Source organism: Mustela erminea, chromosome 10 (assembly GCF_009829155.1).
Source record: "Mustela erminea isolate mMusErm1 chromosome 10, mMusErm1.Pri, whole genome shotgun sequence".
In the NCBI taxonomy this organism is placed as follows: domain Eukaryota; kingdom Metazoa; phylum Chordata; class Mammalia; order Carnivora; family Mustelidae; genus Mustela; species Mustela erminea.
Window position 1 is genome coordinate 40487190 of NC_045623.1, and position 72089 is coordinate 40559278.

At 37.7% G+C, this 72089-nt stretch overlaps 1 long non-coding RNA gene across 1 annotated transcript; it reads left to right on the forward strand.

The window, feature by feature from the left end:
• The first annotated feature begins 17433 nt into the window (after nucleotides 1-17433).
• Nucleotides 17434-56563, forward strand: LOC116567786. Its single transcript, XR_004276330.1, has 3 exons — nucleotides 17434-17501; nucleotides 45630-45707; nucleotides 55972-56563. It is a non-coding gene; the product is annotated as an uncharacterized LOC116567786 (long non-coding RNA).
• The last annotated feature ends 15526 nt before the right edge of the window (nucleotides 56564-72089 follow it).

Genomic DNA, 72089 nt, shown 5'->3' on the forward strand with positions numbered 1-72089 from the left:
TTTTTTACATTGAGTACCTCAAGGAACATGATGACCCCCTTTATAGTTGGGTGCCACTGCCTTAATTCCTGCTAGGGTGCCATTAGTTTTATCCACCATTGTTTTTATATCAGCCAAAAGTTATTTCAGTGGACATGACAAATAATATCTTACTATTTATATAAAAATAGTTTTGATCTTGCAGACTTCTGAAAATATTTCACTATACCCAGGGGTTCTAGGGGTCACATTTTGAGAGCCCTTACTCTAGACTGGGGTTAGCCAAAGGGCAAAAACCAAGATTTTGGGTAACATTTGGTGCTCCCCATGGCAGATGGGCGAGTACAGATTCAAATCCCTATTATCCTTCTCTGTTACTGTTTCCGACCAAATCATAAATGCAAAACTGGGGTTGAAAGTGGACATGAGATTAATGGATAGAAACATTTTTCCCTCTGGGGCAGCAGTGTTTTAAAATACACCCAGTGAGCCTTTTCTATTTATCCTTCCTGAACGTAAATGTGACCATTCCGGGGGGGCGGGGGTGTGCGGCTGGCTCAGTCTCATCAGCCTGACACCAGGTAAATGCCAGTCGCACTGCAGTCTTAGATACTCGGAAGAAAAACTATTGAACCAAATCCCTTCATAGAGTGTTTCTGTATAGAACAACTTTTTTTTCCTTCCCCCTAAAATGTTTCTTTTCTCTCTTTTTTTTTTAAAGATTTTGTTTATTTATTTGACAGAGATCACAAGTAGGCAGAGAGGCAGGCAGAGAGAGAGGGTGGGAAGCAGGCTGCAAGTTCCCCATTGAGCAAAGAGCCGGGTGCGGGGCTCTATCCCAGGACCCTGGGATCATGACCTGAGCCGAAGGCAGAGGCTTTAACCCACTGAGCTACCCAGGCGACCCCCCCAAAATGTCTCTTTGTATCCAATACAAATGTACAGCTGCAGTGTAAATGCCCCCTGCCCCCTTCCTATCTCATTAGTTCCCGGTGGAAGAGTTGGTCAGCGTGCTCATTATAATAGCCGGGCATCTATTTAAACCGATATTAAGTCCCTCTTTAGCCTCCTTCTTTCCTCAGCCTAAACAATCCTAGCTATTAACCTTTCCTCTCAGGTTCTATTTTCCCACCCTTTTATCATTTTTGTTACTTTTTGCTGGATTCTCTCCAGTTCTGCTACATTCCTCAAATTGAGAACAAAACTAGACACCATCCTTTATTAAGGTCTTTGCTAATGCCAATGCGGAGGAAATATTACTTCCTGGAGCTGGCATGTCATACTCTTGTTAATATATTACCATCGCAGCCTTTTAAATAACAGCCCTGTTTTGCTGACTGCCCTTCACTCCTAGGAGGGCAGTCGCTCCAGACTCTCTGTTGTAGTCATGCGTCTGCAGACAGACCCTATCTTTAATCTCTGCATTTTGTTTCTGCCTTCTGATTGTCACATCTTGCCCTTGCCCTATTTTACTTTCTCTTAGTTTTTCCTGCCAATTTCCCTAATTTATCAAGCTCACACTGAACTATTCCCGGAGTCTAAGATGTAAGCAATACCAACCACTTAATGTCATCCACACATGATCTCGATTCCATCATTCTCCACATTCATTTAAAAAATACCACTTGATTTGGGGCACATTATTATCTGGTTATAGATAAGAGAAGTGCCATAGCTAAAATAGGCTTCTCAAGGTCACCTCCTTCCTACTTTTGCACAACTCAGAAAGTACAGAGCTGCCCATATGCCAGCAAAGATAGAAATAAGGCAAATCCTAGTTGTGCTAACTTTTAGAAATCCTACCACTGAAAGGAATATGAAGATGAGGTGGGTTGCTGCAAAAAGAGACCAAAAAATACAGTTGCTTATAGAAATAGAAATTAGTTCTCTTTCATAATAGACCTCAGGTAAGCAGATAGGTCAGAGGTGAGGACCACACGTTCATTCAGAGATGCAGATTTCTTCCATGCCATTGCTCTGTCACCCCCTAGAATATTGTCAACTGCATGATCCAAGTTGACTCTCGCTCAGCTCTTCAGAAGAGGAAATAAACACGAAGTCGCGCAGACCAGGGTCCTAAGGGCCAGAACTAGAAATGGTACATACCCTTTCCACTCAAGTTCCATCTCCAGGAACAGAAGAGGGTGGAAAGTGCGTGGATTTCATTAGAAGCTGAAAGGATGGATTTTGGTGGACAACTGCAGCCTTTGCCACCAAAAGGCTACATTAACTTAAATGGTATGGTCTATCATGCCCGGCATGGACCCCACGGGCGGCCATGAAAAATAACCCTTCTCTGTGTAACAATTTATGAACTCTGCTCACGGGGCTTATTGTAAGCCTCTTTTAAAACCACTGTCCTGTAGAGGACAGATCTCTATCTACACATGCTGTTAGCCCATGGTTTCTCATATGACTTCCATAAGATGCTAAGTAGAACCGCCCTTCACTCTTTCCTCAAGTTGCATGACTTGAGTTTGCTTGAAAGTCCTGCAAAATGGGTTGGAGCTCAGAATTAGACTCGGTGCAGTGTATCAGCCATGAAAGACAGAGCCTCAAGAATTTGGACTGTGTTTTAGGCTCCTTGTTCTGGACCTTAGGGGAGCCATTTGATTTTGCTATTTCAGTTTCATCATCTATAAAATAAGAACCACACCACTCTCTGATGCCTTCTGAGACCACTAAATAGAGAGAAAGGACTAATATTCCATGACAACGTATTGGTGTTACTCTAAGATGACCGATTTCAATCAGGTAAAAATAAAAACACTTTAGATCAGTAATTCCACCCCCATTCTGTTTGCAAAGCCCAGCGTCTCTCTTTTGGATTAACAAGAGGGATGATGAGGGTTTGGATGGGATGCCGATAAAGTGATAAACCTCAATTCCACAAGGGACTGGGCTGCTGATCACCTGGAGGGGCATTGTGGACCACACTCTGTGAGCCACAGCTCTAGGAATACTAAAAATGGATTTTCAAAAATCCTTTAGAAATGTGCCTGGCCTATTCTTTGAGCCGTTTCCAAAAACAATGACTGTACATGATTACTTTTTGCATGCTAATTCAGCTGTTTTATTTTTTCCCTCTGCCTTGGTCTTGCTTCTTAAAGTGTTCCTCAGAATGACCTGGGTTAGTGCAACCCAGTTCCACTGGAAAAGGGCAGTGTGGGCACACTCTAGTTCTTTCGCTTTCAATCTTCTTCTTCCCGTCTGACTAGCTCACCTAATTACACAGTAAGTCACCAATTCTATGACACAGGGAGGAAAGTCTTCCTGAGCTAGTCAATTGATGCTTTTATTTCACTCAGGGAAAACTTATCAAAGGAGACAAGGAGCCCTAAATGCAGCAGATATTTGATGCTAGTGGTAAGCTTATATTGTTGCCATAGCAACCTTGTCATTAAGGATGTTTCAGCATTTCCTATTAACCTCTATTTTCAGAGGTTTATAACTTCTTGGTAAAAATTCCCTCCAGGCTAAAATTTGGTATACATGATCTCAGACGTGCCAGGTGTCAGTGAATATATACATATATAGTATCCATTTTCTCAAAGAAAGCCTGGTGCATTTCCAAATGAATTATCTCATTTTTCATACGGTACAAATTCATTCAATTTAGTGTTAACTTGATTATTTTTAAAAGATTCTTATGACAACATGACTAAGCACCTGTACGATTCCGTGCCCGCGGTTGCTTTCTTTCCCTCCACCTTGCTAGTTAGCATGGTCACCATGCTTTATCTCAAATATCACTAAGGGAGACTTGACTGGCTCAAGATCAGTTTCAGATTCACCTAAACAGAGGCCGTTACAAGTGGACACTATGTGAAGCTGGAGTTTATATTTTACATTTATCAGAGTACAGGGAATAATAAAAGCAATCTCACTGGTTGTGCAGTGCAAGAGTCAGGAGGGATGAAAAGGCAGGGCTGAGGTCTGAACCCATTGTCCCCTTTTCTTTCCCTCTCATGCACAAAGCAACTACATTTCTCGTGGTCACAAGGAAGAAGCCTGCAGTTTCCCAGGGATTAGAACCTTCCCACTGCAGACTTTCGGAGTCAGGTAACACAGTAGTCGAGGTTTGGTTTGGTTTTCTTCAAGAGAGTTTGTTTTGTTTTGTTTAGGTAATTTCTTCACCCATTCTGCAACTTTTTTGCGCTTTTATAACTTTTTATTCTGAAGCATTTTAAGCCAGGAGAGAAGTTATAGGAATAGCAGAGCGAGCGTTCATCTACCTCCTACATTAACCAATTGTTAACATTTAACTAAACCACTTGAGAGTTGTTAACATTATTATACTTCAGTATAGTATAATATATTTCAGCCTGTATCTCCTAAGAATAAGCATAGCCTCCTATGGAACCACAAGACAATGATCACACCCAGGATATTTCCCATTAATGCAATTATCTAAAGTAATTCTTAGGCAGTGTGCTCCGCTGTCTCACATATTCTTTGTTGCTTTGTTTTCCATCCAGGATCCAAGCAGAGATCATACATCACATTTAGCCGTCACATCTCTATATTCTCCCTGAATATTAAATATTTTTCTAATCAATTTTAACTTTCATGGCATTGACTTTTTTGAGGAGTTCAGGTCTGTGGTGGTGGAATGCAGAACATTGCATTGTCATTTCCTCACGATCAGATTTGGGCTATGCACTTTTGAAGATTTTATGCATTTTTTTTCTTAAGATTTTATTTATTTATTTGACAGAGAGATCACAAGTAGGCAGAGAGACAGGCAGAGAGAGAGAGAGGGAAGCAGGCTCCCTGCTGAGCAGAGAGCCTGATGTGGGGCTCAATCCCAGGACCCTGAGATCATGACCTGAGCTGAAGGCAGAGGCTTAATCCACTGAGCCACCCAGGCGCCCCGATTTTATGCATTTTTGAGAGAGAGAGAGAGAGAGAGAGAATGAACTATGGGGAGGAGGAGAGGGAGAAAAAGAGAGAGAGAGAGAAACAGATTCCCCACTGAACGGGAAGCCCAAAGCGGGGCTGGATCCTGGGATCCAGAGTCCATGACCTGAGCCCAAGGCAGCAGATTAACTGACTGAGCCATCCAGACACCGTGGGCTAAGCATTTTTGGCAGGGACGCCAATCTGGTGATACCAACAGGAACATAATGCCATTTTGTCATTTTGTCCCATTATTGATGACTACTTTATTTCTTGGGTTAAGTTTCATAATTCCTTTTTAGCCCATTTTGTGTTTTTAATATATTAAAACCATCCCCTTAACGATCATTTATTCACTGCATTAGAGTTGTATTTGTGTATTTTCCTTCATGCCATACGTGTGTACATTTAGGTGTATAAATCCTTACGTGATTTTTTAAAAACTTCTTTCAATGGGACAGATTCCCGGAAGTGAGATTACTGTACAAAGAGTATCAAAGATACTGTATCAAAATATGTGCCCTTTAATTTTAATAGTTTGTTTGCTTGTTTTAAAGGCTGTGTGTCTGCACACTCACTGCCAGTGTGTGAGAGAGACGTTATTCACTTGTCCACCAGTAACAGTATTCTCAGTTGCTGCAGTGCTCTCCTGTGTAATAGGTGTAAAGTGAGGATATGCCATTAACACTTACTGCTTTTTTAGATTGACATGTTTGGGCAGCTTTGTATGTTTATCGGCCATTTTGGTTTACTTATCTATGAATTGCTTCTTCACATCATGGGCTTATTTTTCTAAAAGAGTGTTTTTGCTATCTGGTGAATTGGTAAGGAGTTCTCTATATATTACAGGATTAAACCTCTGCCTTTCTCTGTATTATATATATGTATTTATTTATGTTTTGGCTTATTGGTTTTATTTATGATATGACTTGCCATTCAAATATCTTTAGAATTTTTATGTAGTCAAGTATGACTTTTGTTTTACAGCTTCTGCATTTCCAGGGTTAGAAAGCAGACCAATCCTACCCCTGGTTTTTATATGTAATCTATACAGATGATTTTGCAGAATACTTATCTAATATTTTTAAGACTTCAGCATAAGTATAACTAAACTTTATGGGGAAAACATTGTGTTTAATATTATGATCTTCCAGATGACTGGTCATGTAACTTTTTTTTTAATTGCACAATTTGTTAAATAATCTTATATTTTTCTACTGAATAGAAATGCCCTGTTGATCATATCAAATTTCCATATGTGCTGGAATCTATTTCTTCATTTTCTTTTCCTACCCACTGACTTGTCTCTTTCTATGCTTATAGCATGTTTATATGAACAAATCTTTTCCCATTTTAAGATATCTATTCTGGTTTATTGTTTATTTAATTCACACCTGTCTCAGTTATTTCCTTAGATTGAGATTCTTAATTGTTTTAAAAAGCATTTCATATGCACAAAAATATTTTTTACCAAAATAAGTGAATAATAATTTGTCTGTTTATAGAGCTACTGGTTTGGATTTCTGCTCCTTGGAAATCTGTAAGATACCTGTAGATAGTTTTCTTTGTTATAACTTGAAATGTTGCAGATGAGAAGACTGATTCCAGACTGATTCTTTGCCTCTGTTAGAAACTTGTCCTTTCTCTCAAGAACTATATAACGTGTTCTCATTATTTTTAGAATGCAAAAAAATATTACCTGTATATATTTTTATGTGTGTCTTTTCTAATCACTCCTTCTTGGAACACAGTGAACCCTTTCAATTTATAAGTTCAGTTCTCTTTTCATCTTGGAGAATTTCCTTATTGATTTGTTTAATTATTGCCCATCATCCATCTGTTCCTTTTTAATTTACAGTTTGGGAATTTTGATTAATCTCATGCTAAGTTTCCTGGATCTATCTTGTTAGTCTCACATTTTGCCATTTCACCCCATCTCCCTTCCTTTATTTCTCTTTTTGGAAAAAAAAAAAAAAATATATATATATATATATATATATATTTTACTGTTTCAAGTGCCCAAGTCACATTTCAACCACACCCATACACTTCTTGCATAAATTATTCACATTGGAAGTCATGATTTCATGTCCAACAATTCCATGTATGTGCATGTAGGCATGTGTTTCTGTTCATGAATACACCTGCATGATACATTTGTATCTTCTAAAGGTGCAGTAATCTCACTTGATAAATCTCACTTTGATACAGTAATCTCACTTCCAGGGATCTGTCCCACTGAAAGAAAATTTAAGAAAATTTTTGTTGCTTTTCTTTGCCAGTTCATGCCTGTCTCTTTTCAACAGTTCTGAATCAATGGGAATACGGCCAAATGAATTTTTTAAAGATTTATTTATTTGAGAGAGAGAGAGAGAGAGCACACAGGTGGGGGTGGGGTATAGAGAGAGATGGAGAAACTTAAGCAGACTCACTGCTGAGCTCAGTGCCTGAGATGGGTGGGGCCCAATCCCACCCCCCTGAGAGCATGACCTGAACTGACACCAACTGTTGGAAGCTTGCCAACTCTCTCAATGATGCCTCCCAAAGCACCCCATGGCTTACGGATATTATCTCCAATGTCTGAGCAACTAAAGTTGTAAGATTATTTTTCCTCTGGACTGATTGCTATTTGGTCTGGTTCTTGCAAGGTCATAACTGGTGGCCTTCTCAAAAGTAAGAAGAAGAAATGATCTTTATGTGGCCAGCTATGTAGCATCAGACAGGCCTCAGGTGCAGGGAGATGCAGTACCTCCATGCAGCTGGTTCTTGGCCACTGGAGCAGGTACCACATACATGGAAGTGAGATGAATTTTGAAGTTATCGTGAGAGAACTACACTCTTCTCTAGGCCATTATTCTAAATATGCAGTGCTTTATAACTTTTTTTGTGGAGCTCTCTGATTTGGGTTTCCAGGTTCTTAACAACCCAAAAAGAATAAAGCCTATATGGATCCCTTCTACTGGAATTACAGTGGATTCCAAGAAAAGTAGATTACTTAGAATCAACAAAGAGGGTAAAGCAAGGCAGTGATATGCAGGTCCGAAACTGCTGAGTGAATCCTTTCTGCTTTTTTCTACCACAATTTTTGTTTTTAACTCTACTAATGTTTACCTTATAATTTTAAAAGTACATACTTAAAATTATATTAATTTTTTAAAAGATTTTATTTATTTATTTAACAGACAGAGATCACAAGTAGGCAGAGAAGTAGGTGGTGGGGGTGTGGGGAAGCAGGCTCCCCGCTGAGCAGAAAGCTGGAGGGGCAGGGCTAGATCCCAGGACCCTGAGATCATGACCTGAGCTGAAGGCAGAGGCTTAACCCACTGAGCCACCCAGGTGCCCCAAATTTATATTAAATTTATCATTAGAGTCAGTTTGAAAATTTTCCATTTATTTATGTAAATGTGAGGTTTTAAAGATGTTCCCAACGCCCCCCACCACACACACTTTACCAGTACTGTTTTTCTCATTTGAAATGAGAAAGTCCATGACTTTTATTTTTTTCAAATTTCAAAGACAATCTCTTACTAAATTTTAACCATATTCAAGATAATATTAAAATTTATTCCAATACAGTTAACACATTTAATGGCTCAAACTGTCAGTTATTTTCAACCATGACATTTCTCATTATAATTTGCTTTGTGTTTCATCATTTAGGGATAGATCTTCTGGCAGTTTAGTAGTTTACCCTGGAAAGCATACAGATTGGGTGGCAGAGGATTAGGCCCCTGCACATCAAAGAGTTGCTTTCTCTTGTCTTCATAAATGAATGACAAACTGGCTGGAAATAGAATTCTTGAGTCAAAACATTTCCCTTCAGAATGCTAGAGTTGTTCCATTTTCTATCCTTTAAGGTTGCAGAAATGTGGAGTCATGCTTTGTGTTTCTTTTCTTATACAGACTGTGCTTTTTGTCCCCTTGATGTTTGCAGAATTCTTCTTTATCTTTGAAGTTTCCAATTTCACTAAGCCATTTTAAGTATGATATTATTTTTAAGTTTGGCGGGAGCATGCTATGTACTCTTGGTTTTTAAAATAAACAATCCCTTTAGAGTTGAAAATAATTTATTCCATTTTTTTCTTATATGCGTTCTGTTTCTTCTTTCTAAAGTGTTTTGCTACTTACAGTTTGGACTTCCTGAGTCTGACCTTTATACGCTTCCATCGTTTCTTCCATGTTATCCTTCTCTGATCATTTCTGTCAGGTCCTGTACATTTTTCCTAAATTCTATTCATAACTTTGATTCTCTAGCATGTACGACCTGCCAGAAAACAGTCTTGTTTCTCATCACAATATCGTCCTTTCTGATGGTTTTTTTCATCTGCTGGTTTGGGACTTCTTTGTTGTAAAAGTTCCAGATTAATTAAAAAAAAATTGACATTTAGACATGTCAAGGAGTATAGGTTGAAGCATTGAAGTCTGAGGCCTGAAAACTTCTACCTTTCCATCTGCTGCTTGAAGCATTGATCATCTCATGGATGAAGTTCCATGCTGCTCCACGAAGTGATTAATGTTGGGTTTGGTGTTTCGGCAAGGTGGGATGATGAGATCTGAGGTTGGTAGAAAGACGTCACCCTGCTGTGGACTGCTTATTCTGAATTTAATGTAAGTTAAACACTTTCTTCATTTTTCTTTTTGCTTAAGCCACTCTTCTTTTTCACACTTTTTAGATCCCTTTCTAGGGATTATAGAGCCAGGCTGCTCAAGTTTAAATGACAGCACTGCTGCCTAACTCATTTTGTGGTGGCCTTTAGAGAAAGCACTTAGGCTCTCTGTGCCTCAGTTTACTCATCCATAAAACAGGAATACTGGTAGTACCTATTTCATGGTTCCTGAAAATTAATTAGGCCACTGAATAGTTTTGATCCATAGTGACCACCATATAAATGTCTCCATTATTATCTTTAGCTTTAGCGAAGAATTTACCTCTGTCTTACATCTCATAGATCACTACAGAAAAGCTGGCACCGTGGCTATTTCTTTGCTTTGCAGGCTTGCCAAGCACTCTTCTTATCATTGTGCCCACTGACTTGTTGGAGTAGCTTACACGGTAAGAGGTCTGAGTCATATCTCTAAGGTTCAAAAGCTGAAAAAGGGAGTTGAGCTGGTGTGCTTCTCGACAGGCCCTTACCTTGATATTACCTCCAGTTCTCCACTTAGAAGAGCAATATAACAAAGGATTTCTCAGGTCTTTTACTTAGTATCCCTATTCTAAAATCCTCCTTGAGTGAAATCTGTGTCTTTATATCTGCCTTCAAAACTAAAGGAAAACTTTCTCTACTCACAGCACCACTGGCCCCAAGCAATTTTGTATGGATACCAACTGGTCATTCTATGATTAATGACCCTGAGTTATCCCAAACCCCACTGGTTATGGGCTCCATTTTGCAAGACTGCTCCCCCACTTTCAATGCCAATCACAGGTTGTGGGTTTCAAGGTCACACACACTTCTGTCTCACTAGGCCACAACCCCTTCCTCAGGTTTGACAGTTTGCTGTTAATGTATACAATTTTATAAGTAGATATTATACAATATAATTGTATAATTATATTGTCAATATTGTATAATTATATAATATTGTCAATATTGTATAATTATACAACTATAATTATACAATTATACAATATTATATATAATTATACAATATTATAAAGAATACAATATTATAAAGGATACAAATGAACAGCTAGATAAAGAAGCACATGGAGCAAGGTCTAGAAGTGTCCTGAGAGTAGGAGCTCCTATCCCTATAGAGTTAGGTATGCCAGTTTCTTGGCACGTGAATGGGTTTACCAACCCAGAAGCTCTCCAAATTCCTTATTACTAACCCAGAAGTTCTCCAAATTCCTTAGTTTAGCATTTGTACGGAGGTTCCATTCCATAGGCATTATTGGTTAAATCATTGGCAACTGGTGATCATCTCAATCTCCAGCCCCTCTGAGCTCTCCAGAGATTGGGAGATGGGGCTGAAAATTCCAAATCTCTAATCATGTTGTTGGTTCCTCTGGCAACCAGCCCCATTCTGAGGCTACCTAGAGGCCCATTAGAGTCACCTCATTAGCATGAACTCAGGTATAATTGAAAGGTGCTTGTTAAGGGTGACAAAAGATGTTCCTCTCACACTATCTCTTAGGAAATCCCAAGGGTTTTAGAAGCTCTGCCTCAGGAATCAGGGGCAGAGACCAAGTATATATATTTTTTCTCAAGTAACAAACATATTTTCCCCTATGTACTATAATCTACAGAAATTCCTTAAGTCTATAGATAGGCTTCTATGTTGACCAATAAGAATTTAACCAGCCATAGATGTTTCTGTAATGATGCAGATTGTTTTTCCTATATATAAATCAATTTTAATAATATTTGCAAGATGGAGAAGTAGATGCTTGTGTTTATTCTGCTCAGAAGTTTAGGGTAAGGCCAGGTGTTAATAATGTCTATGAGAGAGGGACATCCCCATCCTTTTGTATTCCGAGTGGTCCCAGTTTCTCATATCACTGCTGAGTCCTAGTCCTTGTTGGACTGTTGACGTACTTCTCTTTTATCCTCAGGCTAGCTTAGATTTCTTAATGAGGAAGGACTCATTTCAGAGAGAAACAAAAAGAGAGAGAGAGATTGTTTAGTAATTCCTGATTGTGTATCTTAGGCACAAACTCAGATTTAGACTATCCTGAGTTCTGCTCTAGACCACTGTGGTAATTAGTCTGAGTGCCTACACATGTGTGCGCACACACACACACACACATTTTCCTAATTGGTATTACTGTTACAAATTTTTTTATTTTCATCTTAGTCACACTATATTGTATAGAATATATATATATATATATATTCATTCATTCATGTATATATATATATATATATATATATATATATTCATTCTGAGGACATGGGGCTCTCTCCACAGAAATGGAGGTTGAATGGATTGGGATTCATAATCATACATTTAGGGCTGATCATATAAGCTGTCTTAAGATATTATCTTTTTATAAGGACTTATTATTCATTTTGTATCTCAGTGTCATAACGGTGTCCTAATCATGACTGAGATTTACTTCTTTTGACTCCTGCCACATTACTTCCTATAATTTTTTTCCCCAAAGTTTGAGGTAAAAAGCTGACTGTATCTAAAAATCTTTAGTATTACAGTGTTGACCAGTTTTTAGAAACTAGCAATAACATTTAACTATTTGAATTAGCCTATCTGCCAAACAGGATATTAATTAAAAACTAGGCTTTCTGAAAATGACTTTTGGATGTCCATTGATATTGGGATGTGACAGGTGAGAGACTGAAATATTTCCTTACGTTAATCAAATTACATATTACTTGATACAGTTGATTCTCCGTCTCGTACATCTGTCCTAAAAAATTTTCTTGATTGTGCAACTGTGATTCTAGAATTTTGAGGTTCAGTGCCTTTTTTGCTTTCTTGCCTTATTCTAATAATTATTATGCTTTGAGCTGGTCAGTTGCTGCTTACTTGTACCCCATTGACCTAATAGTTGGACAATGAGGATGTGAATAATTCTTGTCTCAGACACAGAGGTAATAATTTAAATCTGGGGTATAGCTGAATGCTAAATTATAAAGTTTAAAATCTCAGAATACAACTGTTATAAATGTATTAAAGGATTAGGCTACATGTGTTAGCCCCAGAGTGATATCATATTCATCATGAAACTGGCAAACATGGGTTTAAGTCTTTAATCCCCTATCTCCAAGGACATTAAAGTGGCACCAGATCACAACCTTCTGCAACACTTCTTCTGTCCCCCTCAGTTATTTTGTACTGAATATTTTTTGCCAGACTCAGAAGTGGTGTGGACTTGGTAAAGCAGTTTGCCCTCTTCAATGTACGGGGGTATCATCCAATTGATTAAAGGCCTGAAGAGAACAAAAAATGGGGGAAGGAAGAATTTGGCCCTTCTTTCCTAATTGCTTGAGCTGGGACATCAGCCTTTTTCTGTTCAAGATACTCCAGGTTCTTAGGCCTTTGTAGTCGGGCTGAATGACACCACCAGCTCTCTTGGGTCTTGAGCTTGCAGATGGCAGATGATGGGATTTCTCAGCCTCCTTCATTACACGAGAAAATTCCTTTGAATAAGTCTGTAGATGATCGCTAGCTAGCCAGTGAGATAGATAGATACATACATACATATGTAAAGATAGAAATACAGATATCTCCTATTGGTTTTGTTTCTGTGGAGAATCTTAATACACCACTCTTAAAAATTTTACTAAGGAGGAAATGAAATATTTTTTAATAGCTAACATGATTTCTGCACAGTTACATCTGTTACTTCTAAAATGTGCTAACTGAAATTACTGGTTTTATGCTTTGACATATAATCCAAAAGCTTTGAAATTCCCAGGCTCTAAGTACCACCTCAAAATTTTTCATACACCAGATCTTTAACCCTCACTAAGAACAATACATAGATCTTAGCTGGAAATAATGCAGGGATGCTAGAAATTTTGAAGTTTAGAAATTCCAAAGAAGAATTTTAAAACTTGAATTAACAACCATTATCTGCTAATTAATAAACAATTATGTTAATAAACAAATTTAGTAACAACATTTTAAGATAGTCTTGAGTGTAGAAAGCCATGTGATAGTCCTCAAAGAGCCCTACACATTTCTGATTTCCTGGATTCAAGTCTCAGTTCCTCCAATTTAATTACTAACTAATCTTGAGCAGGTTGTTAAATCTCACAGAGTTTTAGCTTCCTTATTTGCAAAATGAAGAAGATAACATTTGCTTCACGTGTTAAACTAATGCACAGAATTACTGTGGATGTAATTTTAATTTCTTTACTCTCTGCAACATTTTGAGTCAGTTCTTGCGTTGTTCCTATGTCCTCCTGTCTAAAAAGACTACCTTGTTTACTTCCCAAAGGTAGGGATCTCCTCCCTCTAAGTTGTAGAATCAACACACCTAACAAGGTTTCCTTGTTCTGAAGAGAATGGGGAAGAGAATTCTAGAAATGATGTACCTTACATTTTCTCTTATTTTTTTAACTATCAAATCTGAAAATAATCCATTAATCTGCTTTGTTATCCGGTGATTTCATTTAAGTGTGTGAACTGAGATGGCTCTATTTTCAGCCCCATGCCAAAAATGTATTGCTGAAACTTGCAAAAGAGCTCATTGTAATTATCTCCCTCGTATAACCTGACCAATTAACATACAGTTGCAGTATTATATGCAGATATTTTAATATTTTCCAGGTACTTTCCCCCCATGCCTCTTCCCATTATTTTAAACATTTTCATACAAATTTTAGGACTTTTAAATTTTACTTTTAAATCAGTTCTCTCTGCCACCCACATTAGACTACATCCCCAATCTTCTAAGGAAAGGTAAATTGGAAAAAAAGTTTACATATGTAGAAACCATATATAATTCACACTTTTAAGGAATATTTTTTTTTATCTGTCCCGAACATATGTGAACCTAGTGGACTCGGTGAGGTTTGGGCTAACCGAAATGAGAAGACATTCTTGCTCTCTCATTTTCCACAGATCAGCTAAACTTGTTGGTAGTGCCTTTTATATATGCCTGTAACTGTACCCCCCGAAACAATTTCAATTCTTCACACAGTTGCCACTTGTTTTTCCAAAATACTGAGCTCTTCACTGGTCTGGACTCCAGTCATGTGTCTCTTTAATTGGGGCAATGTTTCTAAAACACAAATATGACAATTTCACTACCTTCTTTCAGTGGTTCCCCATTACCCTGAAGATTAAATATACCTTGGTATGCGATTGAAATCTCTTCATAGAGCTGGATTTTCTTTCCATCTCCCTTTGTAAACTCTCTCTTTCTCCTTCCTTTCACAATCTATCCCCTGCCCAGTGATGCTAAATACTGTCCAGTTCCTGTAGCATTCCTCTGGAAAATATCACATGCCTATCTTTCCCCTTGAGTTGTGTAAGCACCTACTTCTTGGGGATGATGTTACCTACCCTGGGTAGATTTCTTGAGTTTCCTGAGCTCATTAGGTGTCCATGTTCATGCACCATATGCATATAAACTCCAGAGTGCTTGTTTATTGCTCTGTCTACCCACAAAACCATAGCTTTGTGTTATTTTCCTCATTGTATCTCCTTAGGATAATACCCATCCACTGTTTACCCTCCAGATCCCTTCAACACCCCAAAAATCCTGTCCCGTGTCCTAACACTGATCCCTATGGACTGTATCAGTGGGTTCTTTTGCCATGACTTTCCATTGGCTTCTGCTAAAGGAAGATCCTGACATGAGTTTGAAAAGGTGAGGGGGCACCTGGGTGACTCAGCTGGTTAAGTGTCCAACTTTTGATTTTGGTTCAGGTCATGATCTCAGGGTTGTGAAATGGAACCTGGAGTTAGGCTCTGGGCTCAGTGAGGAGTATGTTTAAGAGACTTTTTTGCCTCTGTCCCTCCCCCTGCACAAACAGACTTTCTCCAAAATTAATAAATCTTAAAAAAAAAAAAAAAAAAAAGAAGGTGAGGCTATCGTTGGGGGTTTGGTTCCCCCGACTGGTCTCCTTCCACTAAAGGCTGCAACTCACTTCGTCTCTCTTCCTAGGATCTGGCAAGCTCTCCTTCCCATTTCCCCTTCACAACTAGAGATGGTAAACAATAAATATTTATTTGATTACTTCTAATCAAATCATTTTATATGAAATACTTTTTTTCCCCTGGTGCATATGTTTTCTTAAGAAAGAAAATGAGTTTTCTCACATCTGATGGCCCATCAATTGACCGCTCTATAGAACAATATTTTCCAGGCCATTTTTGATTCTTGGATGGTGTACAAATTAATATTATATATTTTAATAATAATTTACTTTGATCTATAGCAAAAAAAATACATTAACATATCAAACCCATGGCTTTATGGGTAGCATAGATAACATACATTTTTCTTATAGCATGCCATCAAGTGAAATCATTGTCAATTGAAAGAAAAATGAGTAAATAACATTTACTTATTACTGATAGCAGTGGATATGACAAACGTACGGGAGAATTTTGTGACTCTCTGGAATCTGGAAAGCACTGCAAAATAAAGGATTCTGAGGCTCATATAGAAAAGGTTGTGATAGACTGATGATGTCTGCCACAGACACTGGAAGGTTTACAAAAAATACACTTGCCAGCAGTGTGTCATGTCTGGAGTCTCACCTTTCTTTTACCCTACCTCAGCTGCTCTATTGGAGCTGGATAGCCTAAGTTAATGCTGCTAGGTATAAGTGTGGGAAACATACATGTATTTCTGCCTTTGCCAGGAATCTATCAGCTCCTATTATTCCAGAAGTTGAACTGACACTCATTTAATTATCCCAACTGTTACAAACACTGTCTCCAATTACTAGCTACTAGCAGAGTAACAAACATCTTGAAAGAGTCATCAGTGTTATCACTGTAATTGTGTGAACAGAAAAGGTAACATTCCCATCTCTGGAGTCCACGACACCTGAAGACATTGTATGCTCAAAATTTTAATTTTGGTTAAAAAAAAATCAATAGATTGTTAGAATCCTGAAAATAGGATTATGGAATGGGAGAAACTTTTGGGGCAAGTAAATTTTTTATGGGAACTGAATAATTAAAAACTATTTCTATAGCTATTCTCCTGGGTGGTGACTGGGTTTATGACTCTAGGCACACCATACTGGGATTGAAACATTCAGTAGGTCCAATTCTACAGAGACAAGTATTTTATTTACTTACTTATGTATAATTTATACCCCACCTGCTTCCAAAACATATGTTACACCAAAGAAAAAAGTAATAATAATGCACATTTGATCAGTTTTGGAAGTGCAGTAACAAGGTATATTAATTAATTATACTTAGTATTTCCATCCCATTTAGTTTGGCTAGGATCATCCAAAGACTACCACAGCTTAATGGATCCTAGGGCACCATCCGAATAAAATGGTCGATTGAAATACTTCAAGTTAAAACAAACAGACAAACAACAGCAGAACTCTCAGACCTGATTAATCCAGTTAGCATGTCTACACTGATTCAATTCACTCTACAATTTCATATATATATTTGTACCTGGGAAGAAGCATGTGTAGACAAATAGTTTAAGAACTCAAAGGGTTAAAATAGGGTTTTGTGGAGGAGGGGTGAGTATCTATTCAAAAGATCGGAAGCTTCTCCCCCACTATGTGACCCTCTAGTTTCTTATTGTGGTCTAACCTATTTACAAGAATAAAATCAGCCACAGCTATTCCCATTTTGAAAGACAAGAGCTTAGTATCCTAATGCTCATTACTCTATGTAGAAATCCATTTCTCTCTTTGCTGTCTCTTTAGGAAATCTTTGTTTAATAATGCTCAGTAAATTAGGCCTCCATAGGCTTGCCTTCATCCCACCCTGCCAGCTTCTTTTCCTTTTTGTACCTCGGTAAAATATCTGCTTAGAGTCTCTGATTTGAAATGTTAATTAAGGTGGGCCTGGCCTCAGGTTACAGTGTACATCCCTTTTTACATGCAAAGAGATATGCTAACTAGGTTACTCGGAATCTGGGGGCCAGGAGGGAGGCTTCCAGAAGACAACAAAAGTCCATGAAGAAGGGGGCACTTCTCAGCAACTCTCTGGAAACCATCCATAAGGTAGTGTTGGCTAAAATGAGTTAATGTAGTAGTACACAGAAGGGTCTGCTGTTGATTGTGGCCACTTTTTTTTTTTTCCTTTTGCAATTTCTTAATGTTGAGTTTATATCCAGTTAACATAGATGTAATATGATTGAATTAGATATTCAAAAAAGCCAGATATCTGAGTAATCCTAGCTACTAATTTCAAACAGTTAACTAACACTGAATCTACTTGAATTCAAGACAATGATCTCAAGATTTTCAGGTTTCTGAGTGTGTTACTTATTTCAGATCTTCAGGGCCACCCTGAAAACCTCAAAAAGATGCCTGTATTACACTGAAAAGAGAGTGTCTGTTTCTCTGTGTGTTGTGATTCTGAGTGTGTGGGCATGAATGGGTGTGTGTGAAAATAGTGTGTCTGAGGTGTGAAAGCATTTCATAGACAGCTCTAGCAAGCTGGAGTTAGAAAGGCAAAATCTACATTTGAAAGCAAGGACACCGCAGATGTTAACTTTAAATCATGTAAGATGTAGCACAAAGAAATAAATTAATATTGTTGTGTAAAACGTACCCTAAATTAGCCTCCAGAGACATGAATTGCAAAATAAATGCAAAAGTTACACCTTTAATTACTGTGGTGGAACCTTTGAGATTTTGAGACATTTATTTGTATAAATCACTTTCAGAGTTATTATGGAAAGTATTTTCCAAGTCTTTTGATTATAACGTTGTAGATGAGAAATCCTAGTTTCATTATTCTCATACTTGAGGTGTTTAAAGTTCTCCTGTCTGTTAGCATTACACTTTTCCTCTGCAGAGCTATAGAGGACAGTCATTCCAGCACATGCAAAAAGAAAGTATTTAGTAAGAAGCATTTTCTCTTAGAGGTCAGTCTTAACTCCCCTTTCCCCCCCCACCAGTGAAACAATCTTTCCTCCTTGCTTTATAGCAGGAGTTCATTGTGTGTGAACTATACGTGAACTATACGGCCTCTAATAGCCATAGATGCCATGGAATCATTCGGTTTTTGAATATAGCAGTCTGTCATGGATTTTAGTTTCTCTCCTCAGTTCTCCAAGGTTGACTAGTTCCCCCCTTCATGTTAAAGTCATTAAGGATAAAATATTTAAGTGAGTTGAATAACTGGTATTTGGGGCAAATGTCTGAAAAAAAGATAGGATAAAATATCCAATGACAGAGGAGAGATTGTGTTTTGTCCTGTCCACAGCTGCCCCCCCCAACCTGTGCCCTTTATTAAGAATAAGGTAAATAAATAAGTAAGATGTGTGTGTGTTGGGAGGGGGTGGGGAAGGTTTTCCTAAAGATGAAGGAAAGCTCAGATATTTATAACATACTGGCAGGTGACCCATTATACCGACCTCCTCCAAATTCTATTCGAAAAATCCATTTGGTTTAAATGTGAAGTTTCAGTCCACAACCAGGAAAAAGAGCCCCTTTCTGGAATGTAGTTAATGTTTCATTTTAAAGAAAGAATAACTAGAAATGGAAGTTTAGGTTTTCGATGCCTCGAGAACTGCAAACTAATTTCTGACTGAGATTTAGAATTATTTTCTTTGAAAGTCTTTTAAAAATATTTTTCTTTTCCTACTGCATTATTTAACTGATAGCATGCTTTACAGAGCTAGAATGATTCTTAGCTTTACTTCCGAGGTATCACGGATAATGGGATAGCATTCTTTTGACCCAGCCAGGGGAAAAAAAAAATAAGCAGAGTCTAATTAGCTTGTGACTATTTGGCACTATCTCATACTATTCTCCAAAAATGGAAATACAGTAAATTTAAAGAAACAGACAAAAATCCTGGAGTTATCCTCCCTTTCATTCATTTGAAGATATCGTGTCAGCATTGCTTTGTAAAATACCAGGAGTCAAAGTCAAAATAATTTCACCTGATATTTCACAAAGTCAGTCATGACAATTATCATCGACTCTGTACATCAGCACTACTCTTGCTTTCTTCTCGGCAGTTACAGGAAAATCTCATTCTAAAGTAGGCCACATTACCGGAATGTACAACCTTACTTTCCCCTCCGTGGTTTACACGGACTCCTTAGGCTCTTAACTTCCCCAGTTGCTGCTAATAATGATAGAGCCAGACTACTCCACTTCACAAAAAATATTTAAATAAAGTTTCTTCAAGCACAAATGAGATGCAGCATATTTACATTTTTATTTGATGAAGCCTGTTCCTGCTATCTTTGTTCTTAATTTGGTCTCAAAAGAATTAGCAGTAAGAGGAAAAATAGTCTGTAAATATGTATGAAATCAAATATAGAGGGTAAGCTAAAAGGTATTGACTGCCAACAGAGCTTAGCGGCAGGAGGCAAAATTTTCTCCATAGTTTTCTTCTTGGCTGGAAACACATTGCCTTCTATCTAGATTATTTAATCCTCAAAATGCACATCAAAGCTTCTCATCAGGTGGTGCATGTCTTTATAGGCAGTTGAATGTCAAAGATCTAGCTTAAAGATTTTTGAAAAATGTAAAAACATAATAGATCCCAGATAATAACACAGCAGTGGAGCTTCTGTCCTATTCCTGCCGGCAAAGTCCCAGCATCACAGGCTGTGGCTAATCTCTGTGGCAAGGAGAAGAGCACATTCTGCTGCCCGAGAATGTGTGACAGCTCTCCAACCGCTAGCAATGAGATGCTTAAACCGGGTTCCAGACCAAAATTAGCTTGTTGACAATCCCAATCTCACTCTACACCTGTGGCTGAGGAGAACTCAGAGCCATCAATGCGGTCCTGCTCTCATGCCCAATTAGGCAGTGGAACAACTTATGCAAAAATGTGGCAAAGGCATTTTCTGCCCTTCTATGCAGAGCAAGATGCCGGCTTCTGCACCAGCGCTCCCCTTTCAGGATTCATTTTTCAATCTTTGGCAAGGACAAATTGCTTGTAATGATTACATCAACTCCTTTAAATGATTATATCATTGTGAGTTGAGTTTAAAAGCCCTTTAACGCATTTATTTTGCACTTCAAAAGTTGGCTTTTGTCTTGGAGAGACAGGGAAGCATATGGAAAGAGACAAAAGCCCCTATATTACTTGGAGGACCCCACACACGGGGGACTGCGGGGTTTAGAAGGTCACATGCTAGGTGTAATAGAAACTGCCTGAAATCGTCCCATATTGGGCTCAGAGTGGTATTCGTTTATACTGAAGATGTTGAGATAAAGAAGGGCTAAGCCTTCGCCTTCTTATTGAAAGATGTTGCAAGAGGCTAAGTCGGAGTCAACATTTCATCCCCATCATCGTCATCATCATCCTCTATCTCTCTGCCTCTTCACGGAAAATGGCTGGATGGTTGTTCACATTAGGAATTTTTCTCTAGTTTGTAGTTGGCCCACAGAATACTCTCTTACATATTTTTAAAGTAGAGAAAGGAAAATTAGCATCTCTGCGGAATGCCAGCTATCAAGCACCTCCCCTTAATTATGCTACCTCAAATCCCTTCCATAATCTGCCTGGCAACTAGACACTTCCAGCTATCTCCGGGGAGAGATCATTATAGTGTATTAATTCAAGACTCCTAGTGATCTGGGGCACCGTAACACCATGCGGCAGTTGTAGTAAATGCATTATTTAAGTCTGTAAAAGTATTTGGGGATGCGTTTTGGCATGAAGACACTACACAAAATAAAGTTTTATTTTATTAACGGAAGCGTGGGAGAAATGGGCCATGATGTTCCAGGTGCACTATTAAGTACGGCTCGACGTTTTGGCCAACTATCGCTTTTTTTCCTCCCCCATTTTCCTCACGTGGCTGCCTAACTGCCTCCTAACCCTTAGCGGGAGAGGAAAACAAGCCCTTTTGGAGGTCCCTCCAAAATATCAGTGTTTTGGATGCTGTGGTGACACATAGCCACAGTGTTTCCGAGATGCTGTATTCTTTCTACCTCTGAACATTACTCTACAAAGACAGAGGGAAGAAAAACGGTTAGGAAGTTGTGTATATGACAGACATCAACATTCTCACACTAGTGGCTATTTGCATCTCTGCCCAGCTTGAAAATGTTGTCTGTTGTGCCAACACAGCTTCCTTACTTGTAAAAAATGCTTCTCTCTGTTGGAGGGCTCAAAAAGATATTCTTCGTACAAAATCCCCTTACAGAAGCTCCAATCCCTTTGGGGCATACTCTGCCGGTTTATGGCCACGATGAACTGTCATTGGTTCCTCCTTGGTCTGTGAGATTGGGACCCGTAGAAATGGCTGTGACCGTTACTTTTCTCTTTGGGGATTTGCCCTTTTTTTCATTTGGTTGGAGACTGAGACTGAGCTTTGTTACAGAGAATTATCCTGTGGCAGTGGGTTGGGGAGATAAGTCTTTGTTGAGACATAAAACACATACAGACAAAAGTGTGAAAAATTGAAATGACAAGGTTGCTGGGGTGTTGTTTCTTAAGTTTGGTCAAATGTTCAGACATAGGAAGTAAGGTACTCTGGCTCATTGCTGTGTATTCGAGTGAATTCGGTGTTCCCAGAGGGGAGTTACTGTATGATCGTATCATAGGCACATATGCCAAGAACTAATACAGTATCCAGTTGTTACCTTGTCTCAGTGTCTAGAATTAACCACCGCCTGTTTCCATTTTGGTGTGATAGAGAAGTAAGATGGATGCCATCTTACAAGAAGCTGGACAGAGGAATCAAATGAAAGTCAAGTTTCTTCGTATCTGTTTTCATAATTACACGATTCTCTTACTGTTCTGTGTGGTTAATACACATCACCATCTGTAGAGGTGCTATATGAAGAACAGAGATGATATTTGTCTCATTTATTTTATTTATTCTCATTTGAGTCAAAAAAGACGTGGATTTTTAGGCCGCAGTTTTAAGGTCTCTGAAGTCCACATGAAATGAATTCAGTTGCTGTGCGGAATGTGTTAAATACTGAAATACTACAACACCACCAACAAAAACAATTTTAAAAAAAACAACAAAACACTATTTCTCTCTTAGAGAGCCTTATTTGGTATCTACTTTACCTATCTTACAAGTTTTTAGAAATAGAATCTCTTAAGTAATGTAATTTACCTTCTGGAAATATTTCAGAAAGTTGTGATTTTATTATGCCTTCCTAACCTCTGAATAACTTTGTTTTCTTCATAAACGTGATTTGAATCCCGTTTATTGTGATTTCAAGATTCTGTCAATTTTAAGACCCAGTATCAATAAGTGCAATGGATGAAACATTTTTTAATCTGGTATATTTTATAGAAGGGTTTTTAAAAAAAAGATAAGGTAAACATACAGCAACTATTCTGGAAACCCAGAATTCTGTTTTAACAGAAAAATTCAAATGCAAATCTGGTGAACAGTAAATAAAAAATTAAACAGAAAATTATAAACTGACACAAGACACTGAAACTGTTTCTTTTGCATTGATGCAAATCATCAGATTAAATTGAAATACTATTGAACACTAGAATTTCTTAGTAGAAATGTAAGACCAGCAAATAAAAATAAGTACTGGAATAAAGGTTAAAGTAGGCATATTATTGCACTAACATTTTGTGATAAATTTTAGTTTTTTGTATAACCTTTTTGCTCTTAAATTTATATGAATTTTGTATTTTTTTTAATTGAGAGAAATTACATTTAAAACTTTTTTTTTTCTTTTTCTAAAACTGATGGTCTGAAATCTAAGAAGACCTAGGTTCTCATCCTCTCTTCGTTCCTAATTTGCTAAGTACTAACCCTAATAACTATCAACCTTTCCAGACCTAGGTGTTTTCTTCGTTAACATGAGAAGATTACAATTAGATTTTCTAATCTTTTCTATTACCATAGTCTATGACTCTCTTCTCTATTTTGTTTTTGTTTTTGTTTTTGTTTTTTGGTCATTTCCAGGATTTCTTTTGGAAAGGATATTGTCACCTTAAATCCCAGCATAGAAGATTCTGCAGTCTATTGTATTTTTAGTCTCTTATTTAGTCACCTAATGAAATAACATTTCAGTGTTGCCAAGTCACCTCAAAGTGGTCTGAGGAGAAAAGCTCTATACCGATTACACTCGGTGTCAGAAAAAGAAAAATGAGACATTTATCGCTTCCATGTGTGTTCTAAGGATTATCATTAATTTTATATCATAATATCCATTTCAAAATATGCTAAATCACTAACAAAGTAACTCTTTGTGACATTTAAGCTGAATAATTAAAAGTTACGGCAAATCTTCATTTAAGACTCTTAAATTTCCCTATAAGGCTTTTTGTTATATATTTTAAATCATTATCTAGTTACATATTCTGTATTTTACTTTGCGTTTATATATAGCTGGCTGAACATGAAAAATTAGTGAAATAAATAAGTCAAACAAACCAGAGAAATAAAAACCATTCACTCTCAATTGAACAATATTGATTATTGAGGAGTTGCTATTAAGCTTTCTGCTAAAAACTAGTAATTTAAGGAATTCGTATTTATTATATCTTAACTCTTTAACATGCATTATCTAATTCACAAGGAAACCTCATGAGGTAGTGTTGATATTCCATGATTCAGATGAGTTAACTAAAATCCAACGAGGTTACAATTACCTATCCAGGGTCACACAGCTAAGGAGGTTCCCAGCATGTATTTATGACTGGTGCTCTGACTCACTGGTCTTTATCTCAGCCTCATACAGTTTTAAAGGGTCTGCATTTACTGAAGTACACAGGACATGCCTGATTCTCTAAAATAAAAAGGTTTTAGTTCTCTGATACAGATCTGGATAAATTTTAGGAAGTTAAAGAAAGGAGACATTTTGGTAGGTTTTGGGGTTTTTTGTTTAGTTTTGGGTTTTTATTTTTGTTGGTGGTGTTGTTGTTGTTCGTTCGCTTGTTTTTAGCAGAGGGAGGCATTTTTAAGGTTCAAAATAAATACCTACTGCCTTGAGACAATCTCATTGTTAGTTAAAAGCTGTCCCACAATATAACTTGCTCCTTTCCCAAGTGCGCTGATAGGACCAGGCGATGTGGACGGATGCGGGCTGGAGTGGACTCCTGTGAGCCTGCCTGCCTGCCGGATTATGCCGGCAACCGGAGTTCTAGCTGCTTCTCTTACCACTTGGCGACATTCGCTAGTTCTTGACCAGGGTGGTAGACTCAAGTTGTGCCCGGAATTTGTGTCATGAGAGATAATCCGAGGATGCCCTACAGTGGGGTTAGCTGACAAGATTAAAATGTTCCTCCTTTCTCCACTTCACTTAGTTGCATTTTCATGAATCTGTTAGAGATCCATACAGCTTTTTTCCCGTAAACCAGTGAACCCTTTGAAACAGTGTTTTTTCCTTTATGTTTCTCATTGGCACAGTTCCTGTGAAACTTCCTTTTTTTTTTTTTTTTTTTTTTGGACAATTACCCCAAATCAAATTTGAAACTATAATTACTTACGGGAACCTTCTCTTCTGTAATTCTGAGGCCTCACATGATTCTTCTATTTTGTTGCTTTATGCTAAATTTAAATTTAGCAAAGAAAATAAACATTGAATTACCCATATCTCTATTTGGTAATATTCTTCTTTTATTACTAGATAGAAATGGATTGTTACGCTATTAATGTTTCCTTTTCTTAGCCACAGAAAGTTAATGTTCAGTTATTCTCCTGTTTGGTTATTTTGCAAAGATGTGTAGAAGTTTCATTCCTGGTCATAACTTACCATCTCAGAGGGCAAGTTTTAGCCTTGTGCTGTGTCAGAATGAGCTTGGGTGGCAGGGTGAGGACAGGCAGACTGTACCGAGACAAGACCTTGACTTTAGCCTTTCCACCTAGACTTAACATTGAGCTGGAGCTGAGAAGCCCGATTCGCCTCGAATGAGGAGCAGGCGAGTACAATCCTATGGTGTTCAGCATTAATTATGAGGGGGGCAGTATCACTTCCTTTTTTCCTTGTACTTCAGGCATGATGAAACAACAGACGTTCACATAAAAGAAGGTGGTAGAAATACTAGGTCTCATGCAAATTAGTCACATTTGAAATATGGTCAAATCACTTTTATGGTAGTATGTTTCTTGCTTTAAATGCTATCTTCTTGCTTCAAACACAGAATTCAATGGATATAACACCATTACATCTAAAAATGACAATGCCTTGCTTCCTTTCTGACACATTTATCTTAAACAAGAATGAACCGACCTACCTATGCAAATTCTTATGGACTCTACTGCTATATTCATATTGACCAGAGATACAAATAAATCAATATTGAGGACAGCATAGGTGGATTTATAGGAAAGATGATCTTACTGTGAACAGAAGAGCTGATAAGAAACAATATGGCCTAAGCCACTTGTACCAGGTGAAATAGTTAAAAAAAAAAGTTGCTAACTAATCAGGATGGATTCTTAAAAAGAAACGAAATTATAACTAGAAAGAGTATAGAACCTCTGTGAAGTTTCACAGGGTACAGCTGGCTGGAGAACGTACAGTCCCCTGAGACTGAGGATAAAAACCCATAAATGCACCTTCCCAAGTCTTTTCTCCTGACCTCACAGCCAAGGTTAAGATAGAAGAGTTGTTTCTACGACTTTGAAGCGGAGTTAAGGCGAAAGAATTTGATAAAAACAGATAAGTGGGGCCCCTTCCCATTACTCTAGGGAAGAACCGAGTAAAGAGGCGGACTTCTGTCACCCCCGTGCTCTCCCTTCTGCGTCTCGAGTTTGTGCTGTGATTATGGTGCCGACACCTTTAACTCATGCAATTACGTATGCAAATCAGCGAATCCCGCCTGCGACACAGAAAGGGTAAAATGCTCGGGCAGGCTGGAGCTTCTCCTGTTTGGTTTGCACAGGCATTCCTCTGAGCGGCCCCATCCGCTGCCCTTGTCGAAAATAACTGCCAGAAAGAAGTAGCAGAAATTTGTGAAAAACAAAAAAGATTGCTGCTAATGCCCCATAGATGTTAAAGACTATTTGGTAACATCACCGTGAGGCTGTCCGAGCGTGATGCACCACACAGGGGACACATTTCATTTCATTCAGGATGCTGTGTTCAATGGTAAAGCCCTAGCAGAAGAAGGACACGTTTTTCACTGCGTTCTGAACTGTATTTGTCACCTTTATTTTCCCTTCTCAGCTGTTTTCATTCTGTTCTTCTGCAACAGTAAAAGTTATGACAGTCACAATTTTTTTTTTCAAGTTCACTAAAAGAAAGCTTTAATGATCTAAAGCACTGAGAAGATTTATATATTCTTTCAGGTTCTAAAAGTCTCCCTTAAAAAAAGCAAAACAAAAAAACTGGCCCCTATTCCAGCTTCTAAAAATGTGTTTCTGTAAATTATGTGATACTCTTCCCCTATTCCAGCTTCTAAAAATGTGTTTCTGTAAATTATGTGATACTCTTCCCCAAGCTTTCACATGGACTTGATGGAAGGTCACGGATACATGTTCCTTCGAAGGCTCCGGCCTGCCTGTGTTCAGGACTGCTGCCACCTACCCTCCCACCCCCCTCAGGAAATGCTTGCACATTCTTTGAGCTTATTCATTAAATCAATCGTTATATTAGCAACATAATATGTTGCACAAACTCAAGATGGCCAGGTCATTAGTCCTGAAACAAATGACACACATTTTAACATGTAAATTTAGAAGCACACACTGAAGTGTTAAGATGCAGGTTGTCACAGAAAGCAAGCAGACGTCTAATGTGGAGACTGAAGAAAAAGGCAGCCCTTACTAATAGGGGCAAGTAAGGTAAGCCTTTCTTTCTGTGTTGTTTCATGAGGAGGACGCCGCCTCCACGTGGAGACAAGCCAACAACAAAATGCACTGAAAAGGCTCAGGGTGTGTACACATGGTGTGTATTATCACTCTGGCCAGGAACTCAGCCAGACTGGTACCCTACAAATGCTGTGGGAGATCTCTTTATCCCTGCCAATGATATATTTTGTTTTCGAGATTTTGAAGCCTAAGCAGTAAACAGTCCACACATTGACCAAGGGGTTGATTTTTATTGTGTGACTCCTGCCAAGGAGGAAGGCTCCCTAACATTTCCTAAGGGTGGAGACCAAGTGTAACAAGAAGAAACAGGGGCACATGGAAAGCAAGATGGCTAAACAGGTGAAGCAAAGGAGAGCCAAGCTTAAAAAAAGAAAAGGGACAGTAAAAACAAAAGAAAAGAAAAAAAAAGGAACAAAAAGTCTGGGTTTAAACCAGTTTCCCTTTTCAAAGGAGATCGGTGATTTCAGCACTTGAGTGAGCATCAAGCCCCCGTGAGAGAAACACACTGACTGCCTTTAATTGTTAACCCTCCGTTATAGGAGTCTTTGTCATAAAACTAAAAGCTGTTTGACTTAAAGCACAATCTTTGCACATGAGATTGCACAGGTTGTGATGAGCCTGGAGACTTAATTACTTTCTTGCTTCAACTAAAGGGGATCCTCCAGGTCAGGCTTATGGCATATTGATGGGAAATAAAAGAAACCTTACAAAAAATTAGCCTCCAGTGTTCTGGTTTCCCAGCCACCCAGGAAAGCTTGATCTTTGTTTCTACTTTTCATAATTTCTTACTATTCAGGAGCAATATATTTACCATGCATGCCAATGCTGAGCAGGAGGGAAGGAAAAAAAAAGAGTAACACGAAAGATTAGTCGGCTTACAATAGCTGTGCTAAAATAATTTTCTGGAAAGAACCTCACCCCTCAGAAAACAAACATACAAACGAACAAAAAAAAACCAAAAACAAAAATACCAGAAAAATAAACCCTGCTTTAAATCAGTGACCATACTTCCTAAAGTTAGAATATTACTTAATTAAATGTGTTTTCTTATGGAGGGCTGAATTTGTAATTCCTTGTCTGCAGTTGCTAATAGAAATCTTGTCTCTTCTATTTAGTTTTTGTGTTCCTTGGGGTGAGTTTGGGCAATTGCTTCGTCATAAAAGTGACAAGTTCAGCAAAGGCTCATTTTATACTGTTGGTGTGGTTTTATTTTGCTAAATATGGAATAAATTTGGAGCCCAAAAAACACGTTCTTTGCAAAAATAATTACACAGTTCTAAGTGTAAATCCTCAAGACAAAGGATATGGCTGGAAGTGAATTCAGAGAGACAATGGATGGATGTTGATTTCACTAAGGGAAAACAGCCCAGAGTCACTGTCCCTATGGCTGTACTATGTCCATCACGCTCCCATTCACTATGGCCAGATTCAGTCTGATCAGCTTCTGCAGCATTTCTGTGTATTCTGAAGGAAGAGGCAGCATGTCAAGGCCTTGTCATCTCTGGTCAGGAGAGTAGTTTGTCAGGAGAGTTGCAACTATAAAAGCATCAGTAACTCATCAGAATATTTGTTGTTTCTTTTTGACAAAAGAGGCAAGTGTCTGTCAAGAAAAATCTGGGGTTTCCTTGCCTTCCCTAAGGAACTTGGAGTCGGCCTTGAATAGCCGTAGACTCTAGAAACCTTGTGTGCAAAATAGATGTATTGATTCCTGTAGAATCTTGTTATTTGTGACATGCAACAGTGTAAGTCAACATGACTTCACCTATTTGTTGCCATGTGTGAGACAGAACTTGCAGCTTTCATTAATGAGGAGCACATTATATGCCCGGGCTTTACTGGAGGTCTCACTGGAAATCCACGGAGGCAAAAATCCACACACAATAATTCGGCAAGAGACATCGCCTGCTTAACGGAGAGCTCTCTAAATGGTTAAATATCGATGTATTGGTTAAATGTTTTAAATTTTTTTCCAGAGCTAAAAATGCATACTCATGCTTGTAAACAAACAAATCAGTTGCTTAAGGGTTATAAGAAATTTAAATGCAAACAGCTCTTTGTAATGATGCCCCAGAGACTGACATCGTAGTCAATTTCTTGAGAATGCATCATTGTAAACTTAGTTTTTGCTTCTGGTTTCCCTAGTAACTGGAACAACATATTGTTCGGGACATAAAATAATATCCTATTTCAGCCACTGAGAATCTTGAACTAAAATGTAATTGATTTTGCATGAGGTACAGGATTATCGTGTCCTCCCCATTTCGTTCAGTGAGGTGTTTATTACAGCACAAAACGAAGGTACTCAGAAATATTTTTCAGACCAGCCATTTTGTTTCTAATCATCTCATTGCGAGCATACTAAAATTGCTAACCGTGTGGAATGTTATCTACACCTTTACGAAGGACAGATTATTAAACAGAATTATGCCATTGATAGGTATTTCCCAAACATACTGGGATAATGTTTACTTCTCTTATCCTCACATGCAGAAAGCAGCCTAATCTCGAAATATCTACATTATTGTTAAATAATAGTGATGCTTGTTTTGTGCAACCCATATGTAATTCAAAATGTAGCCATGTAGATATTCTAAAGCGAGTAGATCGAGGAAAGTCTGGTATTTAGTACAATGTTTCAGTATGAAATTTTCTGACAAAGAGTCAGAATTTCTGACTCTTTGTCAGAAAATTTTATTTTAATTTAGTTTCTGCAGCTGGCCTGCTGTACTGCCGGAGGCAAATTATTAGATCTCCAGTGTCTCAATATCCTTATCTATAAAATGGGAATCATAACACCTACATCATGGGGGTGTTATACGGATAATTACTTGATGTGTGCAAAGAGCTCTGAAGATAAAATATGCCAAATCTTATGATTGTTTTAAACCACACACATAGCAGTGTGTTATAGGCATAAAATTAGAGAGTAGTTTAATGAGCTTAGAAAATTGGAGGCCCCAGCTTTAAGAGAGGAGTATCTGGAGACTTAGCAAAGCTCTGTCTGTTTTACTGTTTGCAAATAGCATTTCCTAGAATCATATGGCAAGAGCAGAACTGTTGAGTGATTGATTTTTGATGATATCCTTCCTAGAAATACTGTGTTCCCAAGGAGGTGATAATATTATGCTCTGGGCACCTCTGCTCCAGTGAAATTTGTTTGTAGATTTTTTTTTTCTTCACCCCATTGGGAAATTGACCTCCTTCCTAACTGCTCTGTGGGAGATGTGGGGTTCTACAGGAGAGTTTCCAGATGGAACCGCTGCTTTCCATAATACCTTGTTAACTTCTTTGCCAGCAGAGGCTCAGTCTCCTGTCACACCAGCCACTGACTGCTTTTTTTTTTTTTTTTTTTTTTGTAAATTGGCAGCTTGTAGGAGTTTTCTGGTCTATGCCAAAGGAAAAACCCTGGATATCAGGGGTGGTTTTACTAATGTATTCCCTCATTCAACAAATATTGAAAGTCTGCTATGAAGCAGCTAATATTTGAGGCATGTAGGGATTATAAAGATGTGTTACATCATGGTACTCACCCCTCAGCTCTTTTCCAGCACAGTGGGGGCAGGTTACCTGTGTCCACTGAACCACTGTATAATGTGGAGAGCGCGGATGTCATAAATATCGTACAGAGCGCTCTAATTGTTCTGCGACTGGCTAAGATGATCAAAGATGAATTCTAGGATCAATGACATTTAAGCCGGGCTGCATGGAATAGGAAGGATTTCAAAAGCTAGTGAGAAGAAAGAGAAAAAGGAAAGGCTATAAAAAATACAACACATTAGTGTATTTTTGAGACAGAAAAGGAAGACAATTTTGATAGATCTCAAACAATCCAGTTTGCTGATAATATCAGGTATGTGGAAGAGAGTAGCAGGAGATAAGGGGTGAAAAAGCCCTCTCTGTAACGTCATTTCCCATGAATTTTGTGATTGGTAGTAATACATCGAATTATTTATTGATTGAGATCACTTCATTCTCCCTCCCTCCGAGTCCACCCCGAATAGGCACCACTTTCTACATGATCCTTGTTCATTAAACATTTGTTGAGGGAAAGCAGGCAAGGACCAGGTTGTGGAGAGACTTCATGCCACACTACAGGGTATGAATTTGCCCACGGAGTGTCACGGAGTTACCAGCAGTCCCTCTTAGACGGGAAGAAGGGAAACAGAATATAGGGAGAGGTGGAACCTCAAAGTAGGAAAATCAGTCATGATTTTGTTGTTGTTGTTGTCAAAGGATGGATTAGAGGCTCTAAGCCAAGATAATGATGACTGGATGGAAAACATGTATTTCGGTTAAGCCATGATATTGAGGCTTAACCGTAATACATGTTTCCCATCCAGTCATCATCATCTTGCACTCCACATCATACATGGCACTGCACTCCACAACAGCATGGCCTTACAGGAAATTGGGTTCTCTGGGCACCTGGGTGGCTCATTCAGCTTAGTGTCTGCCTTTGGCTCAGGTCATGATGCCAGGTCCTGGGATCAAGTCCTACATCGGGCTCCCTGCTCAGCTGGAAGCCTGCTTCTCCCTCTGCTTGCAATTCTCCCTGCTTGTGCGTGCTCTCTCTCTCTGTGTGTCAAATAAATAAAATTTAAAAAAAAAAGAAAAAGAAAAAGAAACTGACTGGGTTTTTGTGGGCAGGAACTGATTTGGTTGGATCTACAGAAGTTCAGTGATAAATATGTTGAGTATGATATACTATTGGAACATGAAGGTAGGAGTGTCTGACAGATCTCTGAAAATAGACTAAATCAAGAGAAAATTAAGAAATAGAGATAGTAGGTCTCAATGCCATCTGTAGAGGACTAATGCTGGAAAACCATTCATGTAGAGAGAGACCATGGAGAGACAAAAGGACAAAAGAGCCCAGAGAAAGCTTGACATTTAAGAGTTGGAATAAGAAACAGAACCAGGTAAGAGTAGATCCAAGTATTATCTATCAGAGATTCGAGAACAGAATAGGCATAGAATTTGAAAGGCTTAGACTGTCAAAATGGACAGGCTGATAGCAAAGCAAAAGCACAAGTAGGAAGAGACTTCAGAAGAGTCACTGAGTGTGATGAAAGTTCATTATTGATATGTAAGGGTTTCCTTTGAGCCGTTGGTATTGATATCTGACATTAAGTGATTAAAGAGTGAAAGAATGAGCATTGAAGAAGTGAATGCAATAGTTGTAAACCATTCCCTTCCAGAGTGAGAAGGGACTGGCGTAAAAGAACAGGAGAATCATCTGAGAAAGCTGTTGGCAGACACAACTGCAAGGCTGTCGCTGTTAGAGCTGCTGCCCGAGATGCACCATGCGCCACAGCTGTGTATCTATTTCTGATATGGAAATAGAAGGTTCTCCTGTCTGGTTGCATAGAACCCTGTCATAATTACTCCAAGTTCATGATTTCTATGTTTTTGATAGACACAAGCTCTTTCATAAACTCTCTCGTGTCCTTGTTCAGAACAGAGTAGTAGTAAAAGGAAGCACATTTCTGACTCAGTTGCTCACGTTCACGTTCTCAGAGAATGGTAAATCGGTACCATTGGTACCAAAAAAAAAATGGTACATTTTTTTTTTAAATGTAAATTAATCTAGATACCAAGACAACTGACAAATCTAACATCAAACTCTCTGAAGAGAATAAGGTAACGTTATACGATTTTCTGAACTGTTGTTTTATAATCGCATTCTAGTCACCTCTCAGTATACAGGTTTCCTCCACTATCCAAAAGCAGCGTTCTTATGAAAATTTTGCCAAGTTGAAATGGTATAAAGCAAAAAAGCAATTACATTAATTTGTATGGAAACATTTTTGAGCATTTAAAAAAAAAATTTTTTTTAAAGCAATCTCTCTTAGGCTTTTCTGACGCCTTAGGATACATGTTGCCAACAGATGCACAAAGTAAATCGACAGAAAACACAGAAGCGCACAGATGCAAAGCTATGGATGCTTGATGCAGGGCTGCTGAGTGTCCTTCCTGGGGAAGGAGCTTAATAGGGCCACTCTTGCTGCTCAGGGTACATGCTGCCGCATGGAAGTTCACTATAAAACAGTGCCGAATGCTAATTTTAGTTTTGCATTTTATTTTATTTTGTATTTTATTTTAATTTATTTGACAGAGAGAGATACAGTGAGAGAGGGAACACAAGCAGGGGGAGAGGGCAAGGGAGAAGTAGACTCCCCACAGAGCAGGGAGCCCAACATGGGGCTCGATTCTAGCATTCTGGGATCACAACCTGAGCCAAAGGCAGACACTTAACAACTGAGCCACCCAGGTGCCCGGGGTTTTGCCTTTTTAAAATCAAAGTGAAAATTCTCTTTGGATTTATTTTGGTTAGAAAAAACATGGGTCCTTCATAAAAGGGCAGTTGTCTCTGCCAAAAAAAAAAAAAAAAAAGAAAAAAAAAGAGGTCCTTCCTAGGTCCTTCATAAAAATAAAATGTGAACTTTAGAAGAGCAGAGCATACCTGCATGATGTTTTTATACTATTGGATAGCAGTTCTCCAAGGAGCTTCTGTGTTTCTGCATATCTTACCAGTGAGGCACTGGATGCTTATTGAACAGTCTTAGAAAGAGATAGTGTACCTCTTCAAAGTAAACGGCAGGTTTGCCTTCAGCCTTGGAAGACATCGTGTCTCCTGCTGGGGCAAAGCGCAGTCCTGCTTACTGATCATTCTCTTGTAATATCAACCATTGGGGGTGCAGAAGTTCTTGGCCCTCTTCACCTTGCCCTGAAGAAGTGAAGGTTCAAGCAACTGATGCAAAAATGGTCATACCCTGACCATGGCTATTGCTGTAATTAACAAACTACACTTTGTCTCTGATCCAGGAGTCCCGTGTCTTCCCCTCATACCCATGAAAAAATGGCAGGTGAACAGACTAGCTCTCAAGTAGTATAAATTTGAGAGTCTTCCTAGTTTTTGCATATACATCAGTAACACTAATAACATGAATGATGAAGTTAAAATATTGATAGCAAGTATTGAATACCTAACATGCCAGATTCAATGGATATTTTCAATAAATTCAATAAATATTTATTTAGCATCTATAGCAAGCCACGGATTATGCTGGCCTGTGTGTTGGGATGTGGTAAGTAAAACAAGCATGCATCTTTCTCTCAAAGAGTCCATGGGCCATTGAATCCTCACAATGGCACTGTGAGGCAGGAATATCCCTCTTTTAAAACTGAGAACTAGAGGTCAGCAAGATTAAATAATTTATCCAAGGTCCTGGCAGTCTCTGGTTGGGCCAGAATTTGAAACCACATCCAAATTGAATAGGTCAGTTTTCTCTTTACTATACCACAAAATATATTATTTAAAATTTTATTTTCTAACTTACTTTGAATAAATATATTATTTTAAACTTATAATTTGTAGATCCTCTTCAATATATCAGGCCCTTAGATAATATCTAAATAAATTGTTTTTAAATTGACTCTTTAGTAGTTACATAACTGTTTTAGTCAAAATAATTCACTTGCTTGGAACAGCCTTCTCAAAATATTTTGTCTACCATTCCCCCCTTTCCCATTTAAACCCCTCTTCCTCTGTATTTTCTCCGATCAATATTGGAAATTATGGGTTTTGAATTTTTTTTAATTGGTGTTGAGAGGAGTTTATACTGTATTAACACAGTAATTGTGTTAATAAGAAAGAATATTGTTAAGCAGCAGAATATTAATTATTGTTAATAATAAACAAAGAATATTGTTATGCAGCTTGATGGACAGGTCCGCAATTGAATTAGCAGCTTATTTTGTGTACTTTTTCTCAGCATGTTTCCTGCTCTCAATTCCTAATGTCCTACAGGGATGCAAAAAGAGAGGCAGTATTGCTCAGTGATAAAGATCGTAGGCTCCGAAGCTGAAGCCATGCAGCAGACTCACTCAACTTGTGATTTGGGTGAATTTCTTTTCTATTCCTCAATCTTCTTTGTAAATTTGAATAACAGCATTACCTGTGGATAAGGCTGTTACATGGTTTAATTAATTTAAAGAGCTCAGTGCACCTAGCACAGTGCCTGTTATATGGTATACCACAAATGTTAGCAGGACCTATGACATCATACCAGGCCCTCGCCTAATAAACACCTCCTTTAAATCTGTAGCTTTCTAAAGTTCTAGTTGGTCAAAGTAGTTTTGCTCTGAACTCTGTGCTCCAAAGCAACGGCCCTTGACTTCTCAGACTTTTTCTAAGCATAGGGTAGGCATGCCCGTTCAAAAATGACGATGCCTGCCTTGTAAAAGTAAATGTCACCAGCCTCCACTGTGAGCATTTAAGCAAGGTGAGTGGTCTGAAAGAGAATAAGGAATCAGAAATTTTGTCTCCTATTCCCAGCTCCATTACTGACTTACCAGGGAAGAATAAACAAATCACAAATAAATAAATAAACAAATCACTTAACCTTTCTGGATTTCAGTTTCAGCAGAACAAGAGCGATAAGCTTTTACTTTCTAAGGGCTTTGAAATCATTGGCTGGAAGGTGCTACAAGAGTGACAAGTGTTATTAACTTGGCAGTATTTTGGTCTTACTTGTGCATACTCTGAATGTTTGCTTTTCATCTTGGGAATTAAATACTTCTTTCACATTGATATGTGGTAACTGCAGGAATTAGTGAAATTCACCAGCTCCTCAGATAAAAATCAGAGGACAAATAAGTCAGGCAGTTAATTATGTGAAAGAATAGATTAGGGGAGGGAAGAACAGCTTCAACAGAAATCTCTCGATTGTTGTCCCAAGTTCAGGGTTACAACTTTGGAAGGTGAAACAGAGAAGGTGGAGGTTATAGAGATAAAAGGGGAACAGTTTGTCTGTGTGCTGCAGCCATACTCTCCCTGTCCTCTGCCCACGCTTCTAGGTTCTTGCCTCCTTGGCCTGCACAGTGTGGAACCACTTCAATCAGATTCAAGCTGCTATGTTTTGTATTTTTTAAGTAATCGCTATTGCTTGATAGGTCTCAAAACCCTATTGTATTTCAAAAGCCATATTTTTTGCCTCTTAATTTCCTTGTTTATTTTTTGTAAACTCACTTTTGAAAGTGTAAACTGCACATCCTTTTATATTTTGTACACAGACACATACAGAAATTTTTTGTTTTGTTTGTAAGGGTGTTAGAGGAGTTAAGTAAGTCCTTAGTGCTTTGTTATTAGTCACCATTATTATTCTTATTCTCTTAATTATTTTTAAATGATGAACACTTGTATATTTTTGATAAATTATTGAAACATGTGAAGCATACCATTTTTGCTCCTGTTCATAAGGCAGACACAAGAGTTACGGTTTGTTGGCCAAATGAGATTTGCTACACTCCTCATAAATCTTTTATTTATGTGTTTTTGTAGGAAATCAATATTACATTGGTGTAAAATACAGATAAAATACAGTTCACCATACATTTTATAAAACAGGCTTTACTGGAAGTACTTTCAGGATACATTTTCATGTGTCACATTTTTATTGAAATGTAGGATTCTATTTTCATCTATATGTGAATGTCTCTCTTCCTTGGAATGTGCAAACTTCAAACTTGTTTTTATTATGTACGTATATATGTATATATATTATTATATACATAATACGAACTAAAATAGATGCACTTTTTCTTCAACATTTGCTCTGCTTGAATTGTTGAATTTTTGTCATATAACGATTGTTTTAAGAAAGCCCTATAAATGCTATCAATAAGCTACAGACACAATAACATATACTCAGGTATTATACATATATTAATATTCTTTGAAGAAAATCTTACAGTCCTCTTGAATCTAAATATATTTTTTATATAAACCATTTAAATATAATGATTAACAGTCTGCTGTATTTACTCTTCAGGACACGAGATGTAGTATTTTCCTAATCATAGACCAGGGTAGAAGAATATGACTGCAGAAGAAGATTAAGTCGTTTGTATTTATTCAATGCTGCCTTCATAACATTAACTAGAAAACTCAGGCCTGCTGTATTGAATGCTGAGGAATTTGATTACAAGAGTAGTAGACTCTGCCAATCTTGGCTTGAGACAGCAGACTCAACTAATTGTCTATCAGCAGTGATTTAGCTGTATCATCCGTCTACAATCTTGCTATTGATGGGAGCATTTAAAATGTGATGAAAATTACTGTTTAATAATCAAGACTTGGAAAACCCACCTGGCAGATGCTTTCTTTCTTTTATTTTTTTCCCTACTCATTTTTTAAGGAAGATAAAAGTCAACTTTCCCAAACTTTAAATACAAACTTTGAAAAAAAATTATATATATATATATTTCAAAAGCTAGTTTTGCAAGTATTTTATCAAAGAGACCTAAACTTTTGTTTTCTGTTGTTGTTCTTTTGCTTTGCCTTCTGGTTTCCATGAGTGCCCTTGAGCCTCCATTTTGTAACGACTTTTAGTAGGGAAGATGGCGGTTCAGTGGTTAGGGGTGTATTTAGGACACCAGAAGCTGTCTTTTGATTGCTGCTGTGCCTCTCTCTGTGTCTAGGTTCTGCTGCAGAATGCTTCTTGGAGGCGGTGCTTTAAAATAGTAGCCCAATGCGAATACACCCAATATATTACATAAATTTAAGTATGATGAATCAGATATATTTTTTAAAAAGATGATTCATGCAGCAGAGATTCTACCACTTAAAACAAATCTAATGTGTCCCAAAATAGCGTATTTCATTATCTGTTCAAGAAGAAGAAAAATATTTCACATTTAGAGGAGAGGATGAAGACCTTCCGAAATAGTACATAATAAATAACGGTGCTTGGATAAGGTGAGTACAAAATCAATCACCTCCTGGTTGCCAAGTTTGATGAAACAGATATTTAATAATTGGGGACATTTATCCTCACTCTCCACTCAGCTTTGCAGAGAGCTTCCCTAAAATTAGTATGGCATTTCCATAAGTAGACAGTTCAAGGTGCAGAAGGAGTCCCTCAAACAGTCCTTCGTTTCTCCCTGAAGCAAAATTTGCAGTGAGCGTATGTACCAGTCCGTATTCCTGCGTGAATACTGGTGGATGTCATTAGGTGCCCAGAGCCTCGTGTTGCATTTTCGAGGCATGATTTTCTGCTGGATCAGACTCACAAATACCGGTCTCAGATCTTCGCTGTGGGTTTCATAGTTTGATAGTGCGTAAGTGATTGGTTTTGTTCTGGGAGCTTCCCTGGGATTCTTATCACTTGGAGAAAGAGATGATACTGAAGCATTTTTGGCTTGGGTTTTTTTTTTTTTTTTTTCCCCCCTGATGGACTGGACATCTGAGAATCCCTTATAGATGGATATGAAGAATCAGTAGAAATAGCAATGTAGAAAGGAGGTGGGAACACAGGAGCAAAAAGGAGATTCTGAGATGTCATTCCAGGTATTCAAAGGAGTTATCAGGATGAATTATTCCCAGTGACAGAGAACCATAAGTTAACGGACTTCTGAGCCTATCAGGGTGTGTTTCCATTCCATTTGTCACTGGTGAATATGTTTGTATGGTCTCCGTTCTTTGAAATGAATGATGACACAGGGTTAGAGTGAGGTCTGTATTTGAGTTCCAAACTTTTTACTATTCTGTAGCTATGAAAGACAAATCACTTTCCTTAAATTTACCCCATTTTTCCTATTTCTGTGTGATAATATATCCTGTTTTTCTATGAGATAATACATCTAAAAATGCTATGTAACTGGTAAAATGCTACATAAATATAGTTAGAATTACTATTTGATTGCTTAGTTCCTAGGAAGCCACACAGAGTTTTATTTTCACTTTCTAATACATTTTAATTGCCTTATAACTTCCTATGTACTTTTATGGGAGGTATTGATTAAAAAAGTGTAAGAAGTTAATCTTTGATCAAACAGTTTCTTGGAATGAGGAAGGTACAAATGGCAGATTTTAGAATTTGGGAAATTAAGTGAATTCTTTGCCTGATGAAAATACAGTAGCTGAATTATAGGTCTTCAAACAGTTGAGAGAAGAAACCTACCTGGAGAATAATCACGTTAACTTTTTAAATGGCCATTTGCCCCAATAGATGTATTTTTTAAATAATATGTTTATGTCCTAGAGGATACTGTTTGCTCAACTTGCAACTTTTTTTCAAAAAGGCCAAATTGCAGTTTTTAGCTAGCCTTAGGTCGAACAAAGTTATCAGTATGTAGCAGATAATTGTTTCAAGTTGTCAACTGAGAGGCAGTTATCAAATTTACTGTCAATCACCCACCTGATTTCGATCAAGAGAATCCTTATCCTTTTCAATACCTTGTTTTGATATTTTATGTAACTTAGGAGACTGATGAGAGAATTATGTGAATGATAACAATCATGTTTTAACATATATTCATATTCTTTTTTCCGAAGGTAATAGTGTCTGATACAAATTCTGAATTCCTCAGATTTAGTATTCAACCATTTCCCCCCCACCCCATGCTATCATTATACCAAGTAAGTTGTGTATTTTAAAAATGCCAGAATCCTATTTTTATTTGGTTTCCATGCCTTTGTTATAAATTACATATTGGCCATTATATGACTATCTCTAAAATTCTTCAAAATTGAAGGTGATAATTAAGAGAGTAAGATGCAAGATTTCCAATTTCCTTTAGAACTGGCTCATTTTTTTTAAAAAAAAATTTTTTTCAAAGTTTTTCAAAAATTTTTTGACTCTTTACATTTAAGGCAACCTAGGGTATTTTGAGGAAATCTACTTTCCACTATTATTTCCTTCATCATTAAATATGTCCAGGTATTTTAGATCTGGACAAAGAAGTAAAGTGCATGGTATTTGAATTTTAAACTGGAATTGAATCTTGCTATCAGTGAGAAAATAGAACATTTGAAAGGTAGTAAATTTGCAATATCTTAAAACATGTCTGTAAGAAAAATTTTTGATGAATAAAATGTTAATTATGAGACTTGGTTGTAATAGATACAAGTTAATTATTATGACATGAATTGGATATCAGCAGGAGCCTGGGATAATTGATGTCAGATGAATGTGGAAACTCCCTAGGATGAGCTCATTCCCAGATGAAGTGACGATTGGAAAAATATAAAAGCTGTTGTGATGCATGTACTTGTCCCCTAATGAAAGCCGATTAATTCCAAAAGTTGACATGAAGTCAGTGGGGGAAAAAATCTATAAAGATCCTTTCACAAAACTTTGAATGGAAGCAGGCTATTTCTCTTCTTAAGGTATGAAGAATGCCATTTGTTTGGGTGGATATTTTGCTACTATTCATTAAAGGGTCCATTGAGTCTTACAGTCTCCACCTTCCTCCTCCTGTAATTGTTTCATATCCCAAGATACAAAGTGTAATTTGTTCTTTTGTTTTTTTATTGTCTTCTCTTTGTATGAAAGTGGGACCATATGCATTTTAGATGCTTTTGTTTCATTACACACCAAATTAGCAGCAATTCCACTAGCTTGGTTTTGATATTTCATTAATTCTAGAATAGCAGTGTGTAACTGAATGAGGCACCAAAATGCAGGAGGCAAAGCCAAATCTCCCTCCTGCTTTTGTTCTCAACATTTGAGCCATTAGCTGTGGAAGGAAAAATCTCCATTGAATTGAAACCGGATATTTTTTAGCTCTCTATTTATCTAGTCCCATTTACAAAATCTTTATTGACTCACTGTCAGAGATTTGTTCCTATGCTTATAGTTCCAATAGACAAGTGGACAGAGGTTATATATATCACAAACTCACCAACACTTATTTTTATACTCAGAATTAAGGGATCCAAGTAGATCGAAGAATTGATGTTGCTTTCTGATCTTTTGATTTAACATGAATGCCACACTAACTTTTGTGTTGCTTCATGTAAGCATGTTAGCCTCTTCAACCTGGCTAGTTTGACATTGCTTCATGAAGAATGTCAATGGTAGCTCAAAAAGTAATCAGAATTGAAGAAAATGTGTATCATTGACTATCTTTCTAAGAAAAAAGGCAAGTCAACCACCAAAAAGATTTTCACGATCTCAGTTGATTCAAAATCTCTCCTGTGATTATCCTCTAAGGCTTTTATGTCTCCGTTTCTAATACTCAAATTAACTTCTAAGTTTTCCTTTGATTTCCACACCGTCCCACCTTTGAAGAGAACCTAGTGTCACTCCTCAGAACAGTGTCTGAGTTGGCTATCGTCTGGAAACTTGGCTCACTAAATTTGTCATGCTTCTCTCTTTTACTCGGGTCTCAAACCCTATTACAACTTCCAGAGACTGTCCACTATTGTTTGGGGTACCTTTTGTCCTCATGATATTTGATTTTAATAGATAATCATTAAAAAAAGCATTTATTTCACTGCTGGCACTTGGCAACATTTTGTTATATGCAGACATTACCACAGTGGTTTGTTATAAAAGGAATTGGTCTTGAGTTTCTGCAAATTATTTCATCAGGAGCTTAGCCCTTTCTAAACAATAAAACATACATGTTTACTCACACATACATACATAATTGAGTCATCACATAATTTTGCTCATGTCCCTGCACTGCCAGAAATAGTCCGTGGTATTCTTTTTCCTTAGCTCATGACCATGTATTTTATGACTTTTCTTGCTTCACATCTTCACCTCCTTCATAGCAAAAAAAGAAAAAAAAAAAAAAGAAATCCTTTGTTGAAAGCTGCTGCTGTTCTAAGAGTTAGCTCCCTCCACCTGGGAACTCCCATTAAAAAAGGCTTTACATTGCCTACAGGCTGCCAATTAGTTCTCTACCAGAACTGTAGCTGCTGTTTTAGGGAAACTTTTTGTTGTTGGCACCTATTGTGTTAAGTTATGTGTTACAGTTATAGGGTTTTGATCCATAAATTTCTAAAACTTCACTACAGAAAGAAAAATACCATAATTTTATGAAAGAAATCTTAAATCGAATATGCTTTATTTAGTAACATCTTACTTGTCCAGTTTATTTGGTGGGATGGAGTGTCTCCTACAAATAATTTTTTCAGTACATAAAGGTACACTTTTTATATACCTATTTATAATATATAAATTTGATTAAGATGCTATTAAATTTATGACATGTTTTCATATGTCACTTGACAATGTATGGGCAATGTGATTTAACAGCTTCTTAATGACTTGAGGGTCTTTGTTGTAAAAATCAATTGTTCTGTTCTCTATTATTCTTAGGGCTCCTGCCCTATGCACTTTTATATTAAATGCCTACAGACAGTTGAAGTCTTACTGTTTTGTTTGCTTTGGTTTTATCTTCTGTGTTAGATTTCTGTTCTCACTTTGGTAACAACATACCAATTAACAGAAGAACAAAGATGTCTGGGCAAATTAGCACCCAAGACACAAGCTGGACAGAGGTTATATATATCACAAACTCACCAACACTTATTTTTATACTCAGAATTAAGGGATCCAAGTAGATCGAAGAATTGAATTTGAGAAAACTTCAGGTCTCCTGCTTATTGTCCTTATTTTGTTCCCTTTTTTTTTGTTTGTTTATTTTATTCACATTCTCTGCCTTTGTTCTGTTCAGAAGGATGCAATATGGGGGACGACATGTAGCAAGTTGCGATTGCTGAAGGAACCATGCTAAACAGTGACAGAAACATCTTCTCTGAGAGCAAGAACAGGTAACTCATGGATGGGGTTCCTGGCTTGTTTGTTGCTACTAGAAAAAAGAAGAGTGTGAATGCATTTTCCTAGAAACCTGTAAAACTCCCACCCTTGCAATGGTCTCTCCCCAAAGACTATCAGGCTCTTGAGGACAGGTTATCACCCATCTGTGGACTGCTTGGCTGATGGACAAGGCAGGAGAAGTCAAGGAGCAAAGCATTAATAAGGAGGAAGGCAGATGGGCAAACATCCCTTTGGCAAAAATGAGATCTTAGCTCCTCATTTGCTACACAAGCTACTAAAAGAGTCCTAACAATGGTGACAACAAACACACTTCCTGTATTTCAGTTGAGAAATAAGAATATCAAGGTCACCTCCACCATTTGGGGGGGAAACACCCTAAAATATTGATAAATGTCCATCGAAAACTTTTCTCTACATATGCTATGATAATATGAGTCATATTGCTCTATTGCCTTTTTATTTTTAAACACAACTAGATCTGATAGTTTGGCAGCATCTTTTTCTTCTTCTTCTTTTTCTTTAACAAAGACAGAGCCTTCAAACTCTTCAGAGCAAGGCTGAAAATCCTGCCAGGTAAAAAAAAAAAAAAAAAAAATGTTATTGAAAACCTTTCTCCCCTTATAGGCCCGTTTTGACAGGAAATCTTTGAGAGGCAGTAGCAATGAAGTGCCCAGAGATTTCATCTGTCTTCTTTTGCTTCAGGAAATGCTGAGCACAAGGCTCTCTATTAGGCAAATAGAAGGAGTTCCAAATCCCCTTAACAATCATCTTCGGCCTGCTCCTGGGTTGACAGCTATCTATGTCCTAGACTGTCAGACAGGCCTGGATCATATTACTGGGACCACAGTAAAAGTGTCTGACAGTACTTTACAAAGAAGATTTTATTGTCCTTGTTTGCTGGTTATCTGGCACCATAAATTTTGCATAGGCTAATCAGAAAAAAATCTACTATACCAGGGACACACTAATTTATAGTACTTTTATTTTTGGTTTTTTCCTCAATAGTTTTGACATAAAGTTTCTGTCTGGGTGTTTTTCCCCTGTCATTCTCTGTGACTGGTTAAATTTCAGCGGTCCTTAGATGGTATGTTATATGATCCAATAGGATGACAAGGTTTTGTTTTGTTTTGACAGATGCCAAACCTAAATTTTAAATAGTTCTTTGGGAAATCAAAATGCCAGTTTGTAGCAACACTATTGAAGTCAAAGCAGATGTACTTTAAAAAATAATCAAGTTTAGGTAAAATGAGTAAAATTCACAGTGGAAGTTTAAGAGAATCATTTCATAGTTTGAGGCAGACATACTTTGTTCGGTTTTGATTTTTTTTTTTTTAAGATATTATTTACTTACTTGACAGACAGAGATCACAAGTAGGCAGAGAGGCAGGCAGGGTGGGGTGGGGGGGAAGCAGACTCCCTGCCGAGCAGAGAGCCAGATGCGCAGCTCGATCCCAGGACCCTGGAATCATGATCTGAGCGGAAGGTAGAGGCCTAACCCACTGAGCCACCCAGGCACCCCTGCTCGGTTTGGATTTGCTTATGAATTTTCTGTTACTTCAGTACTATATTTAACTAACTCATTTCCTAGAAATTTTTCACAAATAACAGCAAAAAAATTCCTGAATAAGTGTAAATTAGTGAATAATTTTAAAAACTTAAGAGAAAGTGGTATGTATGTATATCACACGCTGTGTGTGAATTAACCATATTGTAGACATAAACATTAATTAAATAGAAGCCTATCCAAGGAAATAGAAGCAAGGGAAAAGGGACATCATTTCTGAAGTATTCTCTATGGCAGAAATGTGATTTTTGGTACATCTGTGATGAAAAAATACATTGTAAAAAGGATGATTGTGGTTAACAGTAAGGTTCATATCACTCAATTAATCTAGGCTTATATTTAGGTAATTAACGTTCAGAAACAATCATTAGAACAACAGATGCCAAGGGACAAGTAATACAGGACTCTGAAGGCAAGCAGTGGAAAGGATGTATATCTTAAATGGCCTCTCAGACTCTCGCCCCCTGGTTCGCAAGACCAGCCACAAACATCTGTCCCTGAGTGATAATCTTAAAATGCAAGATGTATTCGGTCACTCCTCTATTTCAAACACCGCAACAGTTTCCAATTTATAAAACTAACATCCACATTCCTCAAGATGACTCATAAGACTCCTGGCCCATGCCTCTCTCTCTCTGTGCTTGCCATAACCTCAATATCTCCAAGGTCATGGTTTAAAGTTTATCCCATCCCTCCATGGTACAGTGACTTGAATGTATTGTCATTCACTGATGGGTTAAGTAAGTAGCTTGCAGGAGATTTTGGTTGCCTGTCAATATTCATGTTTCCTCTCTCCTTCCTTGAAGAAGTTCACAGTTGTTCATTCCACACCCTCCCTTCCCCCATGAGGCATTTGCCCTGACTACAAGAGGTAGCCTTTCACTCATGCAAATTAGAGCCCAGCAGCCCTCTTAGTTTTGGGGGTAGACCTGTGATGTGACAAGAGGTTGGGCCAATAGAATAGAAGAGGTTTGATGGAGAATTTCTTTTTTGTGCATGCTCCCCAGAGTGACTGGCTTTCTGTTGTTCTTAAGTGTTTTTACCTCTGATGACTTGTCTGTTACGTGCAAGTTGGCTTAAGAGTCAGAGAGACTGCAACATTCTAAAATGCAAAATAAAAAAATTAGGTGTTACTTGTAATAGTTAAATCTATGCCTAAAAGCCACGGATTTTACACAATTTTAAATATTAAGTCACTAAGGAATTTTCAAAATTACCTATACAGAAAATTTGAAATATAAACTATAATTAACATTAAAAAATGCCCTTTCACCTACAGAACTGAACAAAATTATACTTCTTCAGCATAATTAAAAAGTACCAGCAGTTAACTTCCTCTTCAGGAAGGCGAATGCAGGTGAGTAGAGCTTCTTTTCATTTACCCATGTCTCTGTTACAGTGCCAGTGAAGGAATTTTAAAAAGATACTATCCCACCACAACAAAAAGAACACAAAGGCAGCCAGTAACTGAGGGGAATTTTCAGTATATTTCAGGAAGGTGGGAGGCTGATGGAGCCCAGAGGAGGTGGGGAGTGGAAGCCGGAGGCACACCCAGGAGCTGCAGTGGGGTCCCACCTGCCGCCCAGCAGATGCCCAGGACCCCAGGACCTTCCACCCTGGAGGGCAGGAGTGGGAGTGGGGGCTGAATGGAGGCTTAATTAAAGATCAGTTTATAGAAAAATGAGTCTTTTAACTTTTTCCACTACAGGTCTGTCTCACACGTGCATACACATGTATGCACGTGTATGTGTGCACACAAACACACAGACGTGCACATAGATAAGCAATCACACAGTGTGTGGGGGGAAGATGAATACTTATAGCTGATGAGCCAGCAAGTAGAGCACTCGGGGAACTGCAGGCTTAGGAGCACATCTCTGCCCACAGCCCTAACACTGGACAAACCCACCAACATGCGCAGGATTTCTGAACCATCTCACAGCACCTTTGTTCTTAAGTAGGCATTTATTTAACCAGAACTACCAGTCATGTGAAGAAAACCTGTAGCATAAAGAAAGACCAAGATGAAATAAGAAAATGTACCCCAAAGGAAGTGGAATTTTCTTGTGCTAAAATTCTCCCTTGGAAAGGAAATGTAGAAAGTAAATCTCTAGCATATTCTGAGAAAGTCAAGGTATTTCATCCATAAAATAAAAATAAGATGTTATGAAAATGGACATGCAAGATGAGGACAAGCCTTAGAAATTAAAAATGGGAAATTAAAATTGCTAAATCTGTAAAACTGCAAAAATACAAAGTCAGGAGAATCAATTGAAATTTAAGATAAAAAGACAACACAGTAGGAAATAGAAAGAGATAATTGTTCTACCCATAGGCCTAGTATCTGAGTATGAAGAGTTACAGAATTTGAAAAAAGAAAAAAAAAAAGAAGAAATTTAATTATCATACAAATATTGAATAAAATTCCCCGAAAAGAAAGAACACATGGACCCAGAGAATATTGATCATGGGAAAAATTATAACAATAAAGTATTAATAAAATAAATAATTGAAAAATAAACTAAATATAATTGTAAAAATTCAGGATGCCAGAAAAAGAGAAACCTCTGAAAATTTCCAGAAAGAAAAGAAAAGATATCTTTTTTTTAAAAAAGGGGCAAAAATGAGATTGATATCAGACATTATCAGTAACATCAGACGCTAGAAAATATTGGAGAAATGTCTTTAAAATTAGGGAAAAACAATTTTAAACCTCTAAATTCTATATTGAAACAAATCTTCACATCACATATAATGGTACATACCAAAGAGAGACTTTTTAGACACTTGTGTCTTGCGTTCTGTGCCTACCTTCTGACAAAGTTAATGAAAGATGTGCTGCAGTGTAGTAAGAGATGAAATAGAGAGTCAAGTCATGGGTCCAGTAAGAGGCATATGTAAATCAGCAGATGGACTGGGGTGATAAATTGCTCACCGTCTGATTCGTGCAAGAAGGTGGAGGGCTTCCAGGGAACTGTGTCCACGGAGAAACAAAGTGAGGCAACAAGGAGGAGTGGTTAATAAACTGAGTGTATGCACACCTAAGGACACAATAAACAGTAAAAAGAAGAAAAAGAAAGACAAAAATAAAGCAAAAAGGAAAAGAAAAGACACATGTTTCTGTGGGTAGGTAAAAGGATCACAAACTAAAGGAAAATTAAAATATTAGATAGTAAACGTAATGCATGTCACTATTGATGTCGTAAACAATATTTACCACTGTACCCCAACACCTAGAACAGTGTTAGCACAAAGGAAAAGTGCTACTCAAGAACTTGGGAAAGGAAGAAAAAGAAGGAGGGAGACAAGGAGCCAGGTAAGGGTCATAATAATGAAAATGCTGTACATTGATTTTCAATTATTAAATTTGATTTATGGGCAAAATTCAATAACCATAAGTTTACTGAATTAAATGAAATTCACCACCCTCACAAATGCATAAGTACATAAATAGATGGCAGGTACTGAGTTGAAGGGAAATTTAGGGACAATGAAATCCTCCTTTTGTATTGTTGCCAATCACGATATTTCTCTTTAGTTAGTTGAAATAAGTAAATATAACATGAGTACATAGTTTTTTTAAATTTATTTTTATTTTTTACAAGTATATAGTTTTAAAATATAGTGGAAAGCAAAAGTGCTAATGCAAATAATTTTTATATGCCATAATAGGAATGTGATAGCTAATATTTATAGTTTAAAAAATCAGAGACAGTAGAATTAGCAAATAATGTAAAAATAAGAAAGAACCAGAAATCTAAAGCCAGAGGACTGCTGCTTCTCATAAGGTCTTCTGTATTACTATATATATGTTTTGATAATACAGAGATTAGACTGAATTTATTTTAGAAGTGAAGTTAGGTGAAAGTGCTCTTTTGTTTTTTTTACATGATTTTTAGTAAAGAAAAGTTACATTTAAATGTCTTTATTTTTCTATTTTCCCTTTTTATTTTTAATTTTGTTTAAAGATTTTATTATTTATTATTTATTATTTATTTAGAGAGACAGTGAATGCACAAGCAGGGGGAGGGGCAAAGAGAGAGAATCAAGTCAACTCCGCACTGAGTGTGAAGCCCGAGGCAGGGCTCAATCTCACAACCCTGTGGTGATGACCTGAGCTGAAACCAAGAGTTGTGGACATTTAACCAACTAAGCTTTCCAAGCGCCCCATCTATTTTGTCTTTTTAAACTGACAAGTGCTGAGCTACCCTATACGTTCAAAGTAGCTAAACACTGGAAAATTACATGGATTGGGATTCTTTGGTTATAAGCAACAGAAATTGAGTCTGGATGAGTAAATTTAGAAAGAATTTATTGGAAGGATAACTGCACTGAAAAACTCATACACTGGAAAAAAAAAAAAAAAAAAAACCTGATACACTCAACCCAAGAAAGATCAGGAGTTGGGAACTCACTGAGAGTTTATTTGAACACTTCTATTAGAAAAACTTACCGGGTGCCTGGGTGGCTCAGTGGGTTAAGCCGCTGCCTTCGGCTCAGGTCATGATCTCAGGGTCCTGGGATCGAGGCCCACATCGGGCTCTCTGCTCAGCAGGGAGCCTGCTTCCCTCTCTCTCTCTCTGCCTGCCTCTCCATCTACTTGTGATTTCTCTCTGTCAAATAAAGAAACAAAATCTTTAAAAAAAAAAAAAAAAATCTCTCTCTCTCTCCCTTTTAAAAAAAAATAAATAAATAAAAAGAAAAACTTACCTCCACTTCCCCACTCCCTGTATCATTTCTCTGCTCAATCACAGTTCTGGGAGATGAAACAATGACTGGGCTAGACAGGGTCCCAGGCTCATTCACTGGAGGTGCTGTGATGGGATGGGCGAGGTAGGAATAAAGTGCCGGATGGTAGCACCAGGGGTATGTGTTACAGGGAAGGACACATTGACTTCCAGTGACTACCATTGTCTTCCAATGACTACCATTGACTACCATTGACTTCCACTGATGGTAACAGGATTCTGTGTAGACAAAAACAATTGTTCAATGCATTGGCCTTAAAATTTTAATTGTCCTATTTATGGTTTTATCTATGGTGAAGCATACAGAATGTTTTCCTGAAATACCCAACCAACCAATCACGCAACCAAAAAATATTGTGTACATACTATAAGGAAAGAAAAGAGGGTTCTGCCAGTCCTATCTCCAAGACATATCTCCCCTCCCTTCACTTTCCTGCATCTCTGGAGCCTACCATCATTTCTCATTTCATTTTGTAAAACAACCCACTGTTCCTTCCTCACTGCTTGTACCTTTCTCCCAATCCTTGATTTTCCTTTGTCTATAAAGTTGCCAGAATTACAGTCTTAAAGTAAAGATCTCATCATACCACTTTTCTGCTTAATTACCTTATCTTTGCACTTAGAGAAGTATCCAGACTTCTTAGCACCACACGTTTCTTTCTAGCCACCTCTTCACCCCTCCTACTTCTGGGCTCTCCTATTGGCTCCATCTTCCCGGAATGCCATTCATTCTGCCAAGGTCTCACGTGAATGGCTCATTCTCAACCTTCTGCACAGAGTACTTCCTCATTCCTCCTTCCCAGGTACTATCATAGGACCCTATGTATTCCATTCATAGTACCTCTCTGGTTTTCGTTTGTTTTTTACTAACTTGCTTATTGTCTCTCCAGGCCCTATAAAAGCTGGAAGAGACCCAAAACCTTTGACTTGCTGACCATCAAATCCCTAACACCTATAATGGAGACCACTCTGTACTACATGCATCCAAAAAAAAAAAAAAAAAAAAAGGAAATTCAAACCAAAGAAACATATTGAACAATAAATAAATGTGCAAATTCACTTGAAAAGTGAGTTTACCTCCAATCCACAAACCTATGCTCCTTAATAAATGACCAAAAGGAGACAACCTTGTGCTAACTGAATTGATCTGTGATGCTTTGCATGCCAGATTGTTCACATTATCCACTTTCTATACAGAGCTTTTTTTTTTTTAAGATTTTATTTACTTATTAGACAGAGAGACAGGCAGAGAGAGAAGAAGAAGCTGGCTCCCTGCTGAGCATAAAGCCCAATGCGGGACTCGGGACTCGGGGCTCGATCCCAGGACCCTGGAATCATGACCTGAGCCAAAGGCAGAGGCTTTAACCCACTGAGCCACCCTTTAAAGCTCTATATAGAGCTTTAAAGTCTGGGAACTACAGTTCCCAAAAGCCCTTGCTAGCAGTATTCCAGGTTAGTTCTAAAGAGGATCACTCACGAGAGATTTGGAAGGAAGAGCACAGTCAGAAGCCTTATGACTGCTTCTCTGACAGCAAGTGATAGATGTGTGAATTTTCACATGTGGTGTTTTGCAACAGCTTTTCAGCTTTCTAAATGCTTAGTCGGAAATTGAAAATTGTCATCATCTTCACTTGACTTGTATTCTTCAGTCATTCTAAGGCTTTTTGTTTTAAATTTCTATTTTGAACCAGGTTCAAAGTCCCAGAAAGACGTAAAAATATTATAGCAAACTCCTATATTCTTCACCTAGAAATCCCACTGAAGCCTCACCAATAACCTCACTAACTTCTTTTATGACAAAAGGATTATGCTTGTATCCAATTGTCTTTTTAGTCTCTTTCAAACTGGAAGAGGACCTCAGTCTTTCATTTTTATGAACTTGATGTTTTTGAAGATTATAGGGCAGCAATTTTGTAGAATATTCCTCAAATAGATTTGTCCAATGTTTCTTCATGATTAGACCAATGTTCTGGATTTGGGGCAAGAATAACACAGAAGTGATGCAGTAGTCTTCTCATTACATCCTGTCTGGTAGCACACAACGTTGGTTTGTCCCATTACCAGTGGTTTAAATTTCGATTACTAGATTAAAGTTTTGATTACCAGCAGTCTCTGCTCCAATTTTTTTTTAAATTTTTGCTTTCTTAATAATGTGTTATGTAGTAAGATTTGAGATTGGATTAATAGCCCTTTTCTCATTCCACTTTCACCCAATAGTTGTAGTATTCATTGATATTTTTTTATCTAAATTAGCTCTATGATGATTACAAAATGATGATGTTACTAATTTAATCATCTGTCTACATTTGTTTTTATAATACTGTAAGGAACAGCTTTTTCTTCTCTGTATTTATCCATATGGATTCAAGGATTTCTATTTTATTCAGTGAGTTAAAGTACATTTCTATCATTTTCTTTGATGCTTCTATTCCTTATATTTGGCCAGATGGAGTCCCTTCAAATTTGTTTCTTTGTCCAATTTGCCTTCAAAACCTTGCCTTCAAAACTTGTTCATTCTCTGAATATTTTGTTATTTATTCATGTTAGTTTAAACCAATATAGTCTTTGTCACTGGGGGGTTGCTGCATCCAGGAAACCTCTCATTGGGCAGACCTTGGAAGTAGATATATCTATGTGTGCATGCACGCACCCCACACCACACACACTAACCACTCATGCACCCATACATACCCTTCTGTCTGTTTTTACACATCTATCATCTAGCCATCATCTATCTGTCAATCAACTGTCATCTATCTCTGTATCTTGAAAACTATGAATTTACAATGTAACTCCAATTTCAGATGAACATCACAGGGTTTATTTAAGCTTTCCTCATTTCTTTTCTTTTTTTTAAGATTTTATTTATTTACTTGACAGAGAGAGACACAGTGAGAGAGGGAACACAAGCAGGGGGAATGGGAGGGGGAGAAGCAGGCTTCCTGCCGGGCAGGGAGCCCGATGTGGGTCTTGATCCGAGGACCCTGGGATCATGACCTGGGCCGAAGGCAGACACTTAATGACTGAGCCACCCAGGTGCCACAGTTTTCCTCATTTCTATATTTGTACCTTCTCCTTCCGTGAGAAACCTGCTCCCGTTAGAGTTAATACATTTGCCTAGTTGCTCAGTTCCGTTAAAAGCAGCTAATCATAGCTCAGTGTGACTTACTGCCTTACCCGAACACATCTTTTCATAGACCGCCATTGCTGACTGCCTCTGGGACATTCCTGTCATCCTACCCCAACCTGCTGTCCTCATGGGAACTTCCTATAGACTGTCATGACAGGTTACCATCAGATGACCCTAACTTCCTATTCCATGATACCATCCACCAGCAGGTAACACCACTGCCCTTGCCTGATGCCTTTGAGAGGGGGAAAGATAGGAGGCAGGCTCTCCAGGCAGCCTCTTTAAATACTAATCCCCTTATTGAATCCTTTCTGCTTGTCATACCTAGAGTGGTTTTTATTTCCTTAACCAAAAGCTGATTATTATACTTTGGTATATAAATGCCATTGTAAAAAATTTACAATGCATTGTGATTTTTATTTGCCATATAAATGAAATTGTTTGTACACAAAAGTCAAAATAATGAAAAATATGTGCCCAAATAAAAGAAAAAAATTCATTTGGAAGTGGATAATTTGTGAAATTTAGAAATTTCAAACCCAAAATATTTAACAAGTCTGATTATAAGTGTTGTCATTACTAACCTGGCAGACGCTCAAAACACTTGGTTGGATATTTTTCACTTGGTTGAGTACTTAGCTGAAGTTTCGAGTTTTGTCCTGCTAAACTGTTTCAAAGTTGGGAGTTCCGTAGAAAATGTCAGGCTATTTTAACTATTAAGTTATGTCCAAAACATCAGGTGCTAGTAAATCAGGTGACAAATTTTTAGATTATCTTACTCATTAAGTCCTTTTTTTTTTTTCCCTTCAGCATTGAATGAATGCTAGTTTCACTTTTATTTTCAGGGAATGGTGTCTACAAGAAAAGGAATATGGCTATATTAAAGGACACGTTCATCATCTGTGTGTCAGAACAGAATTTAATTAGCTTGAGGCACAAGCTCCACTATTTGTGAAAGAAAGCCTTTGCTCAATCCTGCATGTCTAACTTTCTATATGTTCATGTTACACCACACGGCAGGTGAAAAATGTAACCTGAGAAAAAACAAATGTCTGCTCACAATATTTCTAAGTGAAGTTTGTTCATTTGAAATATTTGCCCCCAAAGAAAAGGACCCCAAGCAACATCTCCCTATCTCTCACAGGGTTTTAAAATCCTTAGGTTTTTAGAATGATGAAATTAGAAGAAAATCTACACACCCAGTTGATAATAGGCATTTGAAACATGCATGTCTCATTCTTTATAAAGTAAAATCGAAAAACATCAGAAAAAGTACTGTCAGCATCCTCTATTTCACTATGTATATGAATCAAATTATGAACTAAAACATACTTGGCTTATGTCTATCACCGAACTCATCTAGATACTAGAGTTCACGGTTAGTTCACCTGTTGCTAAACTTACCATAAACACAAAGTTAAAAAAAAAAAAAAAAAAGCAGGGGGGGCAATTTTTAGTTAGTATAATTCCAAGGGTTTAGGAGCTACAGAATGATAAATAGGCTGAGGAAATCTAAGTTCTTGAATTTGATTCAGCAAATATTCATTGGCAGATTCCTGCACTCTAGCAAGAGTGCTCAGTTGAAGAGCTATGAAATGAGCCTGCCTAGTGTGATCTGGAGCCTCAAAATATTTTTAGTCGATGATTGGAGATGTGGGAGCAGGGAATTTACACAAGTCAGTATCACACAAACGAGCAGCTTTTCTAAGTGCCATGACACTTCCTCTCACTGGCATGGGAAGCTTTATTTCCTCTCTCAACGCATCTCTCTCTTGGAGCTTGGATTGGCACCTTCATACATCGAATATACATGGCCGCTGTGAAGTAATTTCAGGGCACAAAAAGCACTTAAAACATTTGAGACTAATAATGACATTCTAAAATGCCATGGCATGGTAAGCTAGAGCAACTCTTCCCAAAAGATGCTCAAAGGGGAATGGAGTTGATGCTGGGAAGGAGAAAAAAAAAAAAAGAAAAGTATTTCATGGTCAGTGAGTTTGAGAAATGCTGGGTTAATTAAAGTTGAACCAGTTTCTTTCCTGTAGAATTTCTCTCTGTATAAGAAATTTCCACGAGGGGCTATAATACGGTGGGACACATTTCGGGGAATTCTATGCAAATAGGCAGAAATAGCAGGCAAAACAACAACCTAAAATAAAAATTCCTTTAACTGCTTTGATTTCCTGTGCTCTTTTTAAACATCTAACTCAAATGTTGCTTGTAGCTTAGCCAATATCAATCCGTGTTTTCTGTTGCCACATTTAAACACTGGAAACAAATGCATCAAAATGCTTGGTATCTTTTTATCCCTTACAGATGTCCTTGCTCCCTGGTAAAGAAACCATTGGAATGTTGCCATTTTAATTAGGCTTAGCTACCAAAAAGCCTTAATCTGCCATTGAGATGTATATTTGCCTGTTTTATTAAAGCTTGGGGGGGAGTGGAAAGGGGGTTTAAAGTTTATAGAAATTATGTAATGACACAGACAAACTTAGTCCAAGATAGTTTTATAACTTAGAATGAATTTGAAATATAATTGATGATTTTGAGGCTGCTGCCAAAATTAAGAACAGTTTTATTTTATGCTATTTTTAATAACCAGGCTTTTTTTCTATCATTATTAAAGCGATTATTTCTTGGAACATTGTCAGGCTGTATAATTTTTCATGTTAAAAAGAATATCCTAGTCATATACCAGATACTTTTATTAGCATAAATATCACCAGCCCTTAATTAAGGAGAAATCAAATTGAGAAAACAGCTTTTATAAGAGTGCTATTAACCTGTTATAATATAATATTTCTCTAATCTTTATTTTAAGTAAATGATTGTGAGGACTTTGGAAATTATTTATACCTTTCCCTTGTATGAGTTCTTAACAATGAATTTTGAACATATTCATTCAGAATTATTCTGTGTTTACAGAAATTTTTCCATGCTACATTTTGTTTAATATAATAAATATTTATTTAAAGGTAAAAGAACATAAAAAGGGGAATAAGTCATAAATATGAACATATCAAATATTTAAAACAAATAAACCTAATGCCTGTTTTGAAGCATGAACAACCATATTAATACTTGGCTACTGCTTTTTCAAAATACTGTGTTTATGATTTAATCAATGTGCTAATGTGTGAGTTGAATGAGAGCACACAATAGTGGTAGGGAGCACAGACCACAGCTACACTGCATGGAATTGAACCCTGGTTCCAACAGTCATGTCCATGGAAAATCTTCTAACTTCTCTGTGCCTCAGTTTCTTTACCTGCATGATTAGAATAATACCATCTACCTCAAAGTGTTGTTTTGAGGTTTAAATGAGTTAATAGTTAAAGTAACAAAGGCATACCTCTGAGATATTTCAAATTTGGTTCCAAGACCACCAGATAACATGAACATTGCAGAAGAGCAAGGCTAGTGAATTGTTCTGGTTTCCCAAGTGCATGTAAAAGTTAGGTTTATGTTGTACTGTGATCTCATAAGTGTGCAATAACAGTATGTCAAAAAAAAAAAAAAACAATGAATGTACTTTAATACTTTATTGCTAAAAAATTCCAACTATCAGGTGAGGTTGCAGCAAGTCATAATCTCTGCTGGGGAAAGGTCTTGATGTTGGTGGCTGCTGACCGCTGGGGGGGGTGGCTTTTGAAGGTTTAGGGCGCTTGTGACAACTTTTTTTTTTTAATTAAGCCTTTATTTTAACTCCAGCTAGTTAACATACAGTGTTCTATTGGTTTCAGGTGTACGATTTAGTGATTCAACAGTTGTGTACAACACCCGGTTCTCATCGCAACAAGTACCCTCCTTAGTCCCTGATTCTGGCATTCTTAAAAGAAGACAGCAATGAAGTCTGTCACATGGATTGACTCTTTCTTTCAGGAACAATCCTCTGTAGCATGTGATGCTGTTTGATAGCGTTTTACCCACCATAGAGCTTCTTTCGAAACATAGAGGGTCTGTCCTCTCAAAGCCTGCCGCTGCTTTATTGACTAAATTTATGTGATATTCTAAATCTTTTGTTGTCATTTCAACCATCTTCACAGCATCTTCACCAGGCGTAGATTCCATCTCAAGAAACCACTTTCTCTGCTTATTCACAAGAAGCAATTCCTCATCTCTTGAAGTTTTATCCTGAGATTGTGGCATTTCAAATATAATAATAAGGAAAAAGCTTGAAGTATTGTGAGAATTACTAAAATGTGACACACAGGACACAAACTGAGCAAACGCTGTTGGAGAAATGATGCCAACAGACTCGCTCCTTGCAAAGAGAGTGGCCACAAACCCTCAATTTGTTACAAGAAAAATTGCAATATCTGAGAAGTACAATGAAGAGAGGAGCAATAAAATGTGGTATCCGTGAATTTAAGTGTGCTAAGCATTGAGTCCTAGAACAGTGCCTGGTACATGATTAACATGAAATATATTCAGTTTAAAAAATAAGTAAATTAAAAATTTTAAATTAAAAAAAAAAGAAATATATTCAGTTTGTCTCCTCAAACCCAAAATTTATTTCAAGAGTAGTTAGTATTATCTTGAAAATGTCAATTCAGTTTATCTGCCCTTTAACTGCTATAGTCGCCTTTGGCTATTATTAACGAAAACTCCTATAAGAATTAGAAGGCATCGGCGAGAACAGATTCTTTAAGATTTTAAATAGTAACTTCATGCAAGTGCTGGATCTAACAGTGCCAAAAATCTTCCACCAAAGTTTAATGAAATAAAACTATTGCATTTTACTTCTAAACAAAATAACGAATTAATAGCTACGTTTTCTTCTAAAAAGTGTTAAAACTCTCATTAGATTAGTGTTATATTGAACAAACTCAACCTTTCCAACCAATACCACCATGAATAAACACCCAAATCTAAAAATAGAAAATCCACATACTACCCTCCCTACTCCCATTTTTAAAACAACTTCGGAGCAATTAGCATAGCATATTTCCCATATTAAGTATTTTCTACATGTTTGGGTTTTTCTTCTCTAAAGTATAAAAACAAATCATTTAAAGTGAAATTTTATTTTGGCATTTCTTGTGTAACAGCAAGTTTTCCTTGGTTTTATCTTCACCTGTACTTGCTGTACCCTTATTCCCAGATTCTCAATAACTCCATCAACTGACTCACACCTGACCTGATCCTATGCTGTAAAATTTATTTTGAATCTCCTTTTACTTGAGAACTTCCCTTCCTTGGTGCACCTGGGGGGCAGATTCTTGGTTTCAGCTCAGGTTCCTGGGATGAGGCCCCCTGTTGGGCACTACGCTCACTGCAGAATCAGCTTGTCCCTCTCCCTCTGCTCCTCCCCCTTTTTTCCCAAATAAATAAATAAATAATTTAAAAGACAAAAAAAAAAAAAGAATTTATTTAGAACTTGTAATGGATGTATTGGGGTATGCTACTAGCCCACACACTAACAGCTAGATTTTTTTTTTCTTTTACATGTATTACTCTCCAGCCAAGTGTAAGCCACTATCAGTTGGCCGTATGCTGGGTAACACCATCCCTGATCTCAGTTTACTAACACAGAGGTGTTCATCTGTTGTATGTTGAGACAGTGATATTTCTTTTTCCTTAGGGAATTGGAAATGAGATGAAGGTTTTGTTTGTGGGTACATATGTACATGTAAAGTTAAAATTTGGGGGTCCCCCTGTTTCACCATGTGGAATGCTAAGAGCCAAGAAGAATCTGCAAGGGGAAAACTGAAGCCAACACTGGGAAGTGTAAAGTTGCAAACCACAGGGTACAGGGGTATGCTACTCACTCCCAGTTTCAGCCCATTTCTAAGGTTTGTGACTGAAGACGCAGCCCTTCTTTTCCAACAAAATGCCCATTTTGGTCTCTTTGGCTTGGAAGAGCCAAGGAGAAGTTTTGAGAAATCCACACTCTTTGCAGTCCTAACACATTTTCTATGAAAATAGCTATGATAGTAGTATTTAAAATGTAAATTTGAGTCTTAAAAAATCTTAAGTTTTACATGGATACAGGTTCAAAATGACAATCCCTAAGATTTAGAGAAGAAACACCCATACCTGGGTAGTCATCAAGATAAGTATTAATAGTTAACAACAGTTTGTTTAATCAAGCCTCAAAAAACAGTTTATTGAAATTAAAGATGACAATTCCACAAAAACTTGCCCTATCAAAAATATTGCCCACATTACAAGTCATTCACACCTTTTTATTTCATCTTTGCATGCAGTGAGGTTTACTGTATTTAGCAAATAAAAGGACACTCAGTTAAATTTGAATTTCAAATTACAAATGCTAATTTTTAGTGTCCCATGAAATATTTAATATACACATATACTAGAAATGTTTCTTCTTTATCTAAAATTCTCTAAAATTCAGATGTTGCTGAGCATCCTGTATTTAATCTGTCAGTCCTCGGTATAGTAAATAATATGCAATTGCAGGCATAGGAGAATTTTATTTTCCCAATATGCATTTTAAGTGGTATGTCTTGTCACTAGGCAGTGAAATCAGCCAACATGCAAAGTGGCAACTTTTATCAAAATGTTTTTCCAATGAATTGTATAGATGTGTCAAATGTTCTTTTCTGAGACTCACTCAATTTCATTTTATAGGGAGAGTTGGGGAAATAAGAGGACACTATACATAAATGTTAGTAAATTTTTCTTTTTTTATTCCTGGCATTAATATTGCAATACAAAAACCATAATTTTAAAAGTAGACTCATTTTTCTTGGGAAGGGGAGTAAGATGGTAAAAGAACAGAGATAAGGAAAGAAAAATAAAGACAAGGTGATCTTGGAAAGAGAAAATATTTGAATTTTATATGTTACATAGATTTTTTTTAAGCTGTCTGCCCTTTTTTTTTTTTTTTTTTCTTTTTTTAAGCTGTCTGTTTGCTTTGGCAAATCCAAATTGGATTCACTCCAAAGCAAACTTAATCATTAGGGCAAAAATTGGTAATAGTTGCTGAAAAAAGAATCAAATTTAATGAGTAAATAGCCACAAAAATTGATACTGTTTCTGATTAGAAAAACTTGGTTATACTGAGATTTCTATCATAGTCCAAAAAGACTGATCTTATTTTTTTACCTTCTGAAACTCCTTTCCACTCCATGCTCCTCTCTCTTGCCCTCTTTCATAGAGGAAAATAACATAAAAGCATAAAATGTAAAAAGACATTCAGAGAAGCTTGGCTTAGAACCAGCAGCCAGGAAAGGAAGCAAATGGGAAAGTCTATTCTACTGCCTGGGATTCTGGCCTCTTGGTGAAACAGGTATGTGGAGGGGTGACAGGTGGCAAGGTGATTTGTCAATATTCCCCTTAAGAACCAATGCTGTCGCCGTTCATCAAGTGTCATTTAGTATGCTGGTTTGTATTTCAGGGCATGTCGTTTACCTGCCTGAATCCATATAATAATGAAGTAGGATTCTGAGGAATATTAATTAAATCAAGATAAATAAGTTCTTTGTACTTTGAACTCAAGAAGGGTGTATATTCAACAATAACATCACACGAATTTGAGCATAGTGTACATCTCAGACATTTTCTTAATAAAAGAAGGCATCACAGTCTCAGAAATAATTGAGATTCTTTTCTAAATTGAGGCTGAAGTTCCATAAAGGAAAATTCCTGCAAAATGATTTGCTCTCACTCAGTTTGTATCGAAATTCTTGTGGTAACTCTTGGAAAGATCATCTCTTTTTATGATTAGAACTGGGAATATAGGTGTCTTGCTGACTAAATTGCTCTTTCTTATGTCTGATGTACCCACCCACTATGTCAGACTCTCCAGTACTAATATATAGGTCCCTTTAAACCAGTAGGTTACACATCAAACTTGAGGTTTGAAGCTCTGGAAGATTCTCTAGGATCACAGGTTAAAATCTCACCGGGTCCAACGCAACCTTTCATTCTTCCAGAAGGGATAAATCAACCAGCACGTACTTCACTGCGTTAGGGTGTTTCAGATGAGAACTTATAAACTTAGACTTTTTTGCTTTGTAATGACATTAAAGATCTCATGGGGTGTTTGTTCTAAGGTTTGGAGACCGTCCTAAAACCTTAAGTAATTTTTGCTCATACTTGAAGTCTATCCTATGAGAAGCTTGAACATTCTTATGTGTTATTAAGGTTTTATGTTTCTTATTAAGTCATGAAAATTAAATTCATCTTTTAAAAGTACTTGCAAAATTAGTGTTACTGGGAGTAAAGATTATTGTGTACGTGGTATGATTTGAAGATCGCTATCATACCATTTTCATATATTGTGCATCACATAGAGTTTTCTATACTCTTCATCAAAATTGCATGACAATTGGACCAATATCTGTGTTAATAAGGCACAGCGTTTTGGTGTGAGACTCAATTTCAGAGTCATGACATATAACACATTTAGGCCTCTGGTGACTTGTTTGTGTCTAAGGCCCCAAAGACTTTTTGAAGACTTTAATAAAGTCACTCTCATTGCCCTGTGTCTGATCGAGTCTGCCTGGATTACCCCCTGCCCTGATCTATATTATAAACATTCATCTTTTGATTTCAATTTCTCATGATTTTTTTTTTTTTTTACTTTATTGTTTTCAGACTGCCATTTCCCCCATTGTTTATGATTAGTGGATCTGTCTTTCTGGCAAACAAATAAACAAGGAGCAAAGTGAAGGTTCAGCCAGTGAATGTGGGGCTATGGATAAAGGAAACAAATTCTTATAATCAGCATTCATATGTTGCCCTTGATGATTTGAGTTTAGAGTTCGTTTTGGAAATCTCCAAGTGCTATCTATAATACTTTGTGTCACACATTTTTGCTTCATTTTTTTCTTGTTTGATTGAAAGCCACTTAGAGAGTTCATTTTCATTTCATTGTGAAGCATGATCCTCTGGGATCATTCCATCAGAAAAATTTCCACACCCAGCTCACAAATCCCCGTAGGGAGGGTGTCCTGTTGGAAACACCCAAAGAATTGTGGGAAGGTTATTTTTACAATTTACATGAAATTACCTGAGGAAACTTATTTTATATGTAAAAACCAAACTTACCCCATCTTTAAAATATCTGAATAATTCCTCCTGGAAAGTCTTTTTACAAACCCCAAATGCAGAGGTTTCTTCCATTCTATTCATTTTCTTTCATACATTTGCAGCCCCATGGAAACATCCCCTCTTTCCCTTCACATATCATCATAATTAATTCCATAAGCTTCTTTCAGCTTGAGAATTTAATTTTTATTTTAATAGAAGTTAATAGCTTTGTAATAGAGCAAATGCAGGGAGTAGTTCCCATGAATGGAGATGCCACATTTTTATGTACTAAAATGAATCTCTCCTTTCTGTGTTTAGCATGACCTATGTTCTTTGCCAGAAATTTTAATATCATCTCATTCATCACTCAGCTTGCTTCATCTCCTTTGTCTATCTTGTTCATTTTCCCCCAAATCACTTGGCAATAGAGCATAATGATTCCTATGGTGTTCCCCTGGTTTAGGTTCATTTTTTCCTTTGGATAACAGTACAATTAAGAGGGGTAAATAATATAACCTCGTTTCTCAGTAAATAGAATGCGGTGTAACATTTTAGAGCCCATGGTCCGGATAAACATCAAACAAACGCACACACCAACACACTCACACACACAAACCCAGTTCCCGAGACAAAGATCTTTTGTGTCTTATTTACCACTTCATCTCTTGGGTCTAAATAGGTGTCCAGCACACTGCGCACAGCCAACAAATATTTGTTGAACAAATGAAATTACATACTAATCAATTCATATATATTTCTATATGTGTATGAAAATATTTGAATTTTTTAGTCCGTCAAAAGTAAATGTTTGTGACCAATTTGCTGAGTTAAAACAAAACACAGTAACATCCCAGTCAACTAATTCGCTGTCACTAGAGTGCTTTGTGGTTCTGGGTCTGACCCTTGCCTCCCTTTTCCCTGTCTTGCTCTTGTATCTCTCTCTCTCTCTCTACCCTTCTACTGAACACTCAGGAGACCAGCTGCACTGAGTGTCCTCCATTTGTGTTACTCTTTCTCTCTTCGGATCTTCAGACAATGCTGCTGCCTCTTCTCTGTCCACTCTTCTCTAATCCACTACTTACCTTTAGTTCTCAAATGAGGGCCATATCCAGAGGCTAGCTTAGATTAATTGAGTTCTTATGCACCACTTTATCCCAGGCCCATGTTCTTGGCTCATGCTTATTTTAGATAAAATACAATAAACGTATTTTCCATTTTAATTTTTTCTCCTACTTGAATAGGTTGTAATTCCAAATTTCATTGTAAGCCTGTTTTATTTAATCCCTTCCAGGAGTTACTCTGAGAACCAGTAAGTCAGGAGAGCTGGAACATTAAAAAGATCTTAAGATGGTACCATTTTTGCTTTACTGAAGATCTTGCAATTATTATAATTCTTTGTCCTTTTTTTCTGCCTAAATTAAACATAGGCAAAGCATCATAGGAGAGCTTAACTTTTTTTTTTTTCTTTAAAAGATTTTATTGGCTGGTAATATTTATAAGTGTTATGGAACTGTTATTTATTGGCCACATCTTACTCCATGAACTCGTGTCATGATTCCCAAAGGAAGAAAAGAGGGGTAAGAAAAAAATCTGGAAGATGAATTTTCTTTGCAGTATATTATTGAGAATATTACAAACTGCTGGGTTTGGGAACTTAAATAGCTAGTTTTTTGTTTCAACTTAATATCAGAATCAATCCATAATCTACTAACTCGGTGTAACTGAAGTCTAGACATCAGTGGCTTAGGATGAAATTGTGTGTGTGTATGTGTGTGTGCGATTTTCAAATGTGTGTGCACAGGGGTGTTCTGTGTGCACTTTTCTTCTGGTAGTGAGTTTGACATACCTATCCATCTCTTGGCCATGCAGAGAGGTATAAAAGAGGACTTCTGAAGCTGTATGTCTGCCGTTTTTTCTGCAGTACTAGTACTCCTCAGCAGTAATTTCTAAAATGTGCCTTGTTCTGAATGTGGTGACGGGAAATGCACCTGCTCCAGAGATAATTATACAAGCCTCTGGAAGATTCTTACTCATCTGGAAAATGGAGGAAAATTGGATAACAAATGTGACCAAAAAAAAAAAAAATCATTCAAAGTAAAAATTTAAATTAAAGTGGCCACCCATTCCCAGGGTTCACTACAGACAAGGAATCATATGCTAAGAGTGTTCACCCTCTGCTCTGGTTACTGGCGTAAGTGAATTTGGGCAATTCACTTAACCTCTCCATGCCCCCATTTCCTTCTTTTGGCATCTGTTGACATTGGTATTGAATTTCCTTGCAGTAATGTGACAATTACCCGATTAATGACTATTAAGCTCTCTGAAGATAGAAGGCAAGGAAATGCTTAATAAAATGGTAAATAAGGAGAAAAATGGACAGGAAAGGGCCCGTAGTCACAACGGGAAAAATTAACAAAGGTTACTTCGAGAGGAGCAATGAGAGACATCTCCAGCACTGTGTAATTGCTGACTGCCTGATCTTATACCTCAGAGCTTGGCCCAAGCTTTTACGGCGACTGACAATAGGGTCTTCCACACCTGCTTCGTGGAGAGGCTACCATCCTAGCCAAGTTCCCAATCACAGCAGTGTCTGAACTTTACCCCTGAGGGTTGCTTTCATTTCATAGACACTTCTGTTAAAAAATAAATAAATAAATAAATAAAACTTTTTTTTTTTTTTTTTCCAAAGATAGAAGATAGAAACACTAAGTCATTTCTCTCCCCTTCACAGCAAACTTCCCCTCCCTTCTCTCTGGAAGGGCTTTACCTCTGTAGTTCCCTGTAGTTCAAAGGAAGAAATAGAACATAATGGGATTTGGCTGAAGGGTTATAATCCTAAGAATTCCAAAACTTTTCATCAAAGGGCCATTTCTAAAGAGAGCTTTTATCCATTGGCAATTTCAGCTGAGACCTATTCAGTCTGACTCGGGAGGCACCACATAAAGGCTTTAAAATGCCCTGGTCTGCCACTGTCCCTTTGCAAGAGCAGACACAGAGGCTCTGTGTGGTGTTTCTCGGCCCATTTGTGATAGCTTTCCTCTCAAAGAGGAATAGCCTAGAGCTAAACCAGGAGGTAGAGGAAGGCTGTTTCCTTGCCCAAATCTACAGTCAGAGCAGGGAGTCCCTCTTCTCCACCCACTGAAAGAGGCCTTAACATTTATGACTAGCCAGGCTCAGCTAGGAAGGTCTATCCTGTTGAACCAGGGGTTGATTTTCATCCAGAATGGCAGCATGACCATGGGGAAGGAGACAGTGCCTTGTGACCCACATGTCAGAAAGGGAAGCGATCACACAGGGCATACACATGTATGTGCACACGTGCGCGCTCACACACACACAGACACACACACACACACACACTCTATCATGCTTCACTGGCCTCTTCTTTTCCCATTTCAAGGAAACAATTGAATGAATCTTCTTTTTTTTTTTTTTTTTTTTTTTTTGGTTAATGGAAAAAGCTGAATGTGTTCCACACACGCTCCTAGCTCTAATCTGTATCTCAGCCTTCCTGACGATACCCTGGATTCTCTTCTAGCTATTATTCAGAACGAATACAGAGGCTTATGAGCAATTTTTCCCATTAGAGTCGGAAAAATGTTAGTATAGAACAGAAACTTTTAGTAATACCCCCGTAGTATCTAGTGAGTTATATGCATTTTCATTGCCTTAGGAGGGGGTAAGAGTAATTTATTTCCATGTAGTCCCAAGCCTTCAGGATTGAGCAATGAGGCCTCCCCAAGTACTTAGAGAAAAGGGAAATAAGGTTGTCCTGTGAGAATTAAATGACTCGAAAACAACACTTAGCAAAATGTTTTCTAGTTCCATGGGAACATACTCGAATATCACTTAATTAGTGAAATTGTCACATCTGCAGTCAGCATACATCATTTAATGGGAGCAGCCATGTAGCAGGTGGTCCGCACTATTCAGGATATAAGCACAGAGACAGGAGAGTCATGAGCTGCTGGTCACCAACCTTGTAAGATCTGGACAAACCATCCTCAACACCTTTGACCACACTTTGCTCTGATTCTGCAATTACTGAGCTGTCCTTCGATTTGACAATTCATCTTACCTGACACACATAAATGGAAAAAATCATGACCTTGAATATGAAAAAGAAGCACCTTAGTCACCAGAAAGTAATATTCCCTGTTTGGGAGTTAATTACTTGACTTTCTCATTCACCTGTTAGTTTCAAGTTAATCTAGTTGTGATATGTTTGTCTCTAAGGGTCTGTTTTTGTGTTTACTTATAAAATTTTGTTGTCACAACTGTGAGGTCAAGGACCATGGTGAATTCACAAAAACAAAGTCCCCTGGTGAGGGGTTTCAGGGTCAGCCACAGAGACCTGGAGACTGTTTTTGGATAGTCCACCCACATGAAGGCTTTCTTCCATTTGAACTTCAATAATTCCTACTTTCAATAGCGATGGCAAAAAATATGTAGACATTGAAATAATCCCTGCACGTCCCTAAAATATGAATCTGATTCTGTTGCCTTTTCCTGTGAAATGTGTGCATCTTCATTTAGGAATCGGGTCCCCAGCAATGTGTGACATGAGGACACAGGGTCATTCCCACAGCTAAAGAATGGAAGGGAAAGCCAAATCCACTTTATCCAAGTATAAGTGATTAGGATATAAACGGGAACTGCTTTATGTTAAGTTCTTTTCTGCCAAAATACACTCCCTTCACTTATCTATTTAATAATCTTTTTTTGAAATGCCCACTACATGCCCGCCATTTTCTAGTCTTTGATGATATGCTGATGAGTAAGGCAAACCTTTACAAACCTTTACAGAACTTGTGTTTATGTAGGTAATTTGCACCTCTAGAAAAGGTAAGCCTTGAGACAAAAATTCTCAAGATAATCCATTGATGGAAATTGCAAGAGTATTCAATTCTATGAAGAACACAAATGAGATGTTTTATTGAGTGACATGGGACTGATCTGGAAAAGCATCTCTGACAAAGTCACATTTAGACTCAGTCGTAAGGGTTAACTGAGTAGGGACCGGTCAGGGAAAGGAACTGAGGAAGAGCATCCAAGCATAGAGAAAAGTATGGACAGAACAGTATATTCCAAGAACTTGACAAAAGCCAGAATAGGTGAAATTCAGAGCTGTGAGGTGGGAACAGAGGTTTAGACAGCGATCTGTGCCTGCACGACAGTAGCTTCCACTGTGAATTGTATTTGTTCTTTAGCATATACCAACTGAAGGCTCGCTATGAACCTGGAATGAATTGCTTCATGTAGTACCCATACGACAAGGAAGAATACCTTTGTGAGGGAGGCAAACAATAAGTACATTTCCAGTATATCAGAGGTTGTTAATATTGTGAAGAATAATGAAAAAGATGAGGAAAACAAGGGTTGAAGTCCATTGACCATTTATATAGTGTGCTAAGAGGTGACCTTACTTATAGGGTGGTGACCCAAAGTAAATACATGAGAACAAATCAAGGAGACATCTATAGGAAAAATAGGCAAAGAGAAAAGCAAATGCAAGGGCCCAGAGGTGAGACCATAATTGCAATGCTCAAAGAACAGGAAGGTAGCTAGTACAACCTAGGTAATTAGGAGGGGGGTAGTAAGAGACAATATCAGAAAACAAATAATCCAATCAAGAAATGAGCAGAGGACATGAACAGACATTTCTGCAAAGAAGACATCCAGGTGGCCAACAGACACATGAAAAAGTGCTTCACATCACTAGGCATCAGGGAAATGTAAATCAAAACCACAGTGAGATATCACCTCACACCAGTCAGAATGGCTAAAATCAACAAGTCAGGAAATGACAGATGCTGGCGAGGATGCAGAGAAAGGGGAACCCTCCTACACTGTTGGGAATGCAAGCTGGTGCAACCACTCTGGAAAACAGCATGAAGGTTCCTCAAAAAGTTAAAAATAGAGCTACCCTACAGCCCAGCAATTGCACTATTAGGTATTCATTCATTTCCATTTTCTACTAAATCAGCTCACAAGCTGTGAGAAAGATGTGGATGACATATGAACAGACACCCCCTCCCCATTGACATCTAAATTGTTCATGGTGGCTTGCCTAAAATTTGGTGCAGTGCAGCCTCTGCTGGGTGAAGATTCAGCAGGATCAAGGGCTCAGGACATGGGCTTACTGCCTTTCTTAAACACTAGGCTGGCAGAAAAGTCATGTCAAAGCTTACACACTTCCCATTGTCATAATCAGAAAATTCTTACTGCGGACATACTTCTGTGTACGTACTCTTTTTTAGAGAGTAATCAAATTTACAGGGTAGTTCTGGCCCCACCTCTCACCTTCACCCTCCTTCGTCCTCCGTCTGCTAACATTCTTGGAAAGAGGAACAATATAAATCAGAAAAACAGACAAACAAAGAAATTATTATCTCCATGATTCACCACCTCTCATTAATATCTGAGTAAAATGATTCTGCCCTGTGATGTCCCTATGCTTCCTGCTCTCCTTCCAGCTCATTAAAAGAATAGAGACTATTTTACCTCCCATACATTTCCTGAAGATTTTGTTTGCTCCACATCTTGGGCCATGCAAGACCCTCTTAAGTTTTCATTTCCAGTTGAGATAAAGCTTTCTTGGCAACTCATGATATCCATTCCAACATCAGCTCTTCTGATTAGCAGCTAATCCCCTACGTTTATTTTTCTACTTAGTTTTGTTGACTGCCAGAAGTTTCAGATCTGGTTCACCACAGAAGACGTATGAAAGCTTATGCCTTTTAATTTTCAGGAGATAAATCTTGAAGCATTTTAACTGATATATTTTTAGGAAAGAATGTGCAAAGATCTTTTCACAGAAACCTCCAGTCTTTTAAGTTCACTCAGCACAGGGGACTATAGGCTTCCCTAAGCAGAGGTTGATAAAAGATCCTTGGAGAGGGAGCAAGGAGTTGTTCAATCATTCAATGATTACATGCCAAATATCTACCATTAGCAATAGCTATATATATAACTACAGCTGTTTATATAACCAGCTCCAACTCCTCTGCAGACTGTGTCTTGGTGGGGCTCCTGAGTTTTCATAAGCAAATGTCAAGCTTACCTCAGCTCTACTGACTCTTACAGGTATGGCTCTGCTGTCAGTTTAAAAATATCTACACTCCCAAGTATTTGTTCTCTTTGATGCTCTATATTTATGGTTGGCTGTAAAGAATACCTGTGATGAATGAGCTGAAGAATATGAAGTCTTTCTTTAATCTGTTCTAATTTCATCCTTGGATCATTTGCATTGTTATTGAACCGCTGTATGAATCTATGACTTGGTATCATGCAGTTTGGTGGACGAATGTTTATGAGTAAATATTCTCACCCTACATTTAATTTTAATGAGGTTGTTGAGGGCAGTGTTTCCCATATCACACACTTTCTTTTATGAGAATCTATAAAAGGACATTTTTATTGGTTTCCATATGAAATAATGCTTGCCTCTCCCTCACTCTTTTTTTTTTTTTTTAAACAAAGCCTAACTGAATTTTTACTACACGCCAAACACTGTAACAGGCCAGAGACACACACTGATGAACACAAGTAGACACGGTTCCCAACCTCACAGAACCTAGAGTTTAATAAGCAAGGGATGCATAAGATATATTAGCCTATTAAAAAATGTTGAAATGAAGCCACAATGTGTGCTCTGAAGAATAGTTCCATCATATCGTTAGGGCATAGAATAAGGAACTTGACCCCTTTGTGAGGTCGGGGAAGAAGGGCAAGTGGAGATGGGAAGTCATTGGAGATTTTAAGCATGTTGAGATAGTTTGACATGATTAAACTCCTGTTTTGGAAAGAACTCACAGCTGACGTGTGAAGGGCATATTGTTTCCCTTTTCAAATAGACTCCCAGGAAGCACAGGCCAAATTTTCAGCCCCCTTTTTGCTCAGTCTATAACCCTTGATGGCATTATTTCAGTCACTGACTTTCTCCCTGTCTCTATGTCACCTTCTTTCTCTTCATTTCCCTTTGCCCCATTTTTCTTGCTTAGCAATTTTCATTTTATTTTTCTGCATGTCTCTTTATAATCAATATAATTGTTCACGTTGTTGGGGGGAGGGGGGAAGGAGGAGGTGGTAAAATTCTAATAATAAGTAAGTAACAGGAATATATCCTAGTTCTGAAAATGTTTTCAACATTTTTGAGGAATTAGAGAAAGAGTATGGAAGATATGGCTCTGAAAAATACAATGACAGTTAATAGAATAGGTCTTCATAGACAGGAGAATGTCATTTTTAAACGAAGTTGATTTGAACCAGTCAGTAGCTTTGGGATCTCAAGCTGTTTGAGTGGAGAGTCTTTTTCAATACAGATACACTTTTATTTCTCCCGTATTTATTTCTCTTTTATTTCTCTTAACCTTGGGACTCTTGTTTCTTTTTTAATTTCCTTAATTGTTTGCTGTTAGTTGGTAAATTTATTGAGGGAAGACATCTTACCTTTCATTTATTTTTTGGACTGTGTCTACCCACATATACCCACTATGCCCTCATAGTATCCAGGACAATACTACAGGTCTACTTGCTGAATAATTTATAATTCTGCACTCAAAAGCATTCATTCTTTCTCATAGTTTACACCTGTTATTGGTAGGGCTGGTTTCTGGATTTCCAAGCACTGGGATATAAAATACACAATTACAATGAGTATTTTCTCTATACATTCCCTCTACTCCCTCCCTTTCAGTAGTTGAAAGAAAAGCACATTTGGGCTGTGCAAGAGCCAACGTTCCTACCTAAGATGCAGATGAGCAGCACCACTAGTTTACACATGAATGCCAAAAGCGTGAATGGAAAAGGGAGGGGCCCATTATACATACCTCACCTCCCCTTCCATTTTTTTTCCTTATAATTTTAATTTTATCCCAGTGTTTTGGGATAAAACATTAACATACCAACATACAAGGAATTTAGCCTCTTAGATCTGCCACCTCTGCCACCTTTGCTAAGGGAATTTAGCCTCTTGTACCTGCCACCTTGCCTTGGAAAACAACAAAGGCAAGGGGCTCAGCGGCAGCTGAGGCTGGGGGAAATGACGTGGGGGCTCAGGAGCTGGAGGCAGTTAACCTTCAAGCAGGTGAAAAATACTGAGCACTGGGAGGGAAAGTGGATGGAGGGAATTTAGGATCTTTAGGGGAAGGTTTTCTCCCCCCAACCCCCCCTCCCCAAGGCAACTTTAACCTTGTAAAAGATCTACTTCTGTCTTGTTAACCCAGCTTTGAAGAGGAATGACCCTTGGAGGAAAACAATAGCAGCGGCCAAGTAGAAAGAGCCATAAACTCCTAGGAGCCTTTTTAGCATCTTCAGAGTTTGGAATGAGATGAAGGCATACCCGTGAAGAAAAGGGCACGGGAGCGATAAAATGTCCCTGCTCTCCTCCCGAGATAGAGCTCTGTGTTTGCGCCTTCCTGGGCAAGGGTCTTTCTGTCTTCTTGCCTCCGCCTGGAAGCATTTTTCTTTCTTTTGGCTCCTGGAATAGTTCTTTCTTTATCCTTCATCTTCTTGTTTCCTTCTTTCCTTCTTTCTAGTCCTCCTTTCCTTCTAAAAGCTGCTAAAGGAAGGGTCAGTGGCTCAGGGGGCTCTCCTATCAGGGACCCTTGGAAGGGTTCTCAGCTGAGCAGACCTGGAACAGAAGCAGGCAGGCGCTGGTGCCAGGCTTGGTCCCCTCTTCATTAGCAGTCGGAAATCCTGGGTCGAGATGTAAATATCCGACAGTTAATTACATGCACACAGACTCGGGGCTAGAATTCATCAGCATCATGACGTTTGATTTAATCTGGAAGACAGGTGTGTTGTGTTTGGATTTTTAGATTTCCATTAGAGTTTGTATTGACCTATAGACATATATGTGCTGTAGGTGTATGGAGATTTATTGATCTGTTTATTAAACATCTAGAACAAGAAAAATTTGAGCATCCACACCCCTAAAGGACTCATCTGACCTCCTTATTACAAGACCCCCTCCAAATGTAGCCACTGTCCTGACTTGTAACACCACTTGTTTTGCCTGTTTCTCCCTGACTCTTTGTGCCTGATTCATGAGATTCATACATATTATCGTGGTAGCTGTACCTTGTTCGTTCTCATTACTGGTCACAGTGATTCTCAAAATGTGTCCCCAGATCCTTAGTATCAGCATATTAGGAACTTGTTAGAAATGCAAATTTCTGAGCGAGTTCTTGAGCTTTGACCTGTGGAATCAAAAACTGGGGGGGCACAGCCTTCTGTATTTCAACAAACCCTCCAGGCGATTCTGATAGACACTAATTTTCAGAAACATTGTGATACAGCATCTCCTTCTCTGACTATATTTTTATCATTCCACCGCTGATGGACGTTTGGGCTGTTTCCAGTGTGAGGCTATTATGAAGAGCTATGAATATTCTAGTACGTGTCTTTTGGTGATCATGAAAATGCATTTATTGTGGGTGTATACCTAGTAGTATAATTTCTGGGTCATAGGATACGCTTTTGTTCAGCTTTAGTAGATATTACCATACAGTTATCTAAGTGGTTATACTAATTTACATTCCCCAGCTGGATACAAGAGTTGCAGTTTCTTAATATCCTCACCAAAAATATACTTGGTATTCATTTTATTTTTAGCTGTTCTGATGGAGATAGTGTATCTCGTTGATGTCTTAATATGCATCTCTCTAATGACTAGTGAGATCGAGCGCCTTGTCATATACTCATTAGCCACTTGTATATCTTCTTTATTGAAGTGTACACTCAAATCTTTTCCCATTTTTCTATTAAGTTGTCTATTTTTATCACATTGATTTTTAAATACAAGTCTTTGTCAGATAAATGTATTGTAGATCTGTTTTCCCGCTTTGTGGAATGCAAG